The sequence below is a fragment of the Mya arenaria genome, chromosome 4 (assembly GCF_026914265.1).
Source record: "Mya arenaria isolate MELC-2E11 chromosome 4, ASM2691426v1".
Classification (NCBI taxonomy): Eukaryota; Metazoa; Mollusca; class Bivalvia; order Myida; family Myidae; genus Mya; species Mya arenaria.
The window spans coordinates 23,765,602-23,831,128 of record NC_069125.1 but is presented as its reverse complement, the minus strand read 5'-3'; the positions used below and the strand labels follow the sequence as shown (position 1 = coordinate 23,831,128).

The 65,527-nt window shown below is 34.7% G+C and overlaps 3 protein-coding genes across 4 annotated transcripts; 1 reads left to right on the top strand and 2 right to left on the bottom strand.

Moving 5' to 3' along the window:
- Window positions 1-8,561: 8,561 nt before the first annotated feature.
- On the top strand, window positions 8,562-19,701 carry LOC128231468 (DNA repair protein XRCC4-like). 2 transcript variants are annotated; one of them, XM_052944332.1, is made up of 12 exons: window positions 8,562-8,706; window positions 9,495-9,642; window positions 9,757-9,935; window positions 10,325-10,489; window positions 10,734-10,790; window positions 10,991-11,042; window positions 11,534-11,566; window positions 12,127-12,205; window positions 12,579-12,609; window positions 14,224-14,330; window positions 15,536-15,625; window positions 18,309-19,701. In XM_052944332.1, the coding sequence occupies exons 2-12, from the start codon at window positions 9,507-9,509 to the stop codon at window positions 18,400-18,402; spliced, it is 1,023 nt and encodes a 340-aa protein (XP_052800292.1). In that variant the 5' UTR covers window positions 8,562-8,706; window positions 9,495-9,506; the 3' UTR covers window positions 18,403-19,701. The 2 variants fall into 2 exon arrangements, with proteins under 2 accessions (XP_052800292.1, XP_052800293.1); XM_052944333.1 differs by lacking the exon at window positions 11,534-11,566.
- A 1,556-nt stretch (window positions 19,702-21,257) lies between these two features.
- On the bottom strand, window positions 21,258-25,558 carry LOC128231451 (uncharacterized). Its single transcript, XM_052944284.1, has 4 exons — window positions 25,407-25,558; window positions 23,673-23,888; window positions 23,272-23,319; window positions 21,258-22,713 (listed from the first exon to the last, which is right to left on the bottom strand). The coding sequence occupies exons 1-4, from the start codon at window positions 25,459-25,461 to the stop codon at window positions 22,556-22,558; spliced, it is 477 nt and encodes a 158-aa protein (XP_052800244.1). The 5' UTR covers window positions 25,462-25,558; the 3' UTR covers window positions 21,258-22,555.
- A 63-nt stretch (window positions 25,559-25,621) lies between these two features.
- Window positions 25,622-44,037, bottom strand: LOC128231452 (uncharacterized). Its single transcript, XM_052944285.1, has 3 exons — window positions 43,582-44,037; window positions 32,504-32,656; window positions 25,622-29,230 (listed from the first exon to the last, which is right to left on the bottom strand). Exons 1-3 carry the CDS (start codon window positions 43,649-43,651, stop codon window positions 29,022-29,024), a joined length of 432 nt encoding a protein of 143 aa, XP_052800245.1. The 5' UTR covers window positions 43,652-44,037; the 3' UTR covers window positions 25,622-29,021.
- Window positions 44,038-65,527: the final 21,490 nt, after the last annotated feature.

Below are 65,527 nucleotides of genomic sequence, written 5' to 3'. Positions count from 1 at the left end.
TTAGAGTTATTGCCCTTTGTTAGTTTTCAAGCTTAAATTTTGTCAGGGGCATATATCGTAAACTATTAGAGGTATCGATCTGAAACTTATTAGGTAGAAAGATCTCATTGAGGGCAAGTGCAGTGCACAAGAACCTTCACTCTTGCTTCCATATTTTTAGAGTTATTGCCCTTTATTTTCGTTGTTAATTTTTGTCCGGCTTATCGTGTTTACCTTCAGTTCAAATGCCACCTACACTTGAAATTTAAATGGCAACATCATTGTCTATAAATGAGAAAAACTACATGTGTATATATATTAGTTTAGAACACTTTTATTGCATTTTAAATAAATGCCCTTTTTTCATTCAATCAACGTGTTTGTTTTTCCCTTCGTCCATACTAGTTCCCCTTAGACTGGTTTTCGTTCTACCTAACCATGGTCAATATATAAATGAATAAAATGTCAATCCAACAGCTATAATGTCAACAGTACATAATTTGTCAGGCGACACATCCGACTCGCAGAGTTCTAGTTCCTTAAAAGGATAGAAACTTTATGCACACAGAAATAGATGGTGATGCCGGTCGAGGAAAATGTTAAAGATAAATAAATGTCACATGAAACTTGGTGCAAATGCTGCCATGAGACTACTTGCAAAAGCTACCACAAGACTTTTTGTAATTGATGCCATAAAGTTGGTCCAAACATTGCCGTAGAGTTGTTGCAAGTGCTACCAAGATGCATAATCTAAATGCTGCCGTAAGAATTGGTCCAAATGCTGCTATAAGAGTTGGTCCAAATGCTGCTATAAGAGTTGGTTCAAATGCTGCCATAAGAATTGGTCCAAATGTTCCCATAAGAGTTGGTCCAAAGCTGACATGAGAGTTAGCCCATATGCTGCCATTTGAGTCGATTCAAATATTGCCATAGAGTTGGTACAAATGCTACCATATGAGTTGGCCCAAATGCTGCCATAAGAATTGGTCCAAATGCTGCCATAAGAGTTGGTCCAAAGCTGACATGAGAGCCCATATGATGCCATTAGAGTCGATTCAAATATTGCCATAGAGTTGGTACAAATGCTACCATAAGACTTGGCCCGAATGCTGCCATAATAATTGGTCCAAATGCTGCCATAAAAGTTGGTCCAAATGCTGCCATAAGAATTGGCCCAAATGCTGCCATTAAGAATTGGTCCAAATGCTGCCATAAGAGTTTGTCCAAATGCTGCCATAAGAATTGGCCCAAATGCTGCCATTAGAGTTGGTCCAAAGCTGCCATAGATTTGGTCCAAATGCTACCAAGATACTCTGGGCAAATGCTACCATGAGGTGTACTGTAAATGCTGCCATTAGAGTTGGTGTAAATATTGCCATAGATTTGGTCCAAATGCTACCAAGATACTCTGGGCAAATGCTACCATGAAGTGTACTGTAAATTCTGCCATTAGAGTTGGTCCAAAGCTGCCATAAGAGTTGGTCCAAATGATACTAAGGTACTCTGTGCAAATGCTACCATGAGATGTACTGCTGCCATAAGAGTTTGTCCAAATGATGCCATAAAAGTTGGTCCATATGTTACCATAAGAACTAATCTAAATGATGCCATACTAGTTTGTCCAAATGCTACAAAAGAGCTGGTCCAAATGCTACCATAAGACTGGGTTCAAATATTGCCATAGAGTTGGTGCAGATGATACAATCATACTCTATAGATGCAAATGCTGCCATGAGACTTACTGTAAATGCTGCCATAACATATTTTTGTTATTTCGTAGTGTCTACTTCAGATCTGGCTGGTTGTCAAACTCAAAATTGTGTAAAGGATCGAACAGAAAATGGCGACAAAATGTCATTAAAGGGCCATGACTGTGGGATGTCTTTTACATTAGGTTTTCTTTATGTTAAATATGCCAGTAAACATAGTGATCATAGATAAAGGTTGCTTAAGTTGGAGAGTAAAAAAGATTATAAGTATCTTCCATGGCCAAGAGTGTAAGATAGGTTCATTCTGACCCAAGCGTAGGGTGTATTGCGGAATCAAGGTTTACCGAGTTTTCACAAAACACCCTGCACGAGGATCGGATGAACCTATCTTACACGAGCGGCTATGGTAGATGCTTTTTCTCCAACCTCAGTTAAACAAAATTAAGTAAAAATGTAATTTTTGCTGGAACTCTTTTGTGCTTAGTGAAAATAATTGTGTATGGAAATGCGATATTCGTGATTGTCATGGATATGCGCGCAGTGATTCAGATTTTGATAATAGTCAAATAGTTCTAAGGAGAGTGAAGCATTATTTATTGAAAGGTGCGTGAAAACTGTTGTATGGTGACATTTGAAGCGAGAAATAACTAATTAGCGTTCTAAATATTGCCACAAGACAAGATTTTCACGATGCTACAGACGACAGTCTTCAACGAGGTAATTACAATGTGGTGACCATTAAAAAGGAGTTCCAAACGAGCATTTTATCTTCGCCCGTGGGCAAGAAAAGAATTTCTAGATTTCAATCTGTTGTGACAGATTCAAGAGCAACAACTCTGGTTATCTTTTGTTAGATATTAAATGCCCATAAACACTAGCACCAAATTTGGTCAAGATTGCATAACAGGAATGCGTTGTTAGTAACTTGTTACATTACAGAATAGATAGTATGCCTATTAACATTTCAAGATTGGATAAGAAATGCTATTACAGGAGAACTGACTGACGAGACAACCTGTTCGCATATTTTAAAATTACATACAGGCATACAGAAATAAACTGGCTTTGCAGTGTCTTGTCAAACTATGGTAGTGCACCAAAACTTGCATTGTTAAACTAGAATTCGGGAATAGGATATGTTGCCTGCTGTGAGCAACCTTTTTTGTCAAACCATATTTAATGGTAATAATTCATGTGTTACAGCAAATAACGATATTTTCATTCATTTAAAAAAAAAACTGTTTTTAGGCCCCATAAAGAGAAGTTATCCCTTTAATATGATGATTGTATCTATTTTTTGCACTATAATGCAAGAAAAGCATAGTAAATTGAAAGCAAAACATTTCAAATTTAGTTGTTAAGCCTTTGCTAGGCCATTTGCACAAACCAAATCTTGCTTGGTCAAGGTTATGGAATCATGCAATCTCACTGCTGATCAAACAGGATATTACATCTGTAAGCATTGTAGTAGCCAGGTTTGGTCAAGTTGTCATTAGAAATACTCTGATTAGAAAGCAGACGAAATGAATTTGGTCAAATTTTGACTCTTCAAGGGATTGTAAACTTAAAAGTGATCTGGCTGTTGATCAAACTAAGTCCAGATTTAATGCCAATAAACATTGTGACCAAGTTTGGTAAAGTAAGAGAGCTAAAATAAAAGTTTGACAGCAAAGTCGCCGAACAACATAATTCCTGTATGTAGGCCAGTTAAAAAAGTTAACGAAAAAAACAAAAGCTCTATGTTTTCATTTTATTTCCATTACACAAATTGATATAACCATCAATGTTCAAAATGAATTATTAACAAAATAAATAACACAGTCTAATGAAGTGTTGTATGGCATGATCAAACATAACATGAACAGTAGGCAGTGTATAGAAGATATATTCTAAGACTTTAAAATATACCATTACTTTATTTAATCTAAATTATACATGAAAAAGTGTTCCCAATAAAATCCAGGAGCTAATGCCAGGTTCCGAGCAACACAAAAGCTGCACTCTCACAGATTGATTGCTTTTTCAACAGTTTTATTTTTTATTTGAATGAGCCAATTTTTGCGTGAATCTTTGGAAACCAGTGATATAAGACTGCTGACAAAAGATCAGATCACAATTTATCATATTTACGTTCAAAAACTGATGTTTTAAAGCTGAAAGCATTAGAAACACTTGAAAAATGAATTTTGTGGTAGTTTACCAAATAATTGAGACCTGATCTTTTGTGAATTATCTGATTATGACTGAATCAACCATTGATGTCAAAATCAGCTGATTCAGAGACAATTTGTTTAAAAAGCATCAAAAGTAAAAATCTGTATAGATTGTGGTAACTTCTTGCATTTACTCCAAAATTATTACTTTACTATATTTGCTATTGGTAAAAAATAATGCAACAGGCCTAAATGTCACAAATTGAAATAACACAATACATATACATGTATTTGTTATGATACCCAATGACAGATGTAGATTAACCGATAGTGTAACATGTACATTTTGAAGTAGGAACCAAAAATGGATAATTTTTTCATGAAAAAATATAGAAACAAAAATGTGTAGTACACAATTACAATTAATCTGAGAGAAAAACATAAAAACAAACATCTGACCATTGAAATACAAGTTGTTGTTTTAGGTATATACACTTACATAAACATTATTAATGAATGACAATTGTGAACATTTTCTTAAAAAAAGTAATCCCATCACATAAAACAAAATTGTAAATACATGTATTTTCTTTGCCAAAGATCACGGGAAAGAATGCTGTTTCTTTAAAATAATGATTTGTGGAATTTTGTTAACATTTCCTTATCATAGAATTTTCATTTTCAATCCCCAAACAGCAAAACCTTAATGTGTTTAGGAAATACCTGTCTAAAAGTAAACAGCATTACACTATTGGGTCTTAGTACAATATCCCTTATTCGATCATGGTAAAAGTACATTGTATAAATGAAGCAACAACATCAAGGTACTAGTTGACAGGACAATTAGCACATTTATATATGCTTCATCAACACATCTGTAATATTATTCATTAGCTTTATCAGTAATATACAAGATCTGGCCCCAATATCACACAAATGTTTGCTCTATTTTTTCAACAAAAGTAGTTTTAACAAAAATTGTATTAGAGTAAAAACTAAACATAAAATCATAAATTGAACTCAAGCACAATTCTTAACAGTATTAAAGGTTGTTTTTTTTCATATGATATTTAACCCCTTTTTAAGCATCATAATATATGAGTGAATGTGCGTTAAAAAGTTTAAAACATATAAAAAATGTTATCAAGCTATGCATGCAGTTATGTGGTAAAATGAGTTGAGATTTAGCTTGAGAATTGACTTATTTTCATGATATTGGTGCCAGAGCACCAAAACTTTGAGAGCTTCATCAGCAACACAAGCACATTATTATTTTCACTGTCAGCATTCAGAATCCTAGGCACATTTTTGAAACAAAAATGGAAAAACCAATATCAATATCATTTCAAAGGTCTCTCATGTGTTTAAAAAGTCCTACTAGAAATCTTGACGAAACTGCCTCTTATATGGACCATATTACATTATGGTAATCTTTTACATTTCTCAATATCTGTCAGATCCTGCGAGGAAAAGGGATCAAAGCTTTTCCTGCTGGTACTACTACAAATGAGTGACAAAATGGTCCTTTAAAATCTTCTAATACATATGTTCCAACACTAAGGTTTTTTGTCACAAAAGGCCTTCCATTCAAACCCTTGAAGGATGGACTTCAAACACTCTTCCTACCAGCACTAAAATCGGTGAAGACATGGTCCAAAAACAATGAATAGTGGGATGTTAGGTGTCTGCTAGGACCAGAACAGGATGCTGAATGCCATGGCCACACAACATACTGCTACATATGGACTCTTCCTCTCACCTGCAAACAGTAGAAATATAAATATCGGGTAAACCTCTTTTTTGTAATATAATGAATAGTACACACATTTTGATACATTATATTAAAGTCTTGTTTGAAAATGATAATTAAAAAGTAGTAATTTTAACTCATCAATATTGGAAAGTTTTAAATGAATTAAATAACACAAGAAAAAAGTTGCATGTACCAGTATGTTCCCATTATTAAAGCAGCGATGCAAAAATCAATATTAAATTCTAATTGCCTATTTAGATAACCTGAACATTAGCAACATGATTAAACCAATCGCTAAAACATTCGAAGGGGCATTACTATTTCCCAGTCTTTCCTCCTAAAATCTGGTCTCATAACTCCCGGTTCTTTACTTATGGCCCCAGGCAACGCATTGTACTGCCGATGTTTGTTTAAACTAATTTGACAATTTTATTTGCTTTTATAAGTAACGAAATGGGATTAAATATATAAACATCATGTCTTAATTTATGCAATTTGTTATATGTGTTAACTATTTATGCAATTTGTTAAAGGTGTAGAGAGAGATGCTATGACAATAAAAATGCTCATGTTTTTGGGGTTTTTTTAAATTAAATATTGAGGACGGCTAAATATGCAGTAACTTAAAATTGCACCTTAAAAATTATATGATGTCAACTTTAACTTTAAGTTAAACCTTGATATAATAAAAGAAATGAGTCTAGTGAGTAACGTAAGGAACACATTATGTCTCCATTTTTCGTTTATATTGTTGGTGCTATTCGCTAACAATGAATAAATTCGAATTTCTTTTTCATTATTATATTGTGATAATTAAAGAAGTCATTATAACACAACTTTAACGGAATATATTTTATTTGGCAACTGGAATTTTTCAATGATTCTTTAACTGTTGAAAAAATCTGATGCCTTATATATTATTATTCTTTTATATTTGGTTATATGTTATTATCGTATTATTTCTAAAAAGATTTCACATGAAATGCGAAAAATAAAAATAGAGGATAAAAAAAATTGTTAGAATTCCCGAAGTACTGTGTTAACTTACAAATTTGATTAACATATATTCATGCATTGTTCCTATTTGTAGATATATCACCAATAGTATAATTATAACTGAATTTAATATTGAACAAAACAACACTATGTGCTTGTTATTCCTGACATTAATTTTAAGAACATGTGTATATGTTGTTTTTATTTTTGCCTTAATTTATTATTTGTTTCATTGATATAAAATATGAAACAGATGGTGAAATAATTATAATCTTATATAATGTTTGTTTTCTTAGCACTTTAATCAACTGTAATCTTTTGTAATCCTATTAACCCCTGCGGTCATTCACACCTTCTCGATCACCCCCAATAGCTATTATTAAATTCTGAAAACAGAGACAGGGTGGGACTGGATGATCTGGGACCGGGAAATAGTATCACCCCATTAGTAGTTCTCTTTCTCCCTTCTTGTTTATAATTTATGAGCAGAAGATACGGAAGGTTACTATTTAGCGCAATAGAATTAAGATCATGTCATATTTAATATCAATGCCAACTTGTGGATTGTTTCACTTGCCTATCCGTGCACACTTCCAGAATATGCCAAGCAAACTGAAAAGAGAATCAATGTTTTTAATAACAAAAACATGCTCTAGTAAAGATAGGGTAACCCACAAATTAGGTGTTTTAATAAATCCCATAACCAAAAGGCCAGAACAACAGAGTATCTTACTTTTAATACCATACAATGGATATCAAAGTTATATATTATGAGATACTACCATTACAACTGATTTAAGTCAAAATTGTACCACTTTTAATCTCATTTAGAGGAAACAGCTAGTTTTGCAAAACAAACAATGTATTACTCTAAGAGTATCTGGGGAATTTAGCTAAATTTTGTTCTTTTGAACTTAAATATTATGCAACACAGTGCTCAAGTTAGGTATGAGAAAGTCATTTCTATCCAATTAGAGCATTTTGACTAGTCACGGTTCATAACACCCCAATACCTGAAGCTAACTTGCCAGCTATAGACCTTGTCTGATATAAGTGTATTTTGCACTGGTGATAATTATAAGCTGATCAAGATAAGGTCAGTATGGTCCAATTTTGACAATTTAAGGCATATAACTTTGGAATGAGTACATAAATGTAGATCTGACTGGTCAAGTAAATGATTGGATAAGAACTTCTTAATTTAAGTCAGAGTGTGTATACCTTTGTGCTACCCAGGTAACCACAACAAAGGTAAGACAACCACCACAAAGGTAAGATTTATTTGATCACATTGAATGATGAACATAAGCTCTGCATCTTAACATAAAAAGGATATACATGCAATCTAGAACTATTTGATTTACCATCCCTTGCTGATTACCAGTACTTGATCCATAAAGCTCTTGAGTGGGAATCAAACAATAGGGACCCTTTTATCTTATAATAAACTTATCGCTCGGCCATCAACACCATCGGTGATGCAATACTTTCTTGCATCAAATATGAAATAATTGAGTAGCTGTTGTAAAGCTCAAGAAAATTGGTTACCCTTCTTTGTTTTTGTCAAGCAGACTTGGAGCTATGGACCGGATGTAGGCACATGTACATATCAGCAACAGAACAACTGTCAGCAAGCTTTGGAAGTTGAATATGGCAGACTGAAAAATAGAGAAAAAATACACCATAATGACCATTTAAGCAACCAGTAACGTAACATTTTCGTCCGAATATCATTATCCGAAACATCACTCCACTAGTTCGATGAGGTAGTTTTGGAAATAAATAAGTATGATTCGCAACTTTGTGCTAATAAAAAAAATGTGGCATTTTAATGCTTTGAATTATGTCAAAAATATTCTTATTGAATTCCGTTTTAAAGATTAAAACACAAAAATACATTATTCCTTTTACCATTTTGACGTGTGCTGCCTTCCTCCGTTTACAAAGACTTCATCGATTGGTTAAGCCACAGCAAAACTACCAATCAACTGTCAGAAAAAAACACTAGCGGTGCGCAAGTTGGACTCTCTGCGGAGAATCTCAGATCGGTTGGAATTCGCAAGTTTTGTCTTTCGGACGGAATGCAGTTGCATTAAAAACTTGCAGTTTGCTAGAGGTGGGTACCATCCATTACTTTATATTTGTTTTGAATGAATTTAACTCTGAACGTAGGACTTTCAGCGATTTTTTTTCAGACGGTAAAGTATCTCCTCGACAAAATAATCCTACGGATATTTTTCTCAGTAGTGTATGGTGAATGGCTAAAGGAACTTGCAATATTGTTTTGCATGTCATAGATAGTGAACGTAATTTGTTTTAGAGTATTTTTGCATGCTGATCTGCAATATGGTGTTTATGTGAAATGTTAATCCATGTTTATTGTTTGCCTTGGTTAGAAATTATATTGTTATAATTTCAGGTTAGGGCCAAATAATACATGTACTATACTATGTAACTTAACAAGTTTTATGATGTGTAAATTTACAAATCATGTATTAAAATGTTAGATCACAAATGGGGTATAGCTTTGGCATGGTTGTTATTCACTGACAGTATCAGGGACCAATATCATACCCCAAGGACAAAGATTACAGTTCATAGTCAACAGTGATAAATTTGGTTGAATTTTGATATCTTCATATTTGTACCGTTTTAGAATTTTCTATTTGAAAACCAACTTAAGGATTGTGAACAGCAATTCCATACATGTTCATATCAAAACGGTGCCAAAATCTGATATAATGATGCTGCAAAGAAAATCAATGTTAATTTACACATCATTTAATCAATGAATTTAATGATTGTGTTTTACTTTGTCTGTATTTGATCATTACATTGAAATTCCTTTTCAGCTCATTTAGTGAAATATAATAAAAACTGTTTACCATCTTGTGTGATTTCTAGGCTGTATCGGCCATGGAAGGCTGTGAGTTTACACGAGTGGTGACTAAGGACGGGGAGGAATGTTTTTTGTTGACGAAGCTCAGGAACGAGGGCCAGGATGGCTTTGACCTCACCATCTGCCATGATGGAAAAGTGTGGAGTGGCACAGGTATCTATCAATCTTAGAATTGTTGATATTTAAGATTGAAACGGCGAGTGGGATTGTAGATCTTAAGATTCAATAAGTGCGTGCTTACTCTGATCATTTTTATCTTACTTGTAGTGTCAGAGGATGACCTTGATAGCCTGAGCACAAAACTCAAGATGGACTACAAAAAGTATGTGAAGCAGACAGTTGAAGCCCTCACCTCAGTCTCAGACACAGACTCGTTTCTCTACCAGCTGACCTCTGACAAGAATGGTGTCGAATTTGCTTGGAAGAAACATGTGGAAGATATAACTGTAAGCAGAGAAAAATGGATATCTTTTTTTCATGTCCAAACAAAATCATTTCTAGTGTAACCTTTAAGGTGTGTTCATGAAGCAGCTGTGTCTCAAAAGTATCACATTTCAAATCAATAGATAGATGCCTTTGACAGTTTGTTCTGGTAAAATGTATGTTATTGAATCTTAATTTGAACTGGTAAACTGTTTTTACAAAAGTTGAACTATTAATATTTAACATATTCTGTATACTATACAGTTCCAGCTTGGCAGTGCAATGTTTAAATCATGGCCAGACTGGCATCGTATAAGAAGGATCTACATCATCTCCATTGTTTTATACATGTATGTGCCTGAGAAAATATCAGTTGATGTTCTTGAGCTTACCTGGCTTGGTTTTGTTATAGTTCCAGCTTGGCAGTGCAAGACTGAAGTCTCGACCAGATTCTGCTGTTCTCATAAAAAAGATCTTCATTCACTGCATCACTGGCATGGAAGAGCTAAAGACACGCATACAGAGACTAGAGACCGACAACGAACGACTGTCACTGGAAAGGATGAATGCCCTCAAGGTACTGAATCCTGGTCTACTTTTAAGTGTCCTTTGGACGTTTTTAGAGTCTTAAAACAAATTTTAAAAGCAAAACAGTTAATATTTACAATCTGGTGAACTTTTGTGGTTGACCACTTTTGTTCATTGTTTTAGAGATATCTGGTGTATAAAATAGAGCAGCAGGTGTTTGTTGCAATTTTTCTAAACCACAAAGCAGTAATTGAAAGTTAAGTGCTTTAATTGTCCTCCCTCGTGTATTACAGAGACTAGAGAAGTGTGTGGTAGCCAAGGAAGAGCTGGAAAATGATCTTTACTCAAAGGTACATGCAGGTGGCAGTTCCAGTGTATATGTACAAGTTAATCATTTCATAATTGTCTACTTTGCATTTATACTTTGTTATTGACATTCCCACAGCCTTTATTATTAATGATTTTGATAGACAGTTCAATGGAAATTCAAAAGATTATTCTACATGTAGTATACAATAAACTGACTTTATGATCTCTCCATTTATTTCAGTTTGCTCTCATTCTCAATAGTAAAAAAGAAAAAATCCGGCAGCTGAAAGGAGGTATTGTTGTACTTTATTTTATTTTTTTCAAAACTGTTTTGTATGTTACGGATTGATGACTTTGAAAGTGTATTGAAGTGCTGGTTACAATTTATGTATTAAGTTAAAACATGTTATGTAGAATCATAATTTAATATTAAGAATGTGTGCAGTACGTGTAGCTAGTGAACTTTTCTTAATCATTAAGATTTTACCTAATACATTCTTACATAGGTTATAACATATTTTCAAAAGGTTGGGAACCAAATTATGACATGATGTCTTATAAGTTGTTAAGCGCACTATTATAGAAGGACGATAGATGTTTTCATGTGCTGGAAATTTAGCTTAGAATCTAGTACAGTATATTCTCAATTTCTATGAGCTACCTATTATTGTTTGACAATTATTTTGAGTGTTGCAGGAAAAGTCTATTTTGAGCATTATTTTCTAAAAGATGTAAAACCTATTGTGTTTGTTTGATAAAATAATTATAAATATGATTTATGTAGGAGTTCCAACGTCCGCCTCCGACCCAGTTATAAGTAAGCAGTTCTTAATTTATCTGTTTTTGTTTTTTAAATAAAAAGTTATCATCAACCATGGTGTTAGTATCATGGTGTAAAAACTTTGAGGTTGTCCGATAATAATGTTTTCAGAAACTTTGATGTTGATCAAATCATGTGAACTGTGAAAGATTTTATACGTAGCTTAACACACATTTTTTATTTGCACAAGTGAAGAGGATCCCAAAACTCTGACTGTAATATATGTCAAGGTACGAGTACGTCCCTTGTTTCACTGAGAAAATGGACGAGCTTTGACATCCACTTCCAGTTCACTTGTTATCGTCATGAGTCATTTGACACAACACTTCTGTTACAACAATGCAATTTATGCTGTAAGATTGTGAAATGTATGGAGAACTTTGTAATGTTCTCTTACGTCTTTTGTCAAAGTTGGAAATCTTCAACACCAAATTCTGCTAATATATAACAAGTGATAGATACTTATAGAAAGACCAGTATAAATGAGATTTATGTGGAATAATAATGGAAATGTCATCACCGGATGTTTAACTCAAAATACATTGTGCCTTATGTAGCTGAGGATGATGTTGGCAAAACAAGGAAGAGATCAAGGTCGCCTGAGCAGGAAACTACACAATCCTTGGCTGCAACCAGGTACTATTATATTTTGAAATAACTTAAATAACATGTAGTATATTTCTTGTCTAACAGTATTAACAAAAACTGCAGATGGTTTATTCATACTTGATTGTACATTTATAACATCCATGTATGCAAGAGCTCCTCATATACATATATTCTTGTCTTTCACACCTAAAATTTCTTTTAATATTGAACCTTAGAACTACTGCATAAACATGATGTATAACAACATGTATGAGCAGCTATGACTTACAGTGAAGTCGTTAAGTTTCAAACACATTTGAATGTCAATTCGTCAACATGATAAATTTTCTCACTTTTTAAATGCAACTTTAAGAACTTACCGTACTTTGCATTTTAGTAATCGTAATTTTGAAAATTTCAGTGCTGAGGAACCAGATACTGATGATGAAAAGGTGAGTAAATGCCAGTCATTAAATGAAAAGGTGGGTTTATGTGTCATTTCATAAAAATGTAGGTATATTCAGGGTTGTCAATAAGAACCGGCTGCCGGCCGAAATGGACGGTTCAAATGGGCCAGTTCAAATTTGGAAGAAAAAAAATTGATCAATTTTTTTTGGTAATAAATGTTCCTTACCGCTAAAATCGGCCCTTTTTCGCCTATAACATCTCTTTTCAATATTTAGAGCATCGCCATGACTGGTTTAAAAAAATTCCTGAATTTGGCGTATTTGTAGACGATTTTTGTTTATCCGACATTTTGACACGATTCTGAACCATGGCCTGTGACGTCAGGCGCGTGATCAATAAAATATAGTTGTATTATTTTTAGTTACTTATAACTTGCAGCATTGTGTAAATTTCCACTAGAAACACGAGACAGGAATGCCCACAAACCTGTGCAGTCAACGTTTTACGCATCTTTGATACCAGTGACCTTTTTTCGCGATTTTCCAAAATTCTTTAAATAATAACATAGTGGTTTTTTTTCAGTGCATTGTATTTATCAATGTTTAAACTTCATGGAAATGAATTTATAGCAAATAAACAGGCAACAGATATGAAAATAAATGACCCTACATTACGAGCATGTAGAATTACGTATCTATGAAGCTATCAATATCTCCGTATCTATGAAGCTATGGATAGGTAAGTAAAATTGCGTATCTATGAAGTAAAGGGTTAATTAAATACTCCCCAAATGCCCCAGAATGCAGGAAATGTAGGGCTGATTTTCAAAATTTTCAGTTCAACAAAAACTTATTGACAACCCTGTATATGCATGTCATTTAATGAAAAGGTGAGTTTTTATGTCATTAAACGAAAAGGTCAGTATATGCCAGTCATCTGATAAAAAGGTGGATACACGTCAGTCAGTGATAAAATGGCAGATGTCAGTCATTTGATAAAAAGGTGGGTACATGCCAGTTATTTGATGAAAAGCTATATTTATACAAGTCATTTGATGAAAATATGGATGCCATTCATTAGATGAAAGGTGTGTACAAACCATTCATTTGAGAAAAAGGTGGATGCCATTCATTTGATGAAAAGGTGGGTACATTTCAGTCATAGATGGAAAGGTAGGTACTTGCCATTTTTTTAAGGAAAAGGTGGGTATATACCAGTCATTTGATGAAATGGTGGATGCCATTCATTTGATGAAACGATGGGAAGATGTCATTCATTTGATGAAAGAGTAGGTACTTGCCAGTCATTTGATAATTATGTTGGTACATGCCAGGCATTTGATAAAAAGTGTGAATCATTTGATAAAAAAGTGGGTATATGCCTGTCATTTGATAGAGTATAGATATGAAATATTCTTTTTTATTTGAAGACTTTATATTTTTGGTGCAAAAGATACCAGTTTCCAAGACCAAATTGTCAAAAATTATGCATTTGCACAAACTAAGTGAAATTAATTTGTCTTACGGCTCCATTCTAATTGACAAGTCCAATTTGGACAAAACCAGTATCTTAACAAACAAAGCCATAGCAGATCTAGATTGTCGTAAGTATTACTTTTATCATTTTGAAATTATTCACTTTTTTTTTTTTAACTTCAGCCGAAGGCAAAGAGACAAGTCCGGGGTGGAAAGAAGCGAGTTTCTGATGGTGATGAGTCCCTTATTCTCGGTGATGATGACGATACCGGTGATGCTGTCGTCTCAAGGTAAGATTTTGTTCAAGTCTCATCTGAATTTTATCTTGTATCATAGCAGGGCATTTTTGTATACAGGGATGATTCAGGTCAGCATTTATAACATTTAGGATATAACATATAGGACAGAGATGATTACATTCGGGACATTGGTGATAACATTCAGTACATGAGTGATCAATTTCATGCAGGGTTGATAACATTCAGGACTAGGATGATAACATTCGGGACATTGGTGATAACTTTCTGGACATGGGTGATAACATTCAGGACGTTGATGATAACGTTATGGACAGGGATGATATCATTCAGGACAGGGATGATAACATTCAGGACAGGGATGATAACAGGGACGATAACATTCAGGACAGGGATGATAACATTCAGGACAGGGATGATATCATTCATGACAGGGATGATAACATTCAGGACAGGGATGATAAACTTCAGGTCAGGGATGATAACATTCAGGACAGGGATGATTACATTCAGGACAGGGACGATAACATTTTAGACAGGGATGATAACATTTTAGACAGGGATGATAACATTCAGGACAGGGATGATAACATTTAGGACAGGGATGATAACATTAAGGACAGGTGTGAAAACATTCAGGACAGGGACAATAACATTCAGGACAGGGGTGATAACATTTTGGACAGGGGTGATAACATTAAGGACAAGGATGATAACATTCAGGACAGGGATGATAACATTCGGGACATTGGTGAAAACATTCAGGACAGAGATGATAACATTCAGGACAGGGATGATAACATTCGGGACATTGGTGAAAACATTCAGGACAGTGATGATAACATTCAGGACAGGGATGATAACATTCAGGACAGGGATGATAACATTCAGGACAGGGATAAAAACATTCAGGACAGGGGTGATAACATTCAGGACAGAGATGATAACATTTTGGACATGGGTGATATCATTCAGGACAGGCATGAAAAAATATAGGACTGGGGCAGTAACATTCAGGACAGGGCGGATGAGTACATGTAATCTTATAAAGAATCACACCAGTCTGTTCTGTTTTAGTGCAAAAATACTTACTTTTCATTTAAAATGTTAATTTGGAAAAAGCCTTTTAGATGTTCATTTATGAAAAAAATGAGTACATTGATCATCGGATGGAACAACACAAGTTTTAAGCACTAAAAACTAAAAACATAAAATATACCATTTTCATTAATTGTCAGACCCCGTCGTCAGCGAGGCAGGCCACAGAAGAAGCAAACTCCCTCCAAACCAATCCTGCCAAGAGTAGGGTCGAACGAGGCCACTCCAGGGTGAGTAACTTTCCACCATCAATGTTGCACAACAAAATATTCAAAAAAATCTACCATTTTTATACGCCCATGGAATGTTGAATGAATGTAACGTATTATAGTTTCACCTGCAGCCAACGGGCAGGTGGGCATTGTCCAATATGCTGTCCCAACAATAAAATTAGAAGCCTTTGTCCAAACATTACCAATGTGTGTATAGGTGTAATATCTCATACTAGTTTCATAGCCAGCCATATCACTCGAAAGATATAGCCCTTTAATTATAAAAATAACCTCAAATTTGTCTTTCCCGATCAATAACTTGATAAGCCTTTGTCAAGTCATCTACGAATTTGGTCAGAATGTGTATGGGCAGAATATCTCAGTCAGGTTTAATAGCAGGCCATGATATTTAAATTGGGAAAAACTGTTTTTACAGTGTCAGCTTTGTAAATGTACAACCTGTTAGGACCAGACTTGGTGTTCTAAAAATAGAATGAGCAGTTTTTAGCTCGACTATTCGAAGAATAAGGAGAGCTGTAGTACTCACCCAAGCGTCGGCGTCACCCCTTGGTTAAGGTTTTGCGTGCAAGCACACAAAGGTTAATATCTCAGCAACTACTTGAGGTATTGCATTGAGACTTGATACAATGGTACTCAACCATCCAACCTACTTAATTAACCAAGTTAGATAACTATAGTTTGCATTTAATGCAAATAATAGGCCTTTATTATTTGACTTAGAAATTCTGGTTAAGATTTTGCGTGCAAGCACACATTGGTTAATATATCAGCAACTGCTTGAAGTATTGCATTGAGACTTGATACAATGGTACTCAACCATCCAACCTACTTAATTAACCAAGTTAGATAACTCTAGTTTGCATTTAATGCAAATAATTGCCCTTTATTATTCGACTTAGAAATTCTGGTTAAGGTTTTGCGCGCAAGCAAACATAGGTTAATATCTCAGCAACTACTTGAGGTATTGCATTGAGACTTTATACAATGGTACTCAACCATCCAACCTACTTAATTAATCAAGTTAGATAACTCTAGTTTGCATATAATGCAAAATAATTGCCCTTTATTATTCGACTTAGAAGTTCTGGTTAAGGTTTTGCATGTAACCACATTTAAGTCAATATCTCAGCAAGTATATCATGTATTGCATTGAAACTTTAGATGTGTATTCCCAACTATATAACCTACTAAATTAATGAAGTAAGATAACACTTTTTTGAATATAATGCAAATTATGGGCCTTTATTATTTGACTTAGAAATTCTGGTTAAGGTTTTGCATGTAAGCACACATAGGTTAATATCTCAGCAAATACTTAAGGTATTGCATTGAGACTTTAATAAATAGTACTCAACCATCCAATCTACTTAAATAACCAAGTAAGATAACTCTAGTTTGCATTTAATCCAAATAATGGCCCCTTTTTTATTCGACATAGAAATTCTGGTTAAGGTTTTGCATGTAACCACTTTTAAGTCAATACCTCAGCGAATACATCATGTATTGCATTGAAAGTTTACACACAGCCTCCCAACCATTTAACCTTCTTATTTAATCAAGTAAGATAACTCTATCTTTCATATTATATAATTTTTGCCCCTTTATTATGCGACTTAGAAATTCTGGTTAAGGTCTTGCATGTTAGCACACATAGGACAATATCTCAGCATCTACTTGATGTATTGCATTGAGACTTTATACAATGGTACTCAACCATCCAACCTAATTGAATAACCAAGTTAGATAACTGTATTTTGCAAATAATGGCCCTTTATTATTACACTTAAAAATTCTGGTTAAAATTTTGCATGTAACCACATTTATATTAATATCTCAGCACATCATGTATTGCATTGAAATCTAATCTAACAGTGATCCATGCATGTTTCGCCAAAACTTTTCAATCCTTACTCTGAAAAGCGGCGGAATAGTCGAGTGCGCTGTCTCTGTGACAGCTCTTGTTTTCTTGACAGTTGGTGCTCTTGTTGTTGAGTACAATAACATATCCATTAACATGTTTAACAGCTATGTTAATAGCCTTGCAAGGAAGATAAATATGGCCTTGTCTATTATCACTCTCATTGGAAATTTGATGATACAGTGGTGAGAGCCTTCAATGAATTTGCGGAATTCCGGAATTTGTTTTGTCTCCAAGGCAGAACTCACAACAACAATAGACAAACTGTTCAACAACTTGTACATGTATGTTTGCATACAAACTTAGGCTATTAAAATTAATGTGGTGTCTGCTGAAGATTGATCAAATTTGAAGTCTCTATGTTGATTTCATGGGGTGGTGAATTTGATTGATTTTGTATTTTAAGACTTCATTGGACCGTTTAACCAACTTATCAAATCACTGAATGAAATCAGCTAAGCCTGTCTCATATAAGATAAAGTAAATTGAATACTCCTGGTTGAGACACAGATTTCCTGGATTTGTATGTCACATACGACAAAACACACTAACAACTAGTACAGAATATGTTTGTATGCCATCTTAGGCTCTTAAAATGCTTCAAACCTTGGAGCTTGCCCACTAAGGAGCTGCCCTGGACCTGCCAAATGTAAATTTCAGGGATTTTTCCTTTTTGTCATTCACATTCCTGACTGCAACAGGTGTAGAATTGATTTATAAGTCACTATTTATATCATCGAAGCAATTGTTTGTGTTTTCCAGAACATCTCGTACAAGAAGCCTGAGAAAAAGTGGCTCCAACACCAGCAGGACTAGCGACAACATTGATGATGAAGACCTGATGGACCAGCTCTGACGTACCAACACATTCATACAGGACCATCACACTTGTCGTCTTGACATAGCTAGGAATTAAAACATGGCCTTTACTTTCCCTTGTACTCTCATGACCAATCTTCGACACAGCTTGGATTTAATTCAAAGCCCTTTACTGTTGCTTTGACATAAGCTTTGAGTTAATTCAAGGGCCTTTCATTGTTGATTATTGTCATGGCAAAACTTTTATTCTTAATTCATCTCTTTAAAATTGGCACTGTCATTAATTTTTTAGCTTTCTTTTGGTATAGATTTCTTACAAAACTTTGAAAACTTCTCAAATATATATATGAATGTGGCACATTCTTAGAAAATTGTTAAAAGTCCATATTGAATGTTTTCAAAGTAATTGTTATGTTATTGGAAGCAGTTTTTTGTCTGAAATACATGGAAACTATTTTTTTTTATCACATCTTATTTGCATTGCTAATTTTGAATAGGAAAGGTTTTTTTCCAATTTATTTTATAAAAAAAAAAACATGCACAATTGTCAACTAAGTAATCACAGCCACATAATGTGACATTTAATTACAAATGCATATTTCAGCTTTTTAAAGATTTTCTTCAATACTTAAAATGTAAAGAGACAGCAATTTTGGTCATGTTTTTTTTGCAGAAAACCTACAAAACCCTGTTTCTACCAAAACCAGCTTTCCAAATGTTTTTTTCTCAATTATTAAAAGATCATCCTAATCTTAAAAGAAAGCTAGTTTGATTAAATTCATTAGGTTAATTTGATTAAATAAATCATTTTGAATTGTTTTTTTAACCTACTGGTATATATTGTTATTTATGTGTATTCCTTCAAGAACCACCTGCTTGATATTGTACTTATATGTAACAAGAAAGATTTGTTAATGGATGCTAGACATACACATATTTTTTTAAGAATATGAAACTTTGTTATTATTACTGATGTAGTGTTGTTAGTTAAAGCTACATATAAGCCATTTCTTAAAAGTTTTGTTTAGAAATTCTATTTTTTTGCATTTGAATGTTTCTACTGTTTCACTTCGTTATCAGGAATGTAAATACAGTATTTCAACTGTTGGCAGCAAAATATGCTCATGTATCAATGGTCACATACCACTAGATTGTGGTCGCACGCCACTAATTTTGCAATAGAACATTTTTCATACTTGTACGGTGAAATTTAATTCATACATGTTTTATTTTAATCATGGGGAAATGAAACTGATATCATACAATCTGTTTTTAGTCATTTTTAAACACAAAGTGTAATGTTTTACTTTCTATACAATAAATGTGTAACATTTTACTGGTTGTTTGCTCGAATTTGCTATTAGCTTGTTTGATATTAAAGAAAAAGTTGCGGTATAATAGTAACCTCTTATTTTTGTGTGTTGCTTGGGTGAAGGTTGTTCTGGCATTTTGTGTTATCGACATGAACCTTTGTTCACATGTGTTGACATCAAGACATTCCATCTCCCTGGTTAGAATAACAGTAAAACTGTAATTGCCTGAAGATGCCGGGGTCCGAGCTAAAACCTTGAGAAGTTGAGTGATCCGATGTTTGTGAACGACAGCAGTTTTACTGTATTTAAGTTAGGCCTCTTCTGAAAACCGACGGTCATTGTCATCTGCTTGCCACACTCTTGTTAAAAGGCTTCTTATTCTTGTCACAAGACATTTATAACACCTATACTTTAATAATGTTACATGCCAAGCGACTGTCAATTTAAGAAATGTTAACCTGTTTGTGACATTCACCAGAGAATAAAGTGTAGCCATTCACAAGGTGAGAGTTCCTATGAGACTAGTAAACATTGACCGAAAGTTATTGCTGGTAAAAATATTAAATACCAGCATCCTTTTGACAAAATAGCTGTAATTATATCATCTAAAATTATTTTTAATGCAATGTACATATTCAAAGTGATATTTTTTATCCTAATTTTGAAGACCTGAAAGGAGGTATATATTAATTAGTATGTCTGTCCCCATGGTTTCCAATACATAACGTGCAAACACTTGGTAGGTAGGTGATCAAAGGTCAAGATTATGGTGATTGAGCTGAAAATCTGTTCCTGATCATTAAATGAAGAAGCATTTTGAACACTACCAGCGAATAACCCCTATTGATGATACCAGGATTTCATTAGAAAACATAATGAAACCATTTACCTGCATCATTCACTTCAAATTCATTCAGTGCTAGTTACTTATATAGACCGTGCTGATAAATATTTAGAATTCTAAGGTTTCCATATGTCATATATGTCGTGTAGGATAACCCATATTTTTTATGATCACATGAAATAAGACACAGAAATATTCAAATTAATATCTGGGGCTGTATTCATAAAGCAATAAAACATCTTGGTGAGAATATTCAACTCATTGAACATTTCCTTATTTTCATCAACGATTATGTAAATTACTGTCTACTTTTCATTTAACTTGTTGATATGCATTTAATATTTTGACAATTTTCCTGCCTATATTAATGTTTCTAGTATACGAATGTAGTTATTTAAAATCTAACTATTTAAAAAGGCTATTTCCTTTTGGTTGACAATTTAACCTAAGCACAAATGTTGTTTGTGAATATGGCTCCTAAACATAATTAACCCAATTATAAATGTACATTATGAATACGGCTACTGAACAAATAAAAACAGTTTTAAAAGATTTAACCTAATTACAAATGTACCTAATGAATACGGCTCCTCAACCAATAACACATAAGCTTTTGAATATTTAACCCTAATACAAACGCACCTTACAACTCTTGAACATATAACACTTCATCTTTAGAAAATTGAACCCAATTACAAAAATACCTTATCATGTTATGAATACAGCTCATAGACAGATAACAAAACAGTTTTTTATCTTTCTTTTATTGCATTAATATTTCAGCAGTATTATGTATTATATAGAACTAAATATGTACACAGACTGTATATAAAATGTATAATGGAATGTATTTATAATGTATGAACATCGTTTTATGAGATTATCAACACATAATGTACTAAACTAAAAAAAAAGAAAACTTCTTAAAAAGTGTGTCACAAGATGCGCCTGTTGAAAATATGATGGGTTTTTTATTTATATAATTCATGAGCCATAACTCTGAAGATACTGAGGCAACATTGCATGTTATCAAACTTGGCCAAAATCATCTGCCCATTCAGATTGTAGATTGGAGACATGCAGACAAAAAAGCTTCTCAATACAGTGGAGATAACTAGGTGGAAGCTGCCTATCCATTGGCCGAAGGAGAATCTATATTTTGTCCTATTTTATAAAGCGGACACATGAAAATTAAATCATTCAGAAAAATACACATACTTTGACAATGCATGGTCTGAATCATAGTAATTATAATTGTAGGAACAATTCCTTTAAAGATTTTGTTAATCATTTAAGTTTATAAATAAAAACCTGTGTATATAAAAACAAGATGAATAAGAAGAGATAATATCTCCATGATATACAAACTTTCACATTATTTACATATTTACAATAATTAAAAGTATTCAGCCCTTTTTTCTAACACAACTTTTAGATAATACCAATTGAGCTTTTACATTTGCAATAAATAAGCTTAATTTACTTTAATGGCCTGGAAGACGTCTGTTTATCAAGCCTGTAATTATTTCTTTAACATAAAATTCAACTAAAATCAAATTGAAAGAAAAACCATTTCAATCATAAATTATAAAAATATTTAAGCTTAGAAAAATTTCATAATCTACATGTTCAAATTAAAAGATAATCAATGTTGTGATCTTTTAATGGAAACCTTTTTTCGATCACTCGCTTCATTCACTATTAAAACATAATATATTTTGAAACTCCGGTGTACCTTTTTTACCCATTAATAGCATTTGCATAGTAAGAATTCGAAATACACTGAATATTGAAGATTATGCCTGATACAAATGCACATTTTAAGGACTCCCTGTATCATATTTTCTAATTCATGTAGTATAAGAACGTACTCTTTAGTCCAAATGTCAAACTGGATTACTACTTATAGTTTTACACCACAAATGTTTGATGGGAAGGAAGTCTTGCTTTGGTTAGTTCCCATCAAAAGACTGTTCTAGGTATCTCTAATATGAATTTTAATTTTGAGTCCATATGTCATTATGAAGTATATTCTAGAGGCACCTCCAGAGCAAATATGTCCCAATTGCTGATAATAAGGTGAACAAAAAGTTTGGTAAGACGCCAGAAGCAGTGTTGCACTCGTCAGTTGCACAGATACACTTGAGCTGCATACCAGATGCCGTCTCTATGGCCCAGCACTTGTCACTTCCTGAAATAGTGGCATTATTACAATTAAAAGAGGGGCATTCAGTATGTAATGCAATTCAAGCCAATGTATTGATACTACAAACATGTAAGCAATGCCTGAACTTTCTCATAAAGCTACCTGTTATTGACATTGATTTCCAAAAATCAAGAATCAGTTTCAAACAGAAATATAGCAGACGTTTATAATAAATATACCACTTCAATAGGACCACTGGGACACTTAAATTTGCTACTCGAAACTGGCACATTCCCAATTTGTCACTTTGGTTATTTTTATTTGGTTACCTTAGACCCCTACACCACACTCAATATGTTCATCTATTATTTTTGTAAAGTATACAATGTTTTAACATTTGTTTGGACTAGATTATTTTGATGCTTGTAAACAGATAACAAAGCTTATTACCTTCAGATTTGTTTGATCTTTTTATTCGAACCCAGTTTAATAACATCTGTTTAAATCAACTTGACAAAATACCCCTTAATATTCCAGAAAATCATGTCAAAACAAAACCCATATTTTACAGAACAACAATTAAAAAGAAAAATTCAGCAGTACCTGCATAATCATCTGCTCTAATACAGCCTCGTGACGCAGATACTGACCCTGAAAAATATTGACAAATAATTTTTCTAATGAACAAAACTTACAGCATATAATTATCATAGATAAACCATTCCATCATTAATACAGATATGAATGGAGCAAGTACCAAGTGTTTATCAACAGGTGATCAATAGAGAACATCTATGCGTCAACCCAAGATCCTCATGCAAAGAGAATATTGAGGGTATAATATGAATCAGACTGGTTCCTTCTCTACGCCCGTAAGTCAACCTTTTTGGAGAAAAATTAGCCCTTGAAATTTTGTGAGAGTAATAAACCAAAGAAATGTTCAGCATGACCAACCTGTTTAACTATTCATTTAAAACAATACACCAACAAGAGTTCTTTCTTACTTCTTGGTTCTCCCAGGATGAAGCCTGAATCAAACAACTTTAGGATGACTTTGACCTTCAAGCAGTGCGTGTCTCGGTCATCACACCCATCCACATTGTCGGCATTCTCTTCTGTGTCGTAAAACTCGTATATTTTTTTGGATTCTGGGTCTTGCCACGAGTCCCCACAGGCTCCGCTGTCCCAGGACGCACATTGATGGCAATCTATGGCTTTTCCTACAGGGAACAGACATTACTGTGATACTTGTATGTAAATTGCTTGGCATCAAACATGAAATGCTTAGAATGCTAGACGGTTTCATTAAAATAAGTAAACCAAACTGGAAAAAATAACTCTTTCAATGGATTGTTTACCAAATTTTTGTCGTGCATTTTAATTTTATATCAAAGATAGCATTCTTTTGTCATTTCCATTCATTATGAGAAGCCTTCACATATTCCTTTGCCTCAACAATGGGCATTTAGCCTAAAGATACTTATTTATCATTTTCATACTTCTGAAGTATCCCTGTCACAAGTTTGCCAAGTAAAAAAAAACATGTACTTATATTTTCACATGATAGTGTTCTGTCAGATTTTACCGTCAATACTTTTTCTAATAAATTATATTCTCAAATAGCATATTGCTTGTTTCAAGTATATAGCAACCATTATGTATTTTATTATATTACACTAAACATTTTCCGCAGGCCCATTTGAGGTGTTGTTGCTGAGCTGGCATTCTGACATACTTTAACTGCCGCAACATGCTTGATTCCCAGCATTCTTGCGGCTTGTGTTTCCATGATAGATTGATTAAATCAAGTGCTATGACTTAGCGCAGATTGTCTTTAACACTGACAAGTTTTATAAAATTCTTAATATTTTCAGTAAGAAGGGTTTAAGAGCATATGATAAGAACTGCATATCAATTTTAGCAAAGTGACAAAGCATTTGGGTACAATCTTAATGAATATAAAAATTAGGGGATACTCATATGAAAGAGTCTAACACCTACATGTACAAAATTTATGTAGTTGTAGAATCAGGTATTCTGAATCTTGGACTACCAGACTCCTGTTTACATCAAACACTAAGGTCTGAAAAAGGGTTTGACACCAACAAACTATACTATACTATCAATGGAGATGATTTTGTGGAAGTATATAGTTTGTGTGGTCAAATTTCTGTTTCCTTTCGATTATTTATCACACATAATTTTTTTGAAACATCCGTTACTGACAACTTTTTTAAATGAACACTAACCGATATTATTTTTAATGATTTTCGGTACCATGAACCTATGAACTACCCTACTGAAATAAACGTCACATTGCTTTGTTGAAGAATAAAGTAAGAACAAAATTTGAACAATAGGGAGGTGATTTAGAGTACTCTTGCCGAAAAGTGAATATTATCGTCATTTTTGCCACATTTATACTAAATTTACTGTAACTCATCACAGAAAACATACATAATACAACTGGGCTGGCTTGCTTTACAAGTAAGTTGTCAACTTTACGAAACTTTTTCCAGTTGGTTGTATCAAAAGGCAAATAATGTAAGTTCCATAATTATCTTAAATTAGATCTTAAAGAAAGATGCATATATAACATTGTGCATGTAGCGATAAACTAGTATTCACCAGTTTCAGTTACATGCACATTTCATGACTCACCTGAGATTACCTTTCTCAGGTAAGTTAACGATAGATCGTCTTTTTAAATCAAATAATATATATTGGCAGATATTTACCTGTTGGGATATATAGTAACTGTGCCAAAAGCGGCAAAATTAAGATATAAATCATATTTTCGTGAGTTAAATGTTTAGTTTATACATATACGGAAGTGGACGCCATCTATTTTGAACAGGTAAATCAGGGGAGATAATTTGTTAATTAGACATCCGGTCATTTGTAAATTGGTCATAGTGAAGGAAATCTTATAAGAATAGTATGATAAATACTGTTATTTTTTATTTGTTTATTATATTTAAAAAAATAAGTATAAAATCGTGAACTCCATCAATACAAAATGATACGCGATAAATGATATGTGTTTTATAGAAAACATATAATAGTATGATGTTTTAATTAAGTATTATCTACAGCAGTATAAACAAGTAGTATATATGACGCAAAGTGCTATATACGGTGTCAGTATACCAAGAATCTGAAATCTCTAGCGATTGCTAAAGCATACTAGCGGTACAAATACACTGTATTGTTCTGTAGACTTTTGAGTAAATTTGGACTAACTTTAATTCATAGATAAGAATAAATCTACTCAAATTTTGTGTTAGACAGCACAGTTTCATAATATAAATATTTGTGTTACTATTAAACCAGTTAAAAACCTCATATTAGATTTAATTGAAAGGTTGATAAGCATAAACCTCGGTCTGTTTGTGAGAGAAAAAAAAACTTTTTACGTCCCAGCATTTAACATAAAAGGTGTATTTACCGTATGTACATAGGTAAGAACACCGAATGCGACGAAACAAACATTTAATTATTACTGAACTGAAATGACGTAAGTTATATGATCAAGCTAACATTTAAATGTTTTATTAAATGACACCATGATGATATAAAGTCATCGCATGATTTGCAGAGCCATTCAATGAATGAATTGCGGGGTTGATGTCATTATCGGGGTATGAACGCAATTGGGTTGGTCAATGTGTGTGGAGTCCGAAGGACTCTACGCGTACTTTGACCAACCCAATTGCGTTCATATCCCCGATAATGACATCAACCCCGCAATTCATTCCTTATATTTACACCAATAGTTCATTATTTCATTCAAGAATTGTTAAAAAATACTTCATTTCATTTAAGAAAACCTTTCAGTAATCCGTTCTTACCCATTCTGTAAATAGAACGACCCGACTATAACCGGAAACATTTTTTTCAAATGACGTCACAATAACGCGGGAAAAGATCAACCACTTGAAATCACTTTAAAACGTAAAATTGAAACACTTCTGGTATCAATATATTTAAAATATAATAAACTAACACTTTTGATCTATATTTTACGGGACCTGCAGACACAATACAACCAATAACAAGATCAATACTGGTTGAGAAGCAGTTTCCGACGAAAAGCAGTTTCCGACAAATCGCTTTTTCGCGTACCTTCCTTAGATCTTCATAAAGAAGGTACTGCAATTCAACTATATGGTAACTAGGCAATCAAAAGTTGAAATTCTTACCGAGACACGTAAGAAACGTTTATTATTATTTAATGTTTAATGTTTATTTTTCATTTTGTACACAAACTTGCACGTGGGGGATCTGCACGCGCAGCGTATTGCGCATGCGTGTGAACCTAATTTGCATATCTATTAATAGCTACAAGGTTTTCCTTAATTGACTTATACAAACGATGATCATTGTGTACATATTTGTGAACACTGGTGTCATGCTTGTTTCGCATCCACATTCACTTAAATGTATACAAACACAAGTTTCCATCAGAAATGAATAAAAAAAATCATTGACATTCAGTCTCTGCCTGATTTCGAGTATGAATTGAATGTCGTAAATTTTAAGGTTTAAATTTTTCGTAAATGCTGGAAAATTAAATAAAATTTCTCTTATTACAGTCTTATATTTAGTTTATTAAATAAAAGGAAAATAAAAACACACAACAGGCACCTTAAATATGCCCCGCATTCAAATTGTCGGAAACTGCTTCTCATCACAAGCTAATCAGAACAATGTAAGTACCCTCTTTGCGCCCCTATTAGATACACTATATGTGACGTCACACGTAAGAAATATATCGACATTAGCAGCTTGAGCTGTAGTTTGAGCTGTAGTTATATAAAATGTGAACAATTTTAGTATATATTTAAACACGTATAAATAATTCAATAAAAACGTTTAAAAACTGTCGGAAACTGCTTCTCAACCAGTAGCTTTCATATATATTGTTATGCAATGAATTACGATCCGAACATATCCGAAGATGTTGCGTTCATCGATTGATGAACGCAATTGCCGAAAGGCAGTTCATTTAAGGAATGGAAGTTGAGGTGTAAATATTAGAACGTGGCAAAAAATAAAATCATGACCGTGACGATTATGAAACGATGGCACATTAAAAGGTATTAAAAGGTAGTCACTAAAATTGCATTCATTGAACCGACATGTATATGACGATAATAACAGGGAAGTAAACCAAAAACCGTCGACACGATCATATTTCTAGAGTTATACTGGTTAGCGACTTATTATTCGCCCGTACCACTTTTTCGCCCACCCAGTTTAAACCAGTCAAAACAAAATATTTTACACAAATTAATATGGCGTTTTATTGCGTCATCTATTTTGACAGATATCAGCTGTTTTCTGCGTTAAAATGTACAGTAAGTAGTATGTGGAATTCGACCCAAATAAACATTGTGTACACTTCTAACATTGTTAGTTGCACGCGGGGACGACGTCACCACGCGCGCGATCGCTTGCATGAGGCCACGGAACTTTGGTTTATAGGTCCGTGATGAGGCCCTGTAAGAATTTTTTAATTTTCCTTATACCTTGCACTATCAGACGACAATATTGATTTGTCATAATAAAGTATAAAGCCGGTGATAAATTATTCAAATACCATAAATTGCTGTTTTTAAGTTCAATTTTCGAAAAGGCAAATGGTAAAACCTCAAGACAATGAAGTTATCGCCCAATTTTTCGTCTAAGGGAAGCAACTCAAATTTGAATTAATCATTACATTCTTGTACCGACATGCGTTGTCCCTCTTCGGAAGTCTATGAATATGCATACATTATGTATGTAATGTTTCAAGAAGAAATCCCAGCAGCTTCTTAAATTTTCTGCTAAGAGAAGAATTACCGAGTAGGTGTTGTATCATTTAAACGGTGGCTAGACTGGTCAAATAAAATAAAAATGTTTGAAGATATAGTTTAGAGAGAAATATATGAAAAACATCGTAAGAATAGCGAATTAATTGGGTGGGCGATTAATTGGTACAGTAGGGTGCTCATTTTAGCGAAATTATAAGGGTACTTTGCGCGTGGGAATATTCGGAGTCCTTAACTATTTTCAAAAACAAATAAAACAAATTACACAGTTTTTGTCGGAAGAGCCAACCTATCTTAGTGTAAAGTTTTATCGTAATAGCTATCTTGGGTCAAAAGTAACGTAGGAAAAACCTCCATTTCCGGTCGAAAAGGGGTCGCTATACAGTATCCCTTTAATCCAGTTTTGTGTTGGTATGAATACTATATACACATTTATTTACACTTATTTCCAAACCTTTTCTACACATTTAACACTTTGTTAGTATGGCACTAATATTCTGGTAGGAATATTATCATTTCTTCAACAAAACAATGATTTTTTTACGAAATCGACTTTCGCACAAAAATTCCCGACACTATAATTCCAAGAAGGGCGGCTAACGTAACGGATGCCCTTCCAGAGGCATTGCAATAGTCATCGTAACAGAAGCAGCGTTTCATGTAACCGGAAGCGACCTCACGCGGATGACAACCCTCTTCCTTCAAGTACTCGCGGTCCTTGACGCATACTCGTGATTCGTAATTTGTCACTGAAAGTAGAAATTTAATGATATAGATAATAATGACTCGTAAGTCATCACTGAAAGTATAAATTAGATGATATATAGATTACAATGACTCGTAAGTCATCACTGAAAGTATGAATTTGATGATATAGATAATAATGACTCGGAAGTCGTCACTGAAAGTATAAATTAGATGATATAGATAATAATGACATAGAGAAATAACCATGATTAACGAAACTTGGTGCCCGTTGACCGCTGCCTTGTAATTGATATATGTGTGCATGTATATACAGGTTTTAAGTACATTCAAGGAAGACCATTGTGTATTCTGTTAATAAGATCGATCCCCATTTTTGCATGTACATATTGACGCGTGATTAAAGATAACAGAGGCAAAGATCGACAAGCGAGGAGCCGCGATATTGTGTTTATACGACAAGTACGTTCATACAATAATTTGTTATTTAACACTTATTTCGCATTTGCCAAAAAGGGTATATATATATATATGTATGTATAATAAGCCTGTATATATGTATGTATAATAAGCCTGAAGGCAACATCAATCCATATATTGATTGCTTAAAAGTAAAACAGTTATTAATGTTATTTAGAAGCAAGAATAAAGTGGTTATATGTTAAATTTCAGTTTACTTCTAAATTGATTTGCTCTTGTAATGGGAATATTTTATCTTTATATTGAACAACTTAGGAATGTTCTCTCTCTTTATCCAACTGTTCCAAATTTAGACGGACTATTATCAAACTAACCGGCTACCTTTACAAAATATTTTATCTCAGTTTAACAAAAATCGAGAGATTTCATGGTGAGCCTTCGTATGACGCAATTGTTGAAATAGCGCTTAAGAAAGATATGATTAAGATATCCGGAATGTTTGTTTGTTTGTTGGTGAAATATGACTCTAGCTTTCTTTTTTGCCCTACAAATGTGTCACCTTCAAGTATCGGTTATAGAAATCATAAGTTTAAACTGAGGCCGACAAGCCATTCAGTTTTCAGACTTATACCACTCCTGAAATCTACCCGAAAGTTTATGTTAAAATTCATGATATAAGATTTTTTTGATTTTTTTTGTTCGACTAATTTATCTTTTCTTTTCATACTCAACTTTTTATGGACATGCTTATTTAAGCTTCGTGCCGCTTAAATGTGCCTCCTGCTTCAAGGTTAACAAGAGGTACACACATGTTCGCACTGTAGATTTTTGAACTGCTTAACCAACTACGAAGTTCCTGAATACGTAGTAACCTCATGTACTATTGGTATCATTGAATACATTTTTATTTCCATTATACAGTGTTTAAAGAGTAAATAAAAAAAATGACCGATATAATACAATGCACCAGCAAATTGTAACCACGGTCCCCAGGTCCGGGGAGTAGCGGGGACTTTCGGTCCAGCCAAGCCCGGGTAAATTCCCCGCCCTGCTGGTAAAACATCGCCAAATGCCCCCTGCACCCCAGGGAGCCTTGACGTGAATACAAAACCACCGCATTCACCCGGCACTGCGGGGCCTTCTGGAAGGTAAAAACACGGTCCATTTCCACGGCTACCCCGGTATACACCGGACCTGGGGGGGGGGGGGGGGCCGTTGTTACAATTGACTGGTAACAGCCTTCATAGTTTTTCATTGCAAGGTTGGAAAAAAACATGCTATTTATATATGTGGTACAGAACAAAGCTTTAGCGTTATCTTTATTTGTAACATATTTTCAATTAGTTGATTGACAGTTTTTCCTTTTACCATACATGATTGCAAAATGATGTGGGTCACCAGCTAACAAACACTAGTTCTAGTTTGAACGAATAATGACGTGACCGGTTTTTATTGACAACAAAAAAAAGTCCGCTTTTAAACAATCTCATTAAAATCAGATCCCCAATACACGCTTCACGTCACGATATGATTTTAATGAGATTAGCTTTTAAATGGTTTACAAGTTAAATAAAGCGGACAAAATATGAGGCGCATTAAAACAAGATAATTTTTTTTCAACTTAGTATAGCCTTGAACGTCAGAAGTTCAATATTGACTAACATTAAGGGAAAATAACTTGTTTGCCGCGGCCATTAAATACATTTTGAGATATACTAACAGGCAATTTTTGCTCTAGTAAACATCTCATATCACTTATATTAATCAGCTCGCGTAATTTCGCCCCAGAAATCGAAACCAAAACTATATTCACATAAACCGGTAAACTAGTTATTTGAAAATCTGAATTCATTCTATTAAGCGTGAAACACAATGTACATGGCATATTTGATTTTATCATCCCTCTTTTTTGTTTTGTTTTTCAGTGTTTTTTCTGTGAGTTAATGTGGTTATCGTTAAAGCCGCTAATATAGAGTATGTAAAAGAAACTACTTTTTCTGGCATACAATCGGATTCGTTCGGTATATTTTCGGCCAGACAGGGGCCAAATAGAACTGTTTAGTTCTTCTGACGTTTTTACTTAATTCGGTATACTAACGTGGTTTTAAACACTTTTAAGCACCCCCCCCCCCCCTCCCCCAAACAAATAAAAAAAATTCGTCCACGTTTACTTTTTATTTCAATAAAGGAGAAGTAATGAAATAAAATACGCACAAAGTGCACTGTTTCGGACTAGAATTGTTTAACTTTCTTTGGAGAATACCCTCGAACCACCCTGCCAACACTTTAGTCTTAATATGTTTAGGTTCTGCGGGAGGAGTGCAAATTAAAAGGTTACGCCCCTAAGTTACACCCACTCTAACGTCAAATCATGGTCCGTCCCTGATATACTCTTTAAATACATTGTTACCAACGGTGAACTAACGTGTAATTGATTAAACAATGACCAATTATGCCAAACAAGTATGCCCCACCCGTAAGTATTGCGTACCTAGTTGCTCAAAAGTGTACCATCAAGAAATGTATTTTATAGCCGTAGCTGTATTTGAAAGTAAAGTTACAGCTATAGCATTAAAGCTGTACAGTCCGTTGTAGTTATATAGATGTAGCTGTATTATTGACGCCAATGGTAAAGCTGCAGGTGTATTTTATAGCTGTATTTATATTTTGAAAACAACAACTGTTATAAAATACAAATATAGCTATAAATATAAAATTGCAACTTTATTTGATAGGCAATTGTTGTCATATTGTAACTTTTGAGCCATTTGGAACGCTATGATTAACTGCGTGAACTACCTTGCGTTTTTGTACAGGTCTTGAGTTTCTATTTTACCGTGAACATATCACTGACTTGGTCCCGTTGGCCTTTAAACAGTGTCCCAAAACCTACTTACATATTTGATCGTGGAATGTGTTGTGTAGATAGGAACGAGTAAAGGTTTTCAGACAGGCATGACAGTCATCCACCTTTCTCATGCCCTTGTCCGAGTCGCATGGCCACGGCGTACCCCGGATATACACGTTACACTGGTAACAGGATAAACAGTCTGAAACAATGAAAATATGTCGGTGAAACAGGCCTGACAGTAATCCAACTTGCTAATACTTAGTAGAACTCTGCGTCGCTTAGCCACGATATACCCAGGAATACATGTAGTACCATACAATGATTGTGTATGAATTCTCCATCTATACCAGCCTGACATTTACTCTATGGAAGACAGACTGAAAAAAGAATGTTGTCGGCTCCATCCACATTTCACACACCCTTGTCACATGGCTGTCACATGACTGTCACATGGCTGTCACATGACTACGGAGTTTACCCCCTATAAAATCGTTACTTTGATAACAGGATTAAGATGTTGATATTTTTTTGCAATTAACTTCCTGATTTGTGAGTCATGCAAATCTCAATGTTGACCGCAATCTTAAATATATAAGATTGTCGAATGGTTGAACAATGTATTCTTTCTTTTCCTCGCTGATGCCTTATGTCATTGTCTTAGTGGCATGACCAAGGCGTACCCAGGAGAAGACGAGACGACCAACGTTCTTATGTCCTTGTCTAAGCTTCAAATTTTTGCATTTTTCATAGTAAGTAATTGACCAGTTATTGTAACTTAACTTGATTATTTGCAGGAAGTTTTCCAGTATACAGCTAACCTAATGTGGCTTCTTCTAAAATTAACAATTTTGGTCAACTTATCATGGCATTTTGGACAGGACCGAGATATCAGTGTGGACTTAGAGATATGTGTTATCATTATTAAGGCGGTCATCGGTCATGTTGTGTCAACTGATGATACATAACTGAACCAGAGCTTAGTTAAAATTGGAAAAATGGCCATGTTAAAGTGTATTGGTTCGTTAGGTACATTTGTACATATGTTGTTGTTGTTTATCTAGCTTAAAGCCACAAGATTCGTCACTCATTTAATGTTGTTGTTTTTTGTTTTGGCTCTGTTTCAGCAGGCTATTTTCTTGAGCTTTTTAAATTTGTTATACTTGTTTTATGCTCGTTTGATAATAATTCATGTTTTAACAGCCTATGGCCGCGGTGAATGAACATAAAATAAAAATTATGTTCAATATTGGTCTCCAAAGTTATTATATGTACTTGCTTGTTCTTGTATCCCACGCGCTGTTACCAACGAGATATTTAAGTGACATCTTAGATAAATAACCGGTACACGGCAGTTTATTTCAAGCTTAAGTTGGATAAAAATGAAGAAATACTCGGGTCATGCCGCCCCTTATCAGTCACAATATTTGAAAACTTTTGATAATTACGTGCGTATTCTTAAATGTCAAAACACGATCCATTTTCGCCAGATCGTAAACAAGGCCTCAAATGATATATTAAAGTGACACTACTATTTTGACTGATAAAACTTAAACTACTTACTACACAATTCATTTATGAAAAATATTAATTACTGATAACAAGATTGAAACCGTGTATTTAAAATATCAAAAAGAAAACATATTAAATGATTGGTGAATGCTAAAAGATTTACTGTGATCAGCTGTAGTCTCATAAGGTAGAAACACTGTGTTTTATGCACATTTATCTCAATTTAAAATCGGTATCCTCCACAAGAACCACTGTTTTCGACATGTATTCATCCTTTATGGAATATTAAAACAAAAGTATTAATTTTGGTAAATCTTATTTGGGAGTAAGAGAGCATCTTCAATGGAGAAATACCGCGGCAAACAATTAAGCATATTTGGTTGGGAGGGAGAGGGAGACAAACTGCTTGAGAGTTTACAGATCATTGTAACTTGCTCTGATATAAACCAACAGTGATGGTCTGCTTGCTTTGAATTAATCTATAAAAATACAAGAGTAAGTAAAATTATTTAGTTTTGTTCACGAAACCAAGTTACTTTGGAATTAGAAAATATATGTATTGACATATTTCAACTTCAAAATATTTGGTTGAACCCATTGTCACCTGGGACAACAATACATATTCCTGTGCGTCAGTTACTGAACAGTATTTGCTCTTTATTGAAAACTAAATGTTCATTCTAATACTTACCATATAAGTGACGCTTAAGTACAAAAATGCATATTTTCCGTCAGTTAAAGAGTCATGTGTAGTTTTTGGGCATAAGTACCGCAAATCTACTTCTGACAGGACATGTTAAAATAGTCATTTTACCGGGGTAACAAAATTGTAAGTATGGTGTTATGCGGTAAAAATAGTGCGAATTAAGAGACCACTTTATTTAAATACGTTCATAGGATTGCAACGTTAATTTGAATTTGAAAGCAAGCCGAACAATCTTAAATAAATCTTGGTGAGGAACCGAGTTATAGAAAATTGAAAAGTGTTGACTAAAAGGCCATGCCTTATTTTATTTAAACAAATAGTAAAACGTCCTCATTCAATATTTGGTTTATTTAATTAACTTTACACTTACAATAAATTTGCTAAATAAAAGCAATCTTCATATATTCTAGGTTTATCAGTTACTGTTATGAAACTAGCTAATTGTATTATGATTTTTTTTCAATTTACATCACCTTTTCTTAAGTAATGACAGGCACTTATCGGCTACATTTTGGGGGCATTCAAAATATTTTTTTTGATTCGATTTTTAATGCCTGTGAACATTATTGTAAAAAAGTAAAATTATGCTGGTCACGCCTACAGCCTTTTGGCGCTTTCAGAGCTTTTATTGATATAAGTACTTGAACACTTCAATAATGTTTGTCTTGCTAAACTGTATCAACCGATTATCAACCACACTGATAATGTTTTATTAAATAATCTTCTTTGTATTTCAATAATCCGACCAGTTCCAATGTTTGATTATCTTCAATGTAAATATGGGGAGCAGCTTAGCCTTTGTTGACAAGACACAAGGGCGGTTTACATCACAGGGCCACACTGTCGCATCCTTTGCAATCCCAAAACAAATACAGGCAAATCGATGCGTCAATGTATGTTAGATTTCTTTTTCGACAAGCAAGTGCCGTCGCAATCACCAAGTACACATGTATCATTGATTTCTGTTGATTTCTTGTTTACATGAGTTCTCTCATTATCATGAATACTACGACTCTTTTTTTCCATCGTAATGGTATTTATTGTATTGTTTTGTTAATTTAGTTTAAACATTTCGAACAACGACTGTAGGCATTGTATGTATGAATGTGATTGTGCGTGCAAGTACGTGGGTTCATTGCACCGTCTAACAGTTAACCGTCTGACATCTATATCATTTAAATCAGAAAAGATAACAGAGCTCATTGGGGGAATACATGTTCTTGTGTTCAATACTATTGTAACGAGGCGATCAACACTACTGCAGCTGCTGCCAAAGTCCGTCTCAGTCATAAATATATATATAATTTATAACTCCTTCATTTTTTATTGCTGATACGTATGTTATATTCATGTGTTAGTGTTTAATGCCGTTTGGGGATTTGTTTAGCGCTTCTGTTGTTTTGGACATTAGTGAGCATTTCGTTTGTGACCTATGGTATTTTCACTCGCCTTGGGTCAATTAGGTTTGGTCGAAAGCGGGACAAGCATTTAATTGTACTCATGAACCAGGTCACCATGCTTTTATGACAGATGATTATATTTCTAATTAGTAAACATGACAAACACTTCAATGGAAATAAAACAAATACCAAGGCCGGCCAGAACCAAGATTTTTTTTTCTTCGATTTACTGTTCTGGATGTACATAATAATAATAATAATGACCAATCTGGATAGTTATGCTGCTTAGCTTAGTAGCCCCAAGACCAACTGCGGTCTCGTTTGATCGCATAAGAAGTGTTTTAGCTTAGGAGCCCGAATGTTTGTTTGTTCTTACTTCTTCGTCAAGGAGTTCACATTTCAAGGATTTAAAGCTACTGCACTCTGTAAGACATAGTGAATACACGTAAAAACATCCAAACTATGTTGCCTATCACTACAATGTTAGTAACTCGGACATGCCCTGGGCTGTTTGCCACTTACCCTGATCCACTTACTCTAAATACTTACAAATAATGTTGCTTACCTCAACTAAACTCAACTCAACTCAATATTATTTTATTATATCACAATACAATGGATGTTATTTTATTATATCACAATACAATGGATGTTATTTTATTATATCACAATACAATGGATGTTATTTTATTATATCACAATACAATGGAAGTAACTGGGCAAAACTAGCATCCTACCTACGTTTTGTCTTGTTAGTGAATACATTCTGTTGTTTGCTATCTAAATGCAAGACATCTCAAGCAACAGAGTCATTATCAATATCATTATTGTGAAAAGAACACATAATGCCAAAAACTAGAATTAAACAGGACAACATAACACCATTAATCATGCAATGTAAAGTACAGGGACAATCACGCCAGCCAAACAAGTAACGATGACCCTGTTCAAAAGCCCAAGCCGAAAGCCCAACAAAGTGAGAGACACCGAACGTTAATAACAAACAATACAGACATACCAAACATGCATCGAAATATATTAATTAGCAATTATAGAGGATTCTGCCACGGAACGGTCAGTGAAACACGATCATTTGCTTATAGTTGATAGTATTAAGTTAGCATATTTCGACGGCTGTTCAGCTAAGACATCCTTCTTTCGCTTGAGGCCCAGATACTTTGTCACATAAATAGGCTTGCTCGAAAAAACTTTATGACAGGCGAATAAACATTATATGAATATTATACTAAAATTAAAATGCCATATTCTCCCCTTGCCTCAATTGACTTGATATTTAACTGCGAATACTTTTTACGCATCAATTCAAATTCAAACATTAAAGATATTATATAGATGCACTCTTCTCGCTAAAAGAAAAATCTCAAAGCCTTACATTGTTCACTTATATATCATTTAAAACTCATGCACGCATGTATTCTTTTTATATGCGTTTTCATTTCATATTTTATTACTGAAATAAATTTTCATAAAAGTGACAAACCATATTATTTAAGAGTATCACCCCCCAAAACAAACAATTAATCCGTAATATAGCAATAAATTATTGGCATTGCACTACTTTCCCACAATAGCTCCTCAGCACTTCCAGAGATATATGCCAACCATAAATTAACTTGGTGATCTAACCATATGACCCTATAAGGACATGTAGGTTGAAAAACTGAGCGATTGGTCGCATAATATTTGCTTGAATTTTTGAATCCGTTTATAAAAGAAATGATAAGTTTCAAAAGCATGCTTTTTAAGGAATCCGACCCATAGATAATCTAGTTGTCTGTTGACTCCATTAATTTGTAGGTTATTTTTGTCGATGCCTGGTGACCCCCATACGATTTTGGTGTCATTTGAATCTACTTGCTTATAGGTCACTTAGTTTTGCATACAATGTTCAAATAAATTACCAACAGCACACCACACACAGCACACAGCACACCACACACAACACACCACACACAACGTTATTACAGTTTTATTTGAACTGAAATCGGACGTAAATCAATGGCGTGGGTTATCTTGTATGGAAAAACACACAACGTTTAAGCACATAAACTTTCCGGTTGACATACATAGGAACAATGGCAAGCTATATGTCAGCGCAAATTGCCTGTCCTAGCCAGGAATTCCTACCTATATATCAGCGCAAATTGCCTGTCCTAGCCAGGAATTCATACCCTTTCTCTATATATCAGCGCAAATTGCCTGTCCTAGCCAGGAAGTCCTACCCTTTCTCTATATATCAGCGCAAATTGCCTGTCCTAGCCAGGAATTCCTACCCTTTCTCTATATCAGCGCAAATTGCCTGTCCTAGCCAGGAATTCCTACCCTTTCTCTATATATCAGCGCAAATTGCCTGTCCTAGCCAGGAATTCCTACCCTTTCTCTATATATCAGCGCAAATTGCCTGTCCTAGCCAGGAATTCCTACCCTTCCTCTATATCAGCGCAAATTGCCTGTCCTAGCCAGGAATTCCTACCCTTTCTCTATATATCAGCGCAAATTGCCTGTCCTAGCCAGGAATTCCTACCCTTTCTCTATATATCAGCGCAAATTGCCTGTCCTAGCCAGGAATTCCTACCCTTTCTCTATATATCAGCGCAAATTGCCTGTCCTAGCCAGGAATTCCTACCTATATGTCAGCGCAAATTGTCTGTCCTAGCCAGGAAGTCCTACCTATATATCAGCGCAAATTGTCTGTCCTAGCCAGGAATTCCTACCCTTTCTCTATATCAGCGCAAATTGCCTGTCCTAGCCAGGAATTCCTACCCTTTCTCTATATATCAGCGCAAATTGCCTGTCCTAGCCAGGAATTCCTACCCTTTCTCTATATATCAGCGCAAATTGCCTGTCCTAGCCAGGAATTCCTACCCTTTCTCTATATATCAGCGCAAATTGCCTGTCCTAGCCAGGAAGTCCTACCCTTTCTCTATATATCAGCGCAAATTGCCTGTCCTAGCCAGGAAGTCCTACCTATATGTCAGCGCAAATTGTCTGTCCTAGCCAGGAAGTCCTACCTATATATCAGCGCAAATTGTCTGTCCTAGCCAGGAATTCCTACCCTTTCTCTATATCAGCGCAAATTGCCTGTCCTAGCCAGGAATTCCTACCCTTTCTCTATATATCAGCGCAAATTGCCTGTCCTAGCCAGGAAGTCCTACCCTTTCTCTATATATCAGCGCAAATTGCCTGTCCTAGCCAGGAAGTCCTACCTATATGTCAGCGCAAATTGTCTGTCCTAGCCAGGAAGTCCTACCTATATATCAGCGCAAATTGTCTGTCCTAGCCAGGAATTCCTACCCTTTCTCTATATCAGCGCAAATTGCCTGTCCTAGCCAGGAAGTCCTACCTATATGTCAGCGCAAATTGTCTGTCCTAGCCAGGAATTCCTACCCTTTCTCTATATCAGCGCAAATTGCCTGTCCTAGCCAGGAATTCCTACCCTTTCTCTATATATCAGCGCAAATTGCCTGTCCTAGCCAGGAAGTCCTACCCTTTCTCTATATATCAGCGCAAATTGCCTGTCCTAGCCAGGAATTCCTACCCTTTCTATATATCAGCGCAAATTGCCTGTCCTAGCCAGGAATTCCTACCCTTTCTATATATCAGCGCAAATTGCCTGTCCTAGCCAGGAATTCCTACCCTTCCCCTATATATCAGCGCAAATTGCCTGTCCTAGCCAGGAATTCCTACCCTTTCTCTATATATCAGCGCAAATTGCCTGTCCTAGCCAGGAATTCCTACCCTTCCTCTATATATCAGCGCAAATTGCCTGTCCTAGCCAGGAAGTCCTACCCTTTCTCTATATATCAGCGCAAATTGCCTGTCCTAGCCAGGAATTCCTACCCTTTCTCTATATATCAGCGCAAATTGCCTGTCCTAGCCAGGAATTCCTACCCTTTCTCTATATCAGCGCAAATTGCCTGTCCTAGCCAGGAATTCCTACCCTTCCTCTATATATCAGCGCAAATTGCCTGTCCTAGCCAGGAATTCCTACCCTTTCTCTTTATTTTGTCCAGTGATGCAATTTGAATAATGAGATTCAAAGTGAAATCAGTAGACTATTAATGACTGGCCTTGTGTTAGTGGCCATGCATTCATTTAGAGTAATTGTGTAAGACAACCTCATTTATAATTGGTTTACATTTGACCAACCTGGTTATTCTGATTTATTATGTTAAAGACAAAAAAGATAAAGCACACGATCTTTGAAATTATTCATTATTATTCATACCCTTTTTAAAGTTTCCAAAACATGTACATGGTATTGCTAGCATGTATACAGACTGCTTAAACAACCTATTTTACTTTCCTGTTCATATCTGTCATATGTTTTGTTATATGGGGATAATGGTTGATCCTGGCGGAATAACGTTTGGGCTGGTAGACGAAGAGTTTCTTTTCTGTATTGTTTTAAGAAGATAAGGTTTCTGTTTCCAGCAGGACAAAGCTTAATTTAGGCAAATACCTTAACATGACTTGATAGCTTTCACTGACTGTTCCAAAGCATCGATAACTTTTTGATAACTTCAGTCTGTAAAATGTCAGACAGTGTTTCCTATGTTGTTATCTATACATAGATAAATTCGACCACAAATAGGCGGAGCTTAACTGTGCAATAAGTATCTTGCGGAAAAAAATACAACGGTTTCAACTTATACCGACACGCTAGTTATTTAACGTTGTCCTTTTCAACACAGTACTTAACAATTACGTCAGTTTCTTCACCCATTTTCCTCTTCATTGAAATTATTCACTGGCATATAAGCGCTCGGCTGTAAAGTCAATAACTCGGCATGTTGGTGCATGAACGATTTCTGAATGTTTTATATGGTCTATGTGGTTGTGTGCCTCTAAACAGCACCATCTCTGAACTAGTCATCGTTGTGTATAATTGATTACATTATAGACAGGGCCGTAGCTATCCCTCTGTTCATGTGGATTCATAATTGTGCAAGGGGGGTTAAATGTCCCCGCAGAAATTTTTTAAAACCATGGTGCATTCTGGAGGTTCTAAAGTGCTTTATTTGGAAAATGGACAGTTTAAGGATCATTTGGTTAAGTACGCATACTGCAACTTTTGCTGATTTAGAATTTTTTTTTGTCAGAATCATGTGGATTCAGCCGCGTACTCGTGTATAGGCAGCTACGCGCCTGATCGATGGCCTATTTGATCTGCCTTATCGTACTGTATTAACAATTATATAATTTTTGATAAAAACATACATTCGTGTGTGAATTCACACATGAAAGACCACTATTGGAGTTCAAATAACTTCTTATTCTTTGAGAAATAACAATAAACATCACTTCCAAGAATACAGACATTTAAGATTCTCATAAAAAAAACAAGTACGCTACTTCAATGTAGATTCAACATTCGAACAATTTACAATTCATTTACTTTCTCTAGCTGAACGTACAGTGCTTGAATTGCCATAAAATTGTATTGCGGATCATTAAATAGGAACATACAACCGGATGAATCAATATATATGCGTTTTTTTCACAATCCTTTCCCATATTTTATATTTATAATCAAAACCATGAAATACATGTATAGAAATACAAATCGCATGAGTAGTATATTATAAACAGGATTTAGCCTATTGAATCTGGATTATTGAAGCTCATGTATTAGTAATATGGTGTTAAAGATTGCACGTGTTTATTGATGCTATGAACTTTTCTTTGTCGACCATCATGCTTTCTTTAAACTATTTGTATATTCTAAAAGGCTGGTCCGATTGTCTGAACCACAATATGAGCGTTTTCGTGTACATCGCTCATAATAGAAATCGAAACCATTCATAGGTAGTCTTTGCGACATGTTCAGAAAACAGCTCGTCTCTAAACAACATAATCATGTAATTATAGTCCGGTTAAGAGGACTGCTCTAAAAAGAACTTTTGAGCTTCTCCCCCTCTTTTCCTTTGTAATATTTTTAATTGTGAGACCTGCATGGACAGTGTTCGATATTAATATTATCCTTATCCTTAGACATGCCTCAGTGATTCCATTCAGCCTATTGATCAGCTAAATATACAGGCCAATCAAAACACATATTTTCTACTAATCTTAAATTACGTTCGAGCTAAATTGCTGATTAAATACAGCTCACGTTATTTTTCACGTCCTTAATCGACGGGTTTAAAGAAAACTATAACAAGGCACAAGACAGACATTGTTCAAATTTATACCAAACTTAAGACAGCATTAGCAAGGCTTTCTGAAGAAACATGAGACTTACTCTGTGACTTATATGTACACTTCCAAAAGGTAGTAGAATATACCTCTAAATAATAGACATTCTACATGTATATAATTACATAACTATTTTGTAATAAATCCGGCAAAATCCTGCATCATGATAGCGATACGGGCAATAACGTCTTTGCAACTATGCATGTCATCATAAACACAATTCATCAAAAATACAATAAAGAATTGCAACTATTTGTAATAAAGCAACTACAGATACAAAGTCAATTAGCCTAAACATTAACCCAAATTCTTATTAAAATACGAAAAAAGTACACGGTGAGAGGCGAACATATCTCGTACTGACAACACAATTCGTTTGAAAGTAAAATTGAAACCGTTTGTTAATCGTTCAGATATAAATGATTTATATCTTTCATTTTGTAAGAAATCATAGATTTGAGTTGATAATTGTAAACATAAGAACGCGAAGAACACAGTGTTCACATAGTTCTGGTTAACGGTAAAATGTTTCGAGTTTTTTTCCCATTTAAAGCATACATTTCACAGAAAGTCGACTGCGCTATTTCATAAACCATGATTTTAATACTATGCATGCTGTTAAGCATATTGCAATAACAAAATATCATATCAGACGGTGCTTGAGTGTAGTTAGGATTACATTTTACAATTATTATTGACTAAAATATGTGAACATGTTTAGCACCTGTAGGGAAAAACTAAATTATTTGCATCCTCATATATCAGTATGACATGTGATGTATAAAATAGTTATATTTTCTAATTAGTGACGCCTTCTGGTTAGTCCTCAGGTGAAAATCAATATAATACATGAACTGAAACAGCGCGTCAGGAAAATATGGAACGCCATGAGGCAATCAATATCGGAGTATGTTTCCTTGATTACAGGTAGTTTTGCCTTTAAGATGGTTAATCTTGTAAGAATATTTAAGTTAAATATTTTTGACCCTTGGTGCCTTTAAAAAGACGGATATTGAAACATCAAGCAGTGCAATTGTATTATACGAAAAGTGCACCCAATTAAGACTATGCATGCGGAACCAGGAGACTAATTGTGCTCAACATTTCATAATAAAACATTAGATTCGCAACTAGGAAGCACATTTAAGATGAATCACGTGCAGTTTCACGCTTAAATTCACGCCTCTTGCTAATTAAAACTAATACTCAAATCAATATCCTTTCTCCGCTTAATGCTGTATTTGAATTTGTGTCTATAAAACATAATGTAGAAAGCCTTAAAGTACCTACCAGTAGACCTTAGCAGAACTCCAAAGAACACGCACGCTAGAACCACCATCCTCCTTGCAAACTCATCCATTTTGAGCAATTAAGGTTAAATTAATTTTTCACTTTTGTTTATTAGACCGCTTTAACCATTTCCATTTTCCTTTTGCAAATCCTACCCATTATACACATCGACACAGCGCGCGCCCTATCATTTCGCCGTCTATACTATAACAGGATTCGAGTCAGCGCGTTGACTCACGGGAAGACTTGTTATCCGAATTAAACAGATGGCGCTCTACGCTTGCTGTGGGCGTCCCGACGGTGATGACTTCAAAGTGCGTTGCTCTCTTTAAATTCCTTTATCACTTTTTAGTAAACTCACGTAAAAAACAATATGTGTGTGTGTCCTTCTTTTTAGCCAAAAACCACCGCAGGAGTATTAGCTAAGTAAAAACTAGAGCAGTCAATTTACCTAGATGTTTAACATTTGACTGGTTTAATCATAGGTTTCGTAAATAAGGAATTTTATCAACATTTCAGATAAAAATTCAATGCCCTAGTATCAGTACACGATAAAGCTTGTTAAGGCGTTAAATAATTAACTGCGTTAGTGGTTTTTATACATAAATATACTTCTCTAAGTTAAATGAAAGGGAATGTAAGAATTAACAAAAACATCCATACTGAACCGCTATTTTACATATTGTCATCGATATTACTGATTTTGTATCGTTATAAATACCATGGTATTTCTATAATAAATACTTAGAATAATTTATTTATGCTGCGTAGAGCTACTTTAACAATGTAATGAAATCCTTCAGCATTTGACTAACTATTCAATCATGAAACATTGTATCGTCCATATGACATACAGTGAAATTCCATGTCTATTTCACCAGTTTATATCTGGCCAATGACCTTTAAATTGGTCCGTGCACTCACCTTAATCACACTTATTGAGCTAAATAATATTGACGAATGACTTGAACACCCCTTGGACAATCGTCCTTCGTTTCTCAGCTTATAACATACATTGTGCTGAACAAGATCGCTGTTGATCCTTTTAAAGTTATCGTATGTACAATTCTGGGGAAAGAACGATGCATCGCGACCCTACTTTATCAGTTAGATACCATACTGAATATATTACAAACATTTTTTTAAAGAGTACAAAACTGATAGTAGCTGAGTGTATATGACACTACCACAGTCCCTCACCGACTAAAGGTGTAATGTTAATATCTCAACGACAACGCTTTGCATTTTGAAGAAAATACAGCACTTGGTCATTTTTTCACCATTAATCATATTTTAAAATGGTTGAACGTAGCCTCAAAATATTACTTCCGGTTTATGACCGCTGGACGATTTGTTGTTGTTTTTTATTTATAAATGCTAGTTTTTTAAGAGCATAACAATCATTGTTAAGTATATCCATAATTATCCAGGTTGAGTCAAGAAGTGCGTTTTGGCAATGTCGAGTTTGTAAAAAGGGCATACATCTAGAACTTTTTTTATAAAGCTCATTCTGTCTAAAGCTTGTGACTGTCTTTTCTGATTTCCTGATAACCCAAGCATACTGATGTGCATGTTTTCGTTGCTATTGTGAATGTCCAGTAGTAATTCGGGAGGGGGATATTTTTTCTTGGGGTGTATGGGATATACTCGTACACGGTGTCCATATGGCCACTCTTCAACAATCTGATAGCGTCATTTATGTAGGAGGTGAGATACATGTGCCACAACACGACCGATTTCAGTTGAAACAGAAAACAACCAATCACGTTTATTTGGATTATTATTATTATTTTAATCAAGAAATGTTCATTGAAATATTCATTAGCATTATACAAAAAATATATGAGACCACCAGGCATATGAATTAAGTATAATTACAAATGGCAGTGTGAACTGATTTGGCATTTGTAAATCGGATACATTCAATTAAACAACTTCTAACTTCTAACCGGTATGTTAAATTGTAAATAAACATACATGCTCCTAGAGACTAGTTGAAGTCTAGTTGTGTGTAACCGATGAGTAGACTTTACAAGACAGATATTTTCAGAGTACACTACCAGTACTGTCGTCTGAATTAAAAAAAGTGTTATATTAAGATGTCTTTTCATGCAAAAATGATTTCCTATTTAACTTCGAAGCTAGAAAACGGTGACTTAAGTTATAATTAAGCAATATCTAATATGAACTAAGGCGCTGCCTCTACGGGCTTGAAGTGTTATTGCCGGACACATTAAGTTTACTTAATGACTAAGTGAAATATACTTGGAGTAAAAGGGAAACGTTTTTTTGTATATGTTAATAAAACTTTTTAAATAACAAGCAGTTCTGTTGCTGTTAGCAAATTTATTTAGTGTATATGCAACAATCTTCAATAATAGTGTAAACATTATATATAATGCATTACTTTATATTTTATATGAAGTTTAGAGTTATTCTTCTTAATTAACATAAATAAAGCTACTATGCATTTGAGATCAAGTACGCAAACGCATTTGAGGAATATGTTACAAACAGGAAATAAATAAAAACAAGAGCTGTCACAGAGACAACGCGCTCGACCATTCCGCCGCTTTTCGGTGTATGGACTGAAAAGTTTTGGCGAAACATGCATTGATCACTGTTATATTAGATTTCAATGCAATAAATGATGTGATGAGATTTACATAAATTGAATTGGAAAATATTTGAGGTGGTACGAAAACTTTAACATAAATTGTAAGTTGAAAAAGGGGCATAATTTTGTAAAAAAATGCTTGATAGAGTTACCTCCTCCTGTGTACAGGTTGGGGGCATTATGGTGAACAAGCGTGCAAAGTTTCAAAGACAGATGTCAATGGACTTTGAAAATATTTGAGGTGGTACGCAAACTTACACGTAAATTCTAAGTAAAAAAGTGGCATAATTCTGTCAAAATGCTCGATACAGTGACCTCCTCCTGTGTACAAGTTGGGGGCAAGATGATGAACAAGCGTGCGAAGTTTCAAAACAGTATGTCAATGGACTTTGAAAATATTTGAGGTGGTATGCAAACTTTAACATAAGTGGTAATGCTGACGCTGACACTCAGGTGATTACTAGGATAGCTCTCCTTAATCTTCTAATAGTCAAACTAAAAATGATCACATATCAATAATGTTGCAGTGAAGTATATTACAAGCAGGGCTAATTATAATTTAACTAGTATTAAATGGGCAAAAATTTATTTAAATATGATGGTAAAACATGGCAAAACATTTAATCAATTACTAATAATTATGATTGTATATGAACAATATGTAGCCAAGCAGCTCTGGCAAATTGTCTGCAAAATATCTCAGTGAGAATACAGAATATATTCTTATTTGTTTGTTACAAAAACATACACCCCACCCCCGCCAAAAAAGTTGCAAAATGTTAATTATGAACTAATGTGTTGTTTAGATTTTAAGGGCAAATACAAATTTCTGCTTTAATTACAGAATTATCTAAACGATGCTTTCAATAAACTTTAAAATAATTTGTATTTGCAATGATAAATCTGACAAACATCATGTCTAATGATCAAAATTATCTAAATTTCAATTAATGAATATTGTAAACAGCTTTGCTAAAATCAGGTATAAACCAAAAGACCTGTGACAGTTAAATTATATAATGCAGCAAAACATGTATTCTTTACAGATCACCAACAGTGACCTTTTTGTCTTGCTTTTTGATAAAAAGGTTGTTGTTTTTTACATCTGGTGGGAAATAAAATTGTGTGAATAAATTAATGTTAAAATTTTCCAACTTTTAAAGGCCCAATATGTTATGACCTCTTATGAGGTTTATTCTAAATGAAGCATGAAAATAGTCAAAACCAATTGCTCATATCATGGGACTTTTAAGACCCAGTAAATTAAAGTTTAAACTTATCAAGGTGTAATTGCAAACAAATGACTTCTAACCCTCACATAATGTTTAACCCACAGGGTGATCTAAAAAGAAATGATACATTGCAATTACAATCAACATTTAACAGAGCTGAAAATATATTCTAAATTTATCACCTATATAGAATATACAATAAAAATAATCAAGTCAGTGATATTGTTGGAACACACCCAAATACAACTCAGTGAAAAACTGTCAGCTGAGCTCACTAAGCACTATTTCATAATTTTTTTTTATATTTGTTGGGTGTACCAGCCAATAGAGCAAGATCAAATTTCAGTTCCAAAACCATTTATATATGAAAACAATTGAAACAATTAAAATGATTATATTATATAATTTATACAGAATGACATCATAAGGCTATTAAACTATTGACACATGTTAATATGCACAAATTAAGGCTACAGTTATCTACTATCAATTTATATAGATTTATCTGGAAAAAAATGCTTGCAATATGTACAGTGTCAAATTATGTTGATAAAATTCAGTGTTCTCAAAAGCACAATCAATGTTTTCTGTACTGACAGCTGGATCTTAAATGATTAACATATATATATATATATATATCAGTTCAACAACATACAGTGATCTTGGATTCATTGACAGTTAAAACAACATAACTCCTATACAACAAACTGACTTCTTCTTGAAAAAATCATGAATAAAAGAAACCGAACAATCAAAAGTATCTGGTTTTAAATGCTAAATATGGCACAAATTAACAGAACATAGTTTTGCAATTGTCTATACGTTACTCAATTATTACATATTTGCTGTAAATGTCACATTTTGTATTATTCACACACAAACAAGTTTGACAGGGGTGACTAACATCTGCATTCTCTTGAAATATGGGATTCTGTGCTGCATCCAGTTTCAAATTGTTTGACCACTTCAGGCTGCTGGCACATCAGAATCTGCAAATAGCATAAATGCAATGTTTTTAACAGAATAAAAGTACTCAGTGTTCTCAATAAGAACCGGCTGCCGGCCAAAATGGACATTTCAAATGGCAATAGGGCCGGTTCTTTGGAAAACTAAATGAATCTTCAGTAGAAAAAGTAGAAGCTGGTCGGTTACTTTACTATTTGAGACGGTTCAACCGAAACTTATTGAGAACCCTGAGTACTAACTACTACTGTGAAGGTAAACCAGTTAACAATCATTTGAGGCATACTCAATTCTTTATGTAGTCATAAATTTGATATAGTCACATATGGTGATAATTAAAGAAGTCCAACTTCAACACAAATTATTAATTTATGAAACAACGTTTCGGCCATTCGGCCTTCATCAGGTTGTGTGTATATAATGAACAGGAAATGATGTCAACATTCATAACGTTGATATAGTCACATATTGATAGTCATAGTGTAATTTGACGGATTCAAAGATAAAAAAAAAATAGATGAAATATATTATGTTTGAATATTTTGCAATGAGTACCGGTATTAAACCACTCCAAGGTAATTGACTACAGAGAAGCATTTTGGAGGAGTCAGAAATGGACTTGCTTAGAATCTCTTCTTACTTGAAGACATTTTCCATTCTCTGGAGGTGGTATGGAATTCCAGACAGAACTATCTTGAACAGGATTTTTTGTCCATAAAGGTCCTCTCGAGCTTTAGCAACCAGGTGGCTATAAAAAAAGAACCAATACATTTTTGCTTTTACAGAATGTTGAAATGTATTAAGAAGTATTGAGGGATAAGTCAAAAACCTGAAATTTATAAAAAAAAAAAGCAAACAAAATAGTTTCACAAAACTGACAAACACGCAGAGGTTGTTGTTTCAATAGAAAATGATATAATCTCATGGACGTGACCAGAAATAATTTACAACCAGCATGAAACAATGTTATTTAGGAATGAAACAAATAGAAAAGATAAAATTAAAAGATTCAAACCCGCTACTGTTTGGATACATTTTCATAAAGTGATTGTGAAATACTAATAAATTACCGCATGATGTCTACTCCAATTCCAGTTCGGCTGGGTGGTCTGTCATCATCCCCATCTCCAACCTGTTGCAAACAATAGCAAATTAATAATAAGTTATTAAGGAATTGGATTACTAAAAAATGTCCACTATACCTGGTTGATGTAATTACTAAAAATCATATTTTCAAAAGGACATTCACTAAAGGCTTTGAGTTGGGTTGGTGAAGCTGGCATTTATGCACCAGTCAATTGTACCCCCCCCCCCCCGGTCCGGGGAATAGCAGGGACTTTGACTTCCGGTCAAGCCAACCCCAGCTAAAATCTCCGCCCTGCGGGGACGAACAAATGGTATAATCCCTGCCAAATGCCCCCGCACCCCAGGGACTCTTGTTAGGCCCGTTCCCCGCTATATTTTGCGCAAAGACAAAACCACCGCATTCATCCGGCACTGTGCAGTCAACTATTTGGAAAGCCAAACTATAAATGACAACTTTATTTTATAGACTATTGTCATTGTAATTTGCTAAAATAGTGTAATGATTCATGTACACTGAACTCCTTCTCATTGTGCTGTACCATATAAAGTTTTATTACATTCCATCCGGTAGATTTCAAGTTATGCTCCGGAAAAGAAAAGGGTAACAAAGGGCAATAACTCGCTGTAATTGGCTGAAATAGAATTGCGGTTCCTATACACTGCACTTCCTCTCATTATGATCTATCACTGTATGAAGCTTTATTAAATTCCATCCAATAGTTTTCAAGTTACGCTCGGGACAAGAAATAGTAACAAAGGGCAGCAACTCTGTAATTAGCTGAAATAGAATTGAGGTTCCTGTACACTGCACTTCCTCTCATTATGATCTATCACTGTATGAAGCTTTATTAAATTCCATCCAATAGATTTCAAGTTATGCTCGGGACAAGAAAAAAATATTAAAGGCCATAACTCTGTAATTAGCTAACATAGAGTTATGGTTCTTGTGCACTGCACTTTCTCTGATTGTGCTTTACCATTGTATGCTTTTAGAATGGGTCAAATAAATTCCTATGAAACTGTCCAATATGTATCTAAAACTCACATTGGCAGCTAGATGGTTTATGAAATGGCTAGACACCAGATGGTCCAAAAATCAGCAAATATATTACATCCCAGTTCATATTGTGAATATTTAGCATGTAAAAGTGACTTGATAAGAACAGACTCATATACTGACAATATTTTTAAATCAACAGGTATTTATATGGTACACCAACACAGTTAATTTTAATTGGTAAACCACAAAAAACAGCGAAAGAAGCATTGCGCCATGAGCAAAGGTTTTCACTATTTCTTTTTTCTTGCAACTGTACAACTGTACAATCTGGTGTCCCTTAAAGTTGCACTCCCACAGATTTAACGTTTTGACAACTTTCTTATTTTTGTCTTTTAACGAGCCAATTTTTGTGTAAATGCATGGAAACAAGTTACATAAGACTGCTGACAAAAAAATTGATCGCAGATATTTATATCTTATTTAAAAAAAATGATGTTTTATTCATTTTTCTTAAACCGTTAGTAACGGTTTAAAAATATAAAACACTAATGCACCAGTCAATTGTAACCGCGCCCCCCCCCCCTCCAGGTCCGGGGATTAGCGGGGACTTTGACTTTCGGTCCACCAAACCCGGGTATAATTCCCGCAGGGCGGTGACGAACTGGTGGTAAAACCCCGGCCAAATGCCCCCGCACCCCAGAGACTGAATATAAGGCCCAATCTCCGCTAAATTTAGCGCTAAGACAAAACCACCGCGGTCACCCGGCCCTGTAGGGCCACCTGGAAAGTAAAAACATGGCCCTTTTCCCCGGCAGTCCCCGGTATACCCCCGGACCTGCGGGTGAGGGGGGGGGGGCGTGTTAACAATTGACTGGTGCATAATTTAAAGGAAATATACAAATCTTTAATCATATCTTTTTTCAGCAATCTTTTATCATTCATTGGTTTGCAGATATTTACACAAAAATTTGCTCTTTCCAAGGCAAAATAAAATAAAATGTAAAAACGGTAAATCTGTGGGATGCAGCTTTAAATTCAATCACTGAGAATGAAAATACATGACATGAATAGGATCATAGCTCCACCTGCTAAATTGTCATTATTTATTGTTAGAATTTGATTTATCCATTGAAGTACAATTGGGACAGAAAAATGTACAACAATTGCAGGGCTGGAACCCGGGACCCCTTTGCTAACAGGGCGAGTTCTTCACCAACTGAGCTACTTAGATGCATTCACATTTTCTGACAATCTAAATAAAGAGGATGGTACCATGCCATAACCTATGTGCGATAACTTAAAGAACAAATAGTGAATTTGTTTTGTTTTAGTGTAAAATCCTGATGTACATGAATTTCACTGAGTGAGAATCAAAAGCTATATTTTAAGAGTAACGAACTGAAATATTTTGCATCTATCACAAACATAATAATTTAATTTTAGACCCTAAAAGTGTATAAAATGGCATTCAATTATAATTATTGAAGTAGGTCAACAAATTATAATTTGTATACAAAGGTTACATCATTTTTGTTATTAAGGTGGTTAAAATTGTGTCCCAGCCCTCTTAGCACTGGCATTCAATATCTATTTGAGAGCTGGCTTTAATTTCAAACAGTAAAAAATATATCAATATGTTTGAAACAGTGAAAGATTGTTTTTATTGTTTATAAATGTCTATGAATCACCACAAAGCATATAAAATAAAAATGTTTTGAATTTTGCTATGCCTATGCTTTACTATGTTAGAGCTGGCATTGTAAATGTCTTGTTAATCTTACACGAACAATATTGCTTTTTTAGTAATTCATATAGACTGTGTTTTAAGAACAAATTGAGAAGAAAATATTTATCTACCATATTCTATCTCATGTCAAAACAGCTGTTAGGAAGAGTAAATTGCACACCTACAAGCATGTTGAAAAACTTCTGAAAAATATTGCATCTCGCCTAAAGGTATCCTTCTGAAAACCTTTGTAAGAAAAATCACCAATAAGACACTGTAGCTCTAGTGTTATCATGTTATCATGTAATTCTGCCAAAAACAAACACTGCCTTTTATGCTGAAACCTCCCCTGGGTTCATAATCTACAATACTCACATTATAATGCTTGTTGAAACCAAGTCAAACATGCCAAATTTGATGGTTGTCGGGAGGGGAAACTCCTCCCGAACCCTCCCCTCTAAAACAAATTATGAATTACTAAACATTTGATTCCATTATTTGTGCGGAAGTGTTTTTTCTGTAATTTCATTTTTACATCTTTATCGCTTAAAGTATTCGCGAGTCATCTGCCCCACTCTGCCATTTTTAATTTTTAAACTGGGTTGAAGTGTGTTTGGGTTAGGACCACCCGCTGAGTTAGCTCTGAGTAGCTATATAGAGTTCCGGCTGCGGTGTTGTGTTTAATCACCTCACTGGGCATAATTACACTCAGGTTACCCACAATCGTGGCAGCAGTAAAAGAGCAGAAGTGCCTACATGTCGGCCTAAATGGTTAAAGGGACTGTGTCACAGATCTATAAGCACCAAAAAAAGTTTTTTTCTGTAACGAATCTCAGGACACCGACTAGCTAATCACGCTTAAGGAATGAATTCTACCTGGTAATCTTTTTTAATGGAAAAATATGAAATATCTCCTGAACTTAAATAAATTGTAAACTATGTGATACTTCAGTAAGTTTCAATGCATTGTACACATTGATGCCAAATTTATGATATTTTTCGACAATTTTCATTGTTTTTCGCTATTTCATCATCTGTGAGACAGCCCCTTTAATGGGCGGACGAGTCTAGTCTGTGTGAGTTGAAACCAGCTGCCCATTTAACTCAGTTGGCAAGAGCGCCGTGCTAGTGTTTCTGTGGTCGTGAGTCTGAGCCCCACACCAGGCTCACTTTTCTTCTCAGGTTTACCATAAGCATGCACAATGATTTTTAATGAAAAAGGAATGTTTTTTTTTATATTTAGTTTTCACTACTTAAGTTTTAACATTTTTATTCAATACTTTAATTTTACAATACAATAAACGAAGTACACAATCGCACAGTTAACAGTTAGTTTGCCATGTACAGTATAGTGATGAGTCATCATGATTGCATCAACTTAGCTTGTTCATTATCCGTAAAAACCAACGTTATGTCATTATGGTGTCCAAACAGCAACGTATGAACGATTGAATTTACAATAACAAGTATAATTCTTAGTACAACTCATCGTGAAAGCAACGTTAAATCCGTTATTGCATCATGATGAAAGTTTCAATATAATAGATACATTGAAGGAAGACGTCACGCGCACCTGCAATGTGCCTATATGCAAATCATTGTTTACATTAGCTGTCGTAAAATGTGCATAAATACATTTAACTTAATTATTTAGATATCCAGTTTAAAAGGTATTTTTTAGGATGTGGGGTAAAAAAACACCATTGTTATGACAAACCCTGTTCGTTTTGTATTATTATTGCAGAGTTATGAAATATAATTTCCGGTCAAAAGTAGTACTCTTTAGACGTGTATTCATTAGATGTGTTCTCCACTCCTTTTATGGAAGTGCCGAAGGTGGATTGTACATGTACCTCTGGTATTTCCGTATTGATTTTCATTGGTTAACGGAGGTCAAACCCCGCCCTAAACATGTACAATTTGCTTGCCGGCATGCACGCGCTTTATATGAACAATGTATGACGAGCTTTTCTGGTTCTCATTTTCACGGTTCAGTGGTGCCCAAATTTTTTAATGCCTATCACTCCGTAAAAAAAGAAGTAGTCCCTTGCATACACGTACAAACCGTAAGAGGGCTTGTACAGACAAACGCTTCGCGTTTGTCTTCAAGCCCGTATAAATATAAGTACATAAAGAGCGATCTAATATTAGAAATAGTTCAGACAACCTCGGACCTCCCCGGAATCATATTGACCTCCCTGTCAGCTTTCGGCTTCGGTCCGTTCAATGCTTGTGGGCTGACTGGTTGGTTACTATAATGAAAGGGAGCCATCAGTGGTCTGTGCTTTTTCTTAAATAGTCGTATTCTACAGCGTTCTTTTGAACAAAATACTATTCACGAACATCGAAATGCAAGGGAAATGTCTATATTGTGATGCAGATATGCTCAAAGAACTGTTGTACTATTCTGCGTCCGTCCTCCTATTAAAAATAACCGAGCTGTATTCTATTTTGATGTTCATAGTGTCACGTTGACATAATTACATCCATACCATATTATATCTAAGAAGTATTTTGGTGCAAATGATATAACATTATTAAGTATAATATAAAAAAAACTATTTCATAATAAACACGTTCTATTGTATTTTAATAAGGATAATCATAGTGTACGGAATGACATTTTCAGATCGTGATGTAATACGATATTTTTTCATTCATCTTTCTCATGTCGATTGTAATCACATTTTTAAACGGTTTACCCTTCCTTATTCGAATTCAACCAAACACTGAATCTATTACGATGCAATAAATGTGCCATTTTATTAAATAAATCTCTCTTTTCTTTTAAACAGATTCAAGAAAGTATGTTTATTTCTAAGTTCTGTTTTTAATGAAATATTTAAATGTTGCCCGCATTATATGCACATGAGAATGTACTGAATATGTTTGAGCATACCCAATTGCTATGTTAAGTTATAAAGAAACCCTCAACGCTTCGTGAATGTGAATAAAGCATGCATGTGAATAAATGTGCCTTTGAATTTTAAGGAATTTATTTGATAACAATGTTTCAAGGTCGGAAAATAACTTAATTTAGGAGATAACACTATCAGTCGATTATTACATTTTAGCCAGTAAATACAATTATCTCCCCTGATTGATGCTGCACATTTTGGAAAAGTAACTCGCCAATGGGTAATATAAATTCAAGGTTAACTACGTAACTTTTAAACATCGTCAGCACACAAGTACGCATTCAGTTTACAGTACACAAGTACGCAATATGTTAAAATAACACAAGTTTGCATTGCGTTTATAGTACACACGTACGCATTCCGTTTATAGAACACAAATTACATTCCGTTTACCGCACACAATTTGGATTCTGTTAACATCCACAAGTACGCATTCCGTTTACATTACACAAGTACGCATTCCGTTAACAGCACACAAGTCTGCATTCCGTTTACAATACACACGTACGCATTCCGTTAACATTACACACGTACGCATTACATTTTCAGTACAAAAGTACGCATTCCGTTTTTAGTATACAAGTTTGCATTCCGTTTACAATACACAAATACACATTCCGTTTACAATACACAAGTACGCATCCCGTTTACAGTACACAAGTTTGTATTCCGTTTGCAGTACACAAGCTCGCATTCAGTTTATAGTACACACGCACGCATCCCGTTTACAGTACACAAGTTTGCATTCCGTTTACAATACACAAATACACATTCCGTTTACATAACACAAGTACGAATACCGTTTACAGTACACAAGTTTGTATTCCGTTTGCAGTACACAAGCTCGCATTCAGTTTATAGTACACACGTACGCATCCCGTTTACAGCACACAAGTTTGCATTCCGTTTATAGTACACAAGTACGAATTCCGTTTACAGCACAAAAGTTTGCATTCCGTTTACAATACACACGTTTGCATTCCGTTTACAGTAAACAAGTGCGCATTCCGTTAACAGTACACAAGTACGCATTCCGTCAACATCATATCCTTCAGTTAGGTCCTAACATCATATCTTTCCACTACGTCCTTTCATCATGTCCTTACACCAGGTTCTACTAGCATGTCCTTACAACAGGTCCTAACAGCATGTCCTTATACCAGGTTCTAGCAGCATTTCCTTATACCAGACCCTAACTTCATGTCCTTATACCAGGTCCTAACAGCATGTCCTTATACCAGGTTCTAGCAGCATTTCCATACACCAGACCCTAACTTCATGTCCTTACAACAGGTCCTAACAGCATGTCCTTATACCAGGTTCTAGCAGCATTTCCTTACACCAGACTCTAACTTCATGTCCTTACACCAGGTCCTAACAGCATGTCCTTACACCATATCCCAACAGCATGTCATTACACCAGGTCCTAACATCATGTCCTTGCACCAGATCCAAACATCATATCTTATATCAAGTCCTAACATCATATCCTTACACCAGGTCCAAACATTATATCCTTACACCAGGTCCAAACATCATATCCTTACACCAGGTCCAACATTATATCCTTGCACCAGGTCCAAACATCATATCCTTACACCAGGTCCAAACATTATATCCTTACACCAGGTCCAAACATCCTATCCTTACACCAGGTCCAAACATCATATGTATCCTTACACCAGGTCCAAACATCATATCATTACACCAGGTCCTAACATCATAACCTTACACCAGGTCCAAACATCATATCCTTACATCAGGTCCAAACATCATATCCTTACACCAGGTCCTAACATCATATCCTTACACCAGGTCCAAACATCATATCCTTACACCAGGTCCAAACATCATATCCTTACACCAGGTCCAACAATCATTTTCTCATATAACGTCCTTACATAATTTCCTGTCATAAAGTCCTTATATCCTTTCACGTCCCTCAAAATTATTGTTAAAACATTACAAGTCAATTCATAACAAGATTGAAACTATCAATATTTATATTGCAACATGTCCAAACATTCTTCATGAAATAATACGGAATACAGATATAGCAAAACATGTTTAATTGTTACAATCTCTTCTATTCCAAATCCAACAAAATTTGAAGGTAAACTACATGATACTAGTTTCTGTTCTTTTCTGACCAATTTTAAGCATAAGTGGCATTACCAGTCATAGATTATTATTTTTTATATAATAATAATAAAAAAGGTTTTCACCATCTCTGATTGATACTTTTACCTGTGGTATAAACGACTTATACGTATGTATATACATGTATATGCATTTTTTAAAATGTCTTTGCTTTATTGTTTAGTTATCTAGTTTTAACTGCATGTAGAAATAAACGATTTTTTATGATGTTCTAGCAATTTTAGATTCAACAATTTTCTAATAAAATTCAGGAAAATGTACTGGAACATTTTCATTTCGTATGTATAAGCAAACTTCTTTTACCTGGGGTCTTTGGGACATTAAAACAGTGCTGGAACATTTCTAAACTTTTGTATTTAACGAAGTTAGTCTGTAAGGATTTTATTTCAACCGTCTGTAGGTTCATGTTTACTATTTTACGTGGATTAAATCTGTGGACATTCAAAAAATACCGGGATCAATGAGGACATGTTTATGAACTTTTGGACATTATTCTTTATTCCATGTGTTGGAATGGTCACATTTCTTACTTGAAATCATCTTGTAAAAGTGTTAGTAATTAAATGTTATTTTTAAAATGTGTTGATGGTTTCTCTTTCTCTGTTGTGTTTGGTGGCCGTAACACTGTTAACGAAAGTCGTTCGTAATTACTTATTGATATATACACATTCGTTGGCTGTCTGGCCGGTCATTATAATGTCATATGGCCCTCAGTGTTGTGTTATATTTCTTACATAATACATTAACATCTTACATTTATCAGTTTGTAGGACTTTCATTTATGCATTTATTTCAAATGTCAGAACGATAAGCAGTATGTAGAGACCCAACTGTGCAATAAGGAGCGTGCGGATACATTTTAACGCAAGTTCAATATACTTTTACTCCTTATTTGCATGGTGATCATGTTAATAAGATACAAAACAGTTAAAACACTCAGCTAATTGGAATTGAAGTCAGTTAAACATCACTCGCATTCGTTCTGTGCAATTTAAAGTTGGTGCAGTAACTATAACTCTTACGTATTATGTTCTGTTCTAATTATCCCTTTACCAGGATATGCACCTGAACTACAGGACACCAACATAGTAAGCTGGGTGGAATACTTGGTCGTTGATCGGTCACTTATCGTACTATTGTGCGTAACTGACAATCCCTCCCTGCACTTATGTGGGCACACACGCAGTGGAATGGTTATTTTGTTTAGAAAATTAGTTTTCACTATCGAGGACTAAACCAGTGGAAAGAGTGCTTAATCTAGAGTTTAGATGTGGAATCCGTTCAAATAAAAAGTATTTGACCGCATTTCCCTTCAAGCATGTTTTTGCAAGATGTTGAAAAACATACTTTCCTTTTTTCCATGTAAAACAAAATTCACCGGTATACTTTCAAATTATAATTAAGAAACAATCGTGCTTAAAATCATAGGACTATTTCAACGAGTAATATCATTTATTTAGAAAATATAACATTTCAAAACTTGAATGTTAAGATATGTTAGTACAAGTACCAACGTTTTGGAACTATATAGAAGGGGCCACCTTACCAACGGGCGTATGGCAAAATATCGCAAGATTCATATTTTCAATTAATATAACGGGAGTGTTAGAAATACAAATGCAAATTAGGCTCGTAAATTCAAATAAACTTCATCAAACTATTTGATTCAAAATAGAAATATCTCGATCCAACAAAAACTAAAGTAATTGAAACTCCATATCGTACATGGTATGCTCGCTGAACAGATGGTATAATAGTATTTGCAACAGCAGGTTTTTGTGATTGATGTCTGGTTGAATTGCGACTAAATAATCGTGATAAATGTTGAATAGGGAGCATCACGCTTTATACTTGCTTCAAAGAACGAAAGAATTAATATTTAAAACGCTCGCTTTGTGCACACTTCGATGGTAAAGACCTACTGACAGAAATCTACATTTGCTGAAAAGACCATATGAACCTACAGAATTCACACATTTTCTAAATTATACAGGCTTGAACGAATCCTTACACTTCAGAAATACAGACACAGAAATATTATTGTATATTGGTAGTAACTTCTGTGTTCTTAGATTTGAAAACTATTTGTTTTGTTCATTTGAGTTTTAAATATCAAGGTCAGCCCGCGCCCATTGGCCTCATTATGGCTTGACCCCACCATGACGCCGTCACAACTTAAATTATGTTGAAATGTCTTAAGAGCATGAGATAGAAGTGACAGCAATTCGCAGTCAAATCCAGACTGTAAAAGACTTAAGGGAACAGAGTGAGATACAAGCGATCCGGGTGCGATACCTTACCGCTTTACGAACATACCTCTTGGTTCTTTAACGTGTTCAGTGTAAAGCAGCGACACACGGGGTGCAACCTTCTTAGGTTGAACCAGTACTGAGTTCACCATTTTAACAGTATTGCCGTTTATTTGACGAGTGCTAGGCAATGGAGGTACTGGTATCATATTTTAACGTCCTTCGGTTTGACGGGGAATGGGTTTGAGCCGCCGACCTTCCGCACCCGAAACAAGCGCCTTACCAATGAGCTATCGGGCGGTATTGACGCCTACTTATAATAAGTTAACTCATGTAATATAATTTATTACATTACACATTCGTCGCCGAAAAAAGAGGCTTATTTTTTTATTCCTGTTGAAAGTTAGACGCTGTATTAGTAGGGCGATATAATCTGTTTTGCATAAGACGGACACATATTCTTGTATTGATACGTTTAGTAATTTAAGCAATGTAGTGAAATCCCTTTTTAAATACTACATTCGATAACTTTTGAACATCAAAAATGCCAGTTGAACGCAAAATAGTTTGCAATTATTTCAAATTTGATGTTAGTTCAATATCAGTCGCGTAACTGACTAAACGCGAGTACGCGTCTGAATCCAAATTTTTATGTCAAAGTTGCAGTATGCGTACTTCACTACATGATCCTAAAACTGTCCATTTGCCACCACTAAGCGCCTCAGAACGCCCGGAATGCACCAGATCACACTATGGTTTTCATTTTTCCGGTCTCCATAGCACAATAATGAATCCACATTAACAAAGGGCTAGCTACGTCCCTGAATGTTATAAAAGTTGTTAAATCTTATTTTATATTGTATATTTTGTTCACTTTACAAACTATGTTTACCAACACTGATATAAATATACATTTTATCAACGTTTCGTACACAGTCGGATACGAACCAAATCAGTAGATGTTTAAAACTTGAAACAAGATATAGATGAGTATTGGTGGAGTAATTTACTACTTACTCATTAATGTATAAAACTAAATAACATTGGTAGTATTATAAGAAGGTTTTCTAAAAATTAATCACATGTAACACTGTGGCCGAAATATGCATACTGTAAGACACATAAACGACCTGAACGGATCACGAATTGTTTTAACACGTTCTCTCGTCGTTTCTGTGAGAAAATACGTATTGATTGTATTTCCTTGCATGCTTTTTCATTATAAAGCATGGAGTTATATGTTCACTGCAAACCAAGGAGTAATATCTTTAATAACTACTTTTTAAATCCATTGTAGTTACGTCCCCTGGATGAAAACTAAACATGCCAGTCACTTCTGAACCAGCCAGAAAATGTTGCCAAAAAAAAACTATTTTGAAATTTAAAAAAGGTTGCATAAGTATAAAATAAAGATATACTTGGATATGAATTTGGGTGAGGCCCGTTCAGCTCAGTCCAGGAGAGAGTGGCAACAGTCAGTGTGACCATTGATAATCGTTTGTATCGTGAGTATATGTATATGCTTTGCAGTCTGTTGTTTTTTAAGTATTTTTTAAAGAGAAATCAATTAGACGCCAAAAAATGTCCAAACAAATTTCTTCATTAAAAGCAATTGTGGGGGAAGCAATGCCAATGCCCCATATAACAGACATGAGCGGGGTAACATTTTCAATGAAAAATCGTTAAGGATTCACGAACAACAACAGTCTTTCTAGAATTTATCATTAAATAACAGTTTGTTTTCCACCACAAAATCTTAACGGTAACATCTGGTTCATGTGGTTGGTCACCGAGGTATTCATCACCGAGCTGTTGGCATCCTTTGAGTTGGTGAATTTGGTCAACAAAGTAAGTAACAAATATACGGAAACTTGGTTTGGACATCGCGGTCTCGTTCTTCGCCCGTTGAAATTGTCAAAGGAAACACGCGGGATTTCTTTGTTACTTCCTAACATTTTCATTTCCGTGCATCTTATGTGATACATTGATATGATACATTGATAGGTCTCCTTTAATGAAAACAACAACAAGAGATTCGACTTAATATTCTAGAGTCTGGAATCGATCCCGGATCGCCTTGCTGAAAAATAAGTGCTCTTACAACGGACAACCTTAATAAATAATAAATAATTATGTACTTTTCTAGTTAACATAGGAAATTCACTCTGAATTGTATCGACCAATCACGGGAAATGACGGACTTTGTCCGAGCACTAGGTCGTCTGGCCAATCAAATGCTTGTAGCAAAACATGGATAGAACGCCCAAAATATCCACGCAACTGTAAAAAATGTGTAATGAAGGATTGAACGTGTGTAATTATGCTCATATATAGGTAAGAGTTGTAGATGGTATATCATATTCTTCCGTTTAAAGTTAAACACCTGCAATATGCAAAGAAAACTAAATGCAAACAATGTCGAGGATGGAAAAAAATTCTGCACATTTTGACAGACTTCAACTTCACGGCCTATCCCTACACTTCATATATTCCAGGTTTGTTTTTGCGATGGTTCATACAGGCCGCTTCTAAATAAGCTTGATTGGTAAACTCGAGTTTGTTTACTTGCAGGAATTTTCCCAGCATTTGATTGGCGAACAAAGTCATGTGATTATTCGCCACGTGACTTGAAATAACGAAATTCTACGAAGTTTTACGGAACCACTGTGAAATGGGCTACTGACATAACATGTTCGTTATGTATCTGGGGTATATTCAAACTATCATACCTAATTCTCTCGTTTTGTTCGATGATAAAACGAATAGTACCTTTCTTTTTTAATTCCTGTCGACTTTAAAAGTCTTGGTATGTATGTTTCGGGACTGACGAGGACGGAACACAAAGGAAACAACAAATGTAACCACATCTATGTTAACAGGTATGGTAACTGTGTAGAACAAAATGCAGAGTGGACAACAAATGTGAACACATTGATGTTTATAGGTATGGCTAGTGAGTAAAACAAAACATGCAATTGACAACAAACATAAACACATCGATGATTATAGGTATGGTAAATGTGTAGAACAAAACGCCCACTGGACAAGTATTGTGAATGCATCGATGAGAATAGGTATACATGGTTTCTTTGCATAAAAGAACGAAGAGTGGGTAAAAGTTGTGTACACTGAACGGTTACTGTCTATAACAAAACACACAGTGAACACCATCTGAGAACACATCGATGATATAGAAATCGTTTTGACAATGGTTTGTATTTTGACTTTTATTCGTTATGTCTTGAGTGTCTTGTTTGATATGCCTTAGTTAAAGTTACACTTTAAAAACTTGTACCTTGTGGAAATCTTATTGTTTCTGTTTTCTTATAAAAACAAAGTAGCAAGTTGCATCTAATTGAACGCAATTGAAAATAACATGGACTTTCTTCCAAGTTTGCTTGTTTATATCGGAACAACAATTAAGTATATTTTTTGAGACATGGTTAAACAAGAGAGCCCTGAAGGCCCTGTATCGCTCACCTGATCCAATTTAAGTGTGAAATAAGTGTTTTCAGGGTGAGGGCAATTGTGACAGGGGGAGGGAATAAGTGTTTTTCAGGGCAATGGAAAGTGATACGAGAGGGGACTTAATTAAAACAAAATTAGTTTTCAATGCTACATGTTAAATATACTAGTTGAGTGTATTACAGTTTTAGAGAATTTGAAATGTCAGTCTGGTGGTCTGCTTCCTTAGAAAGGATGTGTACTTGTCTTTGTTTGTACATTTTTATTTTCTGTTCTTGTTATGGTTGGAGTATAAACATTAGAATAGTCAAGCCATGCACATATGGTCATAAATGTGGCCTCTAGAGTGATAACATGCTTTTCCTATTAATTGACCTGGTGACCTAGTCTTTGACCGCACATGACCTAGATTCGAACTTTGCCTATAGCTAATCAATATAAACATTCTGACCAAGTTTCATGAACATACAGTCATAAATGTGACCTCTAGAGTGCTAACAAGCTTTTCCTATGATTTGACCTAATAACCATGTTTTTGACCACACATGACCAAGATTCAAACTTGATTTAGATATTATTAATATAAACATTCTGACCAACTTTCACGAAGATACAGTTATAAATGTGACCTCTAGAGTGTTAATAAGCTTTTCCTATGATTTGACATTATAACCAAGTTTTTGACCACACATGACCCGGATTCAAACTTGATTTAGAGATTATTAATATAAACATTCTGACCAACTTTCATGAAGATACAGTTATAAATGTGACCTCTAGAGTGTTAATAAGCTTTTCCTTTTATTTGACTTGGTGACCTAGTTTTTACCCGCAAATGACCCAGATCGAACATGGCCTAGGGCTAATCAATAAAAACATTCTGATTAAGTCTCATGAACATACAGTCATAAATGTGACCTCTAGAGGGCTAATAAGCTTTTCCTATGATTTTACCTAATGACCTAGTTTTTAACCACACATGACCCGGAATCAAACTTGACTTAGAGATTATTAACATAAACATTCTGACCAAATTTCATGAAGAACATTTATAAATGTGACAGCTAGATTGTTAACAAGCTTTTCCTTAAATTTGACCTGGTGACCTAGTTTTTGACCACACATGACCAAGATTCGAAGATGGCCTAGAGCTAATGAATATATACATTCTGACTTAGTTTCATGAACATACAAGCCTTAAAAGTGACCACTAGAGTGGTAACAAGCGTTTCCGATAATTTGACCTGGTGGCCTAGGTTTTGACAGCACATGACCCAGATTTAAATTTGACTTAAAGATTATTAATATTAACATTCTTACCAACTTTCATGAAGATGCAGTCATAAATATGACCTCTAGAGTGTTAACAAGCTTTTCCGTCAATTTGACCTGGTGAACTAGTTTTTGACCGCACATAAACCAGATTCGAAGTTGACCTAGAATTTATCAATATTAACATTCTGACCAAGTTTCCTGAAGATACACTCATAAATGTGACCTCTATAGTGTTAACAAGCTTTTCCTTTAATTTTACCTGGTGACATAGTTTTTAACATTCTGACCAAGTTTCATTAAGATTGTGCCCAAATTGTGACCTCTAGAGTGTTAACAGTCAAATTGTTGACGACGGACGACGACGGACGACGGACACAGGGCGATCACAATAGCTCACCTTGAGCACTTCGTACTCAGGTGAGCTAAAAAAAACTTGCACGTACTACGTCTCGAAAAAAATCTCCTTTTGTCTAGTATTGATATAAATTCATCTGTTTCCCACATTCTTTAGAACAACAGAACACATGCAAGAGTATTGTATAACAGTGATAACATTGACTGTTTTGCCCACACCATCGAGTACAAGTTATTTCCCATTTGGAGGCGTGTTGGAGGCGTGCAAACATAAGGTTAGTAATAAAGTTTTAAGAGTATTGCAGAACAGTGATGATATTGTCTCTGATTTTCCCTCAACATCGAGAACAAGTTATCTTCTGTAATTATGCGAGTGTGTTGAAGTTGGTCAAACACAAGGCTAGTAACAAAGTTAAAAGGGGTAAAACAGTAATTTTTGCTCTTAACATCGAAAACAAGTCATATCCTATCTGAGGGCGTGTTGGAGGCGTGTAAACACAAGATTAAGTTATAAAGTTATGAAAGATATTCGGGAACAGTGTCTACATAATCTTTGTATTGCATTGTATTTCGGGCACAATGTATATTTTGTCCGGAGGCGTGCAGAGACAAGGCAAGGTACAACTATTTAATAGGTATTGAGTAACTAAATTGTCTGTGTTTTGCCTGCACACATGTTACAAGGACCCGCTTATAGGTAGACGTGTTGGAGGCGTGTGTATTAACTGGAGATAAGAAAAAAAGCTTGCATGTCATAAATAATCATAACGAGGCATGTTATATCATGTGATGAAATGTAGATGAGATGTCATGTTATATGACACTATTTTATAGAGAAGATTGTGTATATGCGAGCCTGCTATTTTTACAACTATTCAAAGGTCGGCGCTCTGCCTGTCTT

What these genes read in the sequence shown, in the direction of transcription:
- LOC128231452 (XM_052944285.1), bottom strand. Translation starts at nt 43,651, where the DNA reads ATGGATGAGTTTGCAAGGAGGATGGTGGTTCTAGCGTGCGTGTTCTTT. An exon ending in AGTTCTGCTAAGGTCTACTG is followed by an intron (nt 32,657 to 43,581) that starts GTAGGTACTTTA and finishes TCATTGTTTCAG; the next exon opens with ACTGTTTATCCTGTTACCAG. An exon ending in CACATTCCACGATCAAATAT is followed by an intron (nt 29,231 to 32,503) that starts GTAAGTAGGTTT and finishes TTCTACTTTCAG; the next exon opens with TGACAAATTACGAATCACGA.
- LOC128231468 (XM_052944332.1), top strand. Translation starts at nt 9,507, where the DNA reads ATGGAAGGCTGTGAGTTTACACGAGTGGTGACTAAGGACGGGGAGGAA. An exon ending in AAAAGTGTGGAGTGGCACAG is followed by an intron (nt 9,643 to 9,756) that starts GTATCTATCAAT and finishes TCTTACTTGTAG; the next exon opens with TGTCAGAGGATGACCTTGAT. An exon ending in AATCCGGCAGCTGAAAGGAG is followed by an intron (nt 11,043 to 11,533) that starts GTATTGTTGTAC and finishes TGATTTATGTAG; the next exon opens with GAGTTCCAACGTCCGCCTCC.
- LOC128231451 (XM_052944284.1), bottom strand. Translation starts at nt 25,461, where the DNA reads ATGATTTATATCTTAATTTTGCCGCTTTTGGCACAGTTACTATATATC. An exon ending in GTTACTATATATCCCAACAG is followed by an intron (nt 23,889 to 25,406) that starts GTAAATATCTGC and finishes TGTTCCCTGTAG; the next exon opens with GAAAAGCCATAGATTGCCAT. An exon ending in CATCCTGGGAGAACCAAGAA is followed by an intron (nt 23,320 to 23,672) that starts GTAAGAAAGAAC and finishes AATATTTTTCAG; the next exon opens with GGTCAGTATCTGCGTCACGA.